This window comes from Triticum aestivum, chromosome 3B, assembly GCF_018294505.1.
Source record: "Triticum aestivum cultivar Chinese Spring chromosome 3B, IWGSC CS RefSeq v2.1, whole genome shotgun sequence".
NCBI lineage: Eukaryota > Viridiplantae > Streptophyta > Magnoliopsida > Poales > Poaceae > Triticum > Triticum aestivum.
In genome coordinates, this window is record NC_057801.1 from 800,095,296 (window position 1) to 800,167,384 (window position 72,089).

Sequence of the window (72,089 nt, forward strand, 5' to 3'; positions counted from 1 at the left end):
GACCAATTCTGAATTAAATTTCAAAATGCCGGATACAAAGGTTTGCAACCCAAATGTGACATTTTCAATGGCTGTCAACAGTTTCTAGTGGTCTAATATGCGCTATGAAACCACAAGCTTATTCTTCATACCTGTTAGACACACTTAAGCGATTCCCTTTGCAACTACGAGGGCCACTGCCCTAGTTCCTATAAGAACAAAGCTACAGGCAGGAAAAGAGGCATGCCCCAATCTTTAGAGCTCCGGCGGAAGAACCACGTGCGTCCATCCTCTTGTGGCCTGACAAACTTCACTTGATAATGCGGTCACTTCAATTCGAGCCTAAAACTGTTTACTGTTCTTATGATTGAAACCGGCTTCTTATTGTTCAGATTAACTCGGAACCTGGTACTACTTGTTTTGGTGAAATACTGCATAAGCAGATTCTTTAATTTTTCCCGTTAACCACCGTATAACCGGATTGAAAGTCAGTTCCTAGATACTGAGAAATTTTGATTCGTTGGGTACATTAAAGATGTAAGCAGACACTCAAGGTAATACTATGAGTACAACACACCCATTGTCAGAACACGGACTGAAATAAAGGTTAATGAACAGGTGATAAACAACATCAGTCGAGCGATGCAAGAATACATAAGATGAAGGAGATGAGCAAAATAGTATATAAAACTGTTCCAATATGGGAAAACCTACTACTCACAGTGGCATGAGGCAGTAGCAGCAAGGCCAGCACAGGTTTATTTTGACAACCTTTACAATTTGGGAAGGACATCACAGTACCGCAGGAGAACCTGGACAAGGCTGAAAGGGCGAGCACAAAAGTCCTTGCTGGAGATAATGTCCACCACGTCACCTCTTAGGTTATACACGCACATCTTGTCTCTAGAATCTTGTATGTGTAAAGAAATCGCTGTTTGGGGCAGCAGAGCACATCGAGCCCCATCTCAGCATGCAAGACCAGCGTTGGATGAGAGCCTCCCTTTACCGAGGTAAAGGTAAAAATTAGGATCATTTGAGAGATGTTGAGAAACAACATGCTCTCAAATGGAGCCTTCTTGCCTACCCAGACACTCTACGTTGAACATCGTGTTTTTTCTACACAAATACAAACAATATCTGGGGGGAAATTGGTTCCAATTTATTGTTCTTATTTTTCTCACTTTTTTGTTTGGAATTCCAGATTTGTTAGTGTTTTTAAAAAATGTACGTGTTCAAAATTCGGCCACTCTTTTAAAAAACATGTTCATGTTTTGACATTCCAAGCAGTTTTGAAAGACACAAACATTTTATTGAGATTTTGTACAATTTGTTAAAATGCGAGCACTTATGTTTATTAAAAAAATTGAAAACATGAACATTTCTTGAAATTTTGAAAAAATATATATAAGTGCGGGCATTGTTTGAAAAAGAAAAAAAAAGAAAAAACATGAAAGAGAAACAAAACAAACAAACAGTAAACCAGTCGCTGAGGGGTATATTTTCAGTTCTATTTTTCAAGTTTTTTTGTTTCTAACAGATGTTCTTATATTCTAAAAATATTCGCAATTTTAAAAAATTATCATTTTTTCCAAAAATATTCCTGTTTTAGAATTTGGTTCAGAAATTATATTAAAGTTTATAATTTCGATGTTCTTTTATTTTTAGAAAATGTTTGAAAATTCCCAAATATTTCCAAAAATATTCAAAAAACAAAAAAAAATATAGCTTCGATTTTTTTGCTTCTTTTCTATGAAGATGAACATTTTGTTCAGAAATTTTAAAAAAGTTTGGAGTTTCAAATTTTCCAAAATGTTCAAATGTTTAAATTGTGTTCAGATATTCATAAAATGTCCACTAAATTCGAAAGATATTTTTGTTTTCGAGAATTGATAAAAAACGGGGGAATTTCATAAAATGTTTGCATTTTGAAAACAATTGTTGATATCAAAAAATGTTCGCGTTTTTCACAAAATGTTCCTGCTTTTAAATTTTGTTCAAAAATTCGAAAGTGTTCTTGTTTTCCGGGAATTTCATATAATGTTCGTGTTTCTATTTTTTTTCGTAATTTCAAAAGATGTTCGGCTTTTCAATTTTGTTCCTATTTTTAAGGAAATGTTCGTACTTTCAATAAATTGTTTGTAGTTTCAGAAAATGTTCCCACTTTCAGTTGTGTTCCTTTTTTTCAAAATGTTTGAGATTCCGAAACAATGTTCACAAGATGTTCCAGTTTTTTAAAATATGTTCACAATTTTGAAAAATGTTTGTGACAAATGTTCAGAGTGTCTTCTCGCAGAAATGTTTCACTTACGACATGGTTTCAAAAACCATTTCCTTTTTTCAAAAAGAAAATCACATACGAAATTTCAAAAAAGGTTTAATCTTTCGCGACCTATAGTTTCATACAACGTGCGCTACAATTTCGGCCAACAAATCTAGTGTGCTGCAGTGGCTATAGGTGTTATGCACTCGCGGGAGGTTTTGTGTTTGATCGCGCTCACCCATTTTAGTTATTGCGAATTGGTGTTTAAGTTCTGCGGCTTTCTTTAGTTTCTTTTTGAATCGCACTGTAGTAGTATCATAGGAGTCAGCTGGTTGTGTGGCTGGCAACACGAGCGGATCTACCCATGGGCTCTTATATCTTTAATAGAAGAAGAATTGTTGATCCCATGACTCTTCTGAAGCTGATGTGTGCATGGGTTATCGATTGGTCGATATTGCAAATAAAGGAGCTAGAAACAAGGGTGTTGAAGCTGGGAGCAAGGCTGGCCGAACAAGTAGCAAATGAAGTTTACCGTGCATCGCAAGGGTGGCGTCCTGGCGCGCTTCGAATCGTGGCTGAGTAGCTGAAGCTTGGTGGTCTCCTTGCTATCATCTGCTTCGGGCTTCCCTTGTCGATGCCGCTCTACTTTTTTTTGCGGAAAATCTTCCGATCTATTCATCTTCAATCATAACAGTACAATAAATACCATAAATAATAAAAATTACATCTAGATCCATGGATCACCTAGCGACGGCTACAAGCACTGAAGCGAGTCAAAGACGCGCCGCCGTCATCGCCCCTCCATCATCGGAGTCAGGCACACCTTGTTTTAGTAGTTAGCCTTGGCAATATAGGCGGGTTGTTAGTGCTACCCTTTGGGACTAGGAACGATTTCTTCTATGCTAATAGAATGGGCAGCGCTCCTGCCTTCCGTTTAAAATACCCATCAAATCTCCATGCTGGAGGTGCAAGGACCAAAACCAGCCAACGACATGATCAAGCAAGATCCAATACAGAAGGCCAGACCAAAGCTGGAAACCCTCCAGGGTTCTTAACTGACTCCAGTCAAGGATAACAAGTCATAACAAAGAACTAGAACGACAGATAATAAAAGGCATGGAAAGTAGAGCGAATGTATACCAAAAAATCTTAAGAGACCAAGTCTATCCTTTTGAGGAACTTAATAGACTAAAAACATACTTTTCTCTTTAAAATAAGAGCTTCATGGAGCCCGGGGGTAAAAAATCACCACTCTTCCCTAATCTTAAGAGACCAAGTCTATGCTTTTGAGGAACTTAAGAGACTAAAAACATACTTTTCTCTTTAAAATAAGAGCTTCATGGAGCCCGGGGGTAAAAAATGACCACTCTTCCCTAGATCCTTACGCATGTAACAAATTAATTCTTATCACCACCATTTAAACATACACAGTGACATGTTTTTCACGTTCTTGGACAGAAGATACTATAATACATACCTATGAACTATGAACTTGACGTAGACCAACCGAGTACGCCCTCACATCACGTTTGACACACAAGCCTGAAAGCTTGGATCACGTCTGTAATTCTCGTGAACTGGCAAAACCAATCTATATCAAAAGCATATCCATCAACACATGGATGCAAAAGACGTTGAATGTCTTGGTCACAAAAACAGGGTTGATTATAGGATAGTAAAATATGTAAGCTTAACTAGGGCCACTCAGTAGTGGATCCTAATTTCTATGTATCGATGTTACTGAAAGCTATTGTAGTACAACCAACAAATATGAAAAAAAATGTATATTCATATAACTTTCCCAATCAAATGTAAATGCATAAATCTTGATAGGTTGGGTTGATTTTGACCGAGTTAAGATGAGGAATGCAAGTCACTATTATTGTTGGGGGTTGAATTGCACATTATGATGCAGACTACATATGAAAGCAAGAAAAAAAAGTGATGCACAAATTTCCATGCATACCTTTGTGAGTGATAATATTTGACCAAGCACAAACCAAGCATTATCATCACTGAAAAATACCATGCTATAGCATCCTCAGAATTGTCTCGCTGAATAAGTCAGTGTACAATGCCTCACTAATAGCACGATCTAGCATGCTAATAGCTTATTTTAAGGCCGGTGCTATTTTGCTATAGCACACTAGGTTTACCTTGATTTTCATACATACATATCAAACCAACAGAAAATGCATCCACATTTCACGTGTGTTGAGCCGAATAATGCTAACTCAAGACCAAATGCATAGTATGCATGTCATACCAGTTGATTGGTCAATCCGAGAACACCAAAGATAAAATTTTCCATGAAAAAACCAGTAAAAAAAAGTGCAACAGTTTCATGATAAAAATATGGTATGAATTTTTTTATTCCAGATTTTTTAATGAAGTGTAAAGATAATTATCCATTTTATTTACTTGCACAAAACATAGGCAAGCATGCATTGTAAAAATCTTGGTCAACTTTATAACTGGCAGCCATGATATTTAAGAGAACTAATAGACACAAACACAAATTATACATAGGGATAATTAGATTTATGCCCCTAGTTGTGTCCCACTCGTCTGTTTTACCCCTAATTCCCGAAACTCACCGGTTCTGTCTGTTTTACCCCTAATTCCCGAAACTCACCGGTTCTGTCCAAGTCACTTTGCTCCTCTTATGCTTTTGCCCTTTGACCGTTTGACCGTCACTTTGAAAACTTCATAACTAATTCATACTAAAACAGAAAAATGCAAATAAGATACCTAAATGTTCAGAAAAACATCACCTATATGCGAGTGTCATTTGCATTCATGAAAAAAGTGTTGGAAAGTGCTCATCCGAGTTTTAGCTCTTATGCTACCACCATGAATAGTAAAATCTAAAAAAGTTCAAAAAAATTCAAAAAAAATTGGTGGCAAAGAATGACAAATGTTTTAAGTGCCTGCCAAGTTTCATCAGGGAATAACATTCGTGGGTGCCGCGGCAAAAAAAAAACAATTAGCACTCCAAAATAGATTATTTTTTTGCCACGACTTCCACGAATGTCGTTCCCTAATGAAACTTGGCAAGCACTTAGAACATTTGCTGTTCTTTGCCAGCATATTTTTTTTGAATTTTTTTGAATTTTTTAGAGTTTACTATTCATGGTGTTATCAAAAGAGCTAAAACTCGGATGTGCACTTTCCAACACTTTTTTCATGAATGCAAATGACACTCACATATAGGTGATGTTTTTCTGAACATTTTGGTATCTTATTTGCATTTTTCTGATTTAGTATGAATTAGTTATGAAGTTTTCAAACCGACGGTCAAACGGTCAAAGGGCAAAAGCATAAGAGGAGCAAAGTGACTTGGACAGAACCGGTGACTTTTGGGAATTAGGGGTAAAACAGATGAGTGGGACACAACTAGGGGCATAAATCTAATTATCGCTTATATATATGCAACTCATCTAAGAGGCACATTTTAATTCGTAAGATTTATGGTTATTTTGCATTTTTCTCTGATCTATAATAGATTGGTTAAATAAAAAGGAGATCTCAAATAGAAAAAAAACTATGTCAAACTCATAGTAATATATGTTTCAAATTAAGTAAATTTGTATTTTCCATAGGAAAGATTGTATACTCATTCCGATCCAAATTAATTAAAGTAGCCTCTATACAATATCCTCTATACATTGTATAGAGGTTGCATCAATTAATTCTTATTGAAGGCAGTAACAAAAATATGAGTTTTGGTATTTAGTTGTATCATTACATAGTTGATAAATATATTAGAAAACTACAATTTTAAGTTTATATGTAGAAAAAATAAAATTTAATTACAAATAAAAGTAAAAATGTGTAGTATAAATAAATGGTATATGCTTATAACTCATCAAAGGACTACTAAATTATTGGACATTCCCATGCGGTGTGCTATTTCTGCACTCTTAAGGATCAGTTTATGGAAATTAATATCGAAGTTTAAGGGACGGAAAATTTGTTGTTACCTTGAATAATAATTGGAAAATCAATGTATTTGAAAAATGATCCGATTGAATCATCTAACATATGGAATAATCATGTTGCGACAAAGATTACGCCATGTATGTACAAAATGTTTTTGGACAATTAAAACTTAGTTAATATAGTTTACGGAATGACATATTGAGACACTATTATCTTGAATTGACAGATTGAGACACTGTTTTCTTAAATTGTGCCATGTGGCCAGAGGATTGGGAGACTATCAAAACGGATCCTACACAATGTTGGATGGGCTTAGATCTACTGGATGAGAGTGACATTCAAAATTTCTACACACAATCATATAGACTAATTGACGACCTTAAATATGCATGCCCATTACCGGAAATATGGAATTGGTATGGTTTTGTTAAAGTGCATGGTGTGATATGACTTTATGTATATATCTTTTGTGCATGCGGTGAGAACAATAAAAGTGGGTTTTGGTGCAAAAGTTGGCACAAAAGAAAGATTTGACATCACTTGGAGCAAAGATGAGTGCATCTCATTGGTGTTGAATGAAATGAGTAAACTTCCTCCATTTGGTATTAATCATGCCCCATTAGACTGAGAAAGCTATGCCTTCAAAATAATTATTGATGGAAGCAAAACTACAACAATCAAGAATTTCACTTCACTGAAATATCGAGATTTGAGGACAAGCCTTCTCAAGGACATACCCAAAGAATTATGTTCCTTGCAAACTTCGAGTACCTTGATATGTCACATAATCCTGACATGTATCAATTGTCACACTGCTTTCGAAACCTCATTAAGCTCGAGTTCTTGCACGTATAGTGAACTCACATATGAATAATACCAAAGGAGGTCATATCTAACCTTAAAGTTTGCAAGTAATATACTTGAGGACTTGGCAGGCATATCTTGGAGGAGGCTCTGTCAACTATAACCCTGCAATATTCCAAGAGTAGGGCACCCTACATCAATTGAAAATATGTGGTATTGATGCAGATGGCTTTGCTGAGTATGAATCACTAAGAGATGTGGCCGCTAATTGCCCCATTCGATATTTAATATACTAGGGAGTCTCAAAGAAACACCCCCATTCTGCTATGATATTCTTTCAGCTGACTTTGGGAAATAGACCTTGTATGAACTGGAAATTATATGGTGCAAATAACAGGAAGGTAAGAACAAAACTATTGTTTCCGTACTCTGAATAAGCTCCTGCTTTGATATTTGGTGAACTTGAAAGAGATCACATAAGTAGGAAGGTCTCCAGTGCATGTGTTTCCAAGGCTCACTTGTTTGGATGTGAATAGCTGCTCCAAGCTAGAGCACCTCTCCAGGGTAGTGTACCTGCCTTTGCTTGAACAGTTGGAGGAACGTTTCTGCGATAACATGAAGGAACATTTCAGAGGCCTAGGAATCAAGATGAAATAACGAACACGACTCAGGATAGTCCAAGTGCATCTGACGGTACATTTCCTTGCGTGAAACATATGTGCCTTTAGGACAACCCTATGTTTGTCACCATCTGTGAACCCAACATGACGTTCCCGTTCCTGGAGAAGCCAGCGCTCACAAAGTCTCTAGAGTTGACCATGCTCCCTTTCCAGATGCACAGTTTGCCACTAAAGCTGCAGGATCTACGGTTTGATGATGTTGAATGTTGGAACATATTGGAATGTGAAGGTGTCAAATCTTTGTGACGGCCTCCAGAGGATGCTCAGTACAAAATGTTCAAGCTCAAATCATACAACGGCTCGAAACAACAAAGGACGATGATGTGCCAACTCGAGCCACCAATATATCACAATTACTCAGGACAAGAAACTTCCTCGTGTTGGTTGATGACCTTTATGAGAAGCTAGACCTTCTAGCAGTTGGCATTCCATATCCTTTCGAAATTGTCGACCAATCCAAGAGGAAAGTGGTAATCACGTCCCAATCAAAAATTATATGTGACTAGTTGGGATGTGAATGAATATATAGAAGTGTCTGGTTTGGGTGGGACCGAAGCACTCAAGCTATTTGCACAAACTGTTGATCGGGATAATATTGATTCTGATCCCAGCATTAGGGCCCTGGCGCATGATCTTGTCAAGGAACTAAAAGGTGTGCCATCATAATTGATACACTTTGGGAAGAAAATGGTAGGTAAAAGTGACCCAGGGGTATGGGAAGATGTCATTCATGCAGTAAGGATATCCAACCTTCAAAAGAAAGACCCAACTTTGTAAGTGTATTGTTCATCAAAAACTGAAATTTTTATGTATTTTATATCTGGTCATAATGCCCTTTTTAGTATTAATTAACATGGGATTTCTACCTTTGAAGGCCGGAAGGGTTTTTGATAAATCTCGAGGATACCACCAACAACTTGGTTGCAAGGAGCAATGATGTTCGTCGCAGGATTGAGGCTGCCGAGCGTGAGTGCATGACATCCACGAATGAGGTGAAAAAGTGGTTGGAAAATGTGGATACCATCAATTCTGATGTGGAGATAATCTTTGAGGGCAACAAGTTGAAAAAGGATGTTACTATGTAAGCAATCAAGAAGGTTACTGAGGTCCAAGAATGTCTCAGATCTTGTCCCAATAGTAATATTGCATTCGAGTCAGTGCCACCTCCTGCGCAAGAGATGCCGGGTCCATCTATGTTGGCATAGAATTGTAACCTTACAGAGGCTCTCCAATTCATTAATGATGACCCTGTGGGGATGATTGGAATATCGGGTCCAGGCCGTTGCAGGAGGCATATCGTTTAATGTCATCTTTGTGACGGCCTCCAGGGTTGTTCGGTGGAGAAGATTCAAGGATATTTATTGCTGAAGCTCAGAATAAAAGCAGATGGTAATGTGGAATATCAAAGCTAAAAGATTCATAATTTCTTGAAAAACAGAAGCTTTCTGTTATTGTTGGATGACCTTTGGGAGCAAATTGATCTGCAGGTAGTTGGCATTCCATATCCTCTTGGAATTCTGGGCCAATTGAAGAGGAAAGTGGTAATCATGTCGCAATCAGAAAATGCATGTTGTCAAATGGACGTAAAGGTGCCTATAGAAGTTCCTCGTTTGGAAGATGATGAAGCCCTCCAGCTATTTGACCAAATGCTTGGTCGGAAAATCTTTATGAGGATCCCCAAATCGGGGCCCTAGCGATAGATCTTGTAAAAGAACTAAAAGGTCTTCCATCAGAATTGATACGTATTGGGAAGATATTTTGAAGAAAAGGAGATGCAACACAGTGGGAAAATATCATTCAGGAAGTAAATGAATCAAACCTTAGTAAGGATGACTCGTTATCTGTGGTAAGTTCTTACATTTCATCAAAACTCATTTCGTAAAGACTTCATAACTTCTATTAAATGCCAAATTTTACTGTTAATTAATATGGGAAATTTATCCCTTGAAGACAGGAAAGATTATGAAGGAACTTCAGGATGCTATCAACAACTTGATTGCAAGGAGCAATGACATCGGTCGTAGGATTGAGACTGCTGAGCGAAAGGGTTGGACATCCACGAATGAGGTGGATGAATGGCTGGAAAAATTGGCTACCATAAATTCTAGTGTATAAGTAATCTTTAATGAGCTACAAGTTGAATAAGGATATAAGAATGGGGCAACTGAGAAGCTTTCTGAGATCCAGAAATGTCTCAGTGCTTGCCCTGATAATAAAAATATTGTGCTTGAGTCTGTGCCAGCACCATCCCAAAAGATACCTGGTCCATCAATGTCAGCTGAGAACTGTAATCTTAAATAGGCTCTCCGATTGATTAAGGATGACCCTATGGGAATGATTGGAATATGGGGTCCATGTGGAGTGGGGAAAACATATCTATTGAAAAAATATCTATAGCTCATTTGGAGGCATGTGCTTGCATGTTATCTTTGTGACGACCTCCAGAGGGTGTTCAGTGCAAACCATCGAAGAATATATTCTAAAGAAGCTCCGAATACCAGAAGGTGGTAATGTGGAATGTCAACGCCAAATCATTTATGAATTCCTAAAGATCAGAAGCTTTCTCATACTGTTGGATGACCTTTGGGAGCAAATAGATCTACAAGCAGTTGGTGTACCATATCCCCTTGGAATTGTAAACCAGCTTGAGAGAAAAGTGGTTCTTACAACAAGATTAAGAAAAGTCTGTGGTGAAATGGAGGTGAGTGAAGTGTTAAAAGTCGCTTGTCTACAAGAGACAGATGCATGGCAATTATTCAAAGAAAAAGTCAGTGGGGAAACACTTTCTTCAAGTCCTCGTATCGAAACCCTTGCAAGAGAACTTGTGAAAGAACTGAAGGGTCTGCCATTAGCTTTGATAGTTATCGGAAAGGCAATGTATCCAAAAACCGATCCGATTGAATGGGAATATGCCATCCAACATATGCATCGGTCATGCTGTATCAAGGATAATCCCTTGTCGCTAGAAAATGTTTTCGGACAACACAAATTTAGTTATGACAATTTACGGAATGACACCTTGAAACATTGTTTCTTGACTTGTGCACTATGGCCAGAGGATTGGGAGATTATCAAAGCTGATCTCGATCAATGTTGTATTGGATTAGTTCTAGTGGATGAATGTGATATTCGAAGATCCTACACAAAGGCATATAGTATAATAGGAGACCTTAGAGATGCATGCCTGCTAGAGAACTGGGGAAATTGGTATGGTTTTGTTAAAGTGCATGATGTTATTCGTGGTATGGCTTTATGGATCTCTTGTGGCTATGGTGATGACAATAACAAGTGGTTTATCCGCGCAGAAGCTGGCGCAGAAGAAAGTATTAGCATCCCTTGGAGCAAACCTGAGTACATTTCACTGATGTTGAATGGAATGAAGAAACTTCCTCCCTTTGGCTTTGATCATCGCCCCATGAAATTGACGGTGTTATGCCTTCAACATAATTATTTCGATGGAAGCATAGCTGAAACAGTCAAGAATTTCACTTCACTGACATATCTGGATTTGAGGACGAACCTTCTCAAGAACATATGTGAAGAATTATGTTCCTTGGCAAACTTGGAGTACTTTGATTTGTCTCATAATCCCAACATATGTGAATTGCCTCACTACTTTCGAAACCTCACTAAGCTCAAGTTCTTGTACCTATTGTGCACTATCATACGAAGAGTACCAGAGGAGGTCATATCTAACCTTAAAGCATTGCAAGTAATAGACTTGAGGACTTGCCGGGCATATGTTGGAGGAGGCCCTGTGAACTTTATCCCTAACATATTCCAAGAGTTGGGTACCCTTGACCACTTCAAAGCAGCTGGAATTGAGGCTGATGGTTTTGATGAGTATGAAACACTAAGAGAAGCTGCTAAACTCCCCATTAGGTCTTTAAGACTGGGGAGTCTCAAAAGAACACATGAGTTCGGCCTCTCTGACATTCTTTCAATTAAATTTGCACGCAGGACCTTGTATGAACTGGATATTATACAGAGTAACATGGAGCAGATAATTGTAAGAGACGAGTCAAGCTATCATTTTGGTGCTCTGAATAAGCTCCTCTTGTGGTTTTTGGTAAACTTGAGAGGGTTAAGATGGCTGGGTAGATCTCCAACATCCATATTTCCAAAGCTCACTTGTTTGGATGTGAATAGCTGCTCCAAGCTAGAGAACCTCTCCTGGGTGATGTACGTGCCCTGCCTTGAACATCTCGAGGTACGTTTCTCCAACATTATGGCGGAAGCATTTCCGGGGACAGAGCACCACGGTGAAATAATGAGCATGGATCAAGAAAGTTCAATGAAATCAAATGGTACATTTTCTTGCCTGAAATATTTGCACCTTTCAGACAACCCAAAGCTGGTCACCATCTACGATGACAATGTGATGTTCCCGTTTCTGGAGCAGCTGGTGCTCACAAAATCTCCAGAGTTGATTAGGCTCCCTTTCCGGATGCACCGCTTGCCGCTAAAGCTGCAGGAGCTACAGTTTTATGATGTTGAATGCTGGGACAGATTGGAATGTGACGAAGGTGTCAAGTATTTCCTGTAATCTTCTCTTAAATTTGGCTATGTGAGTGAAATATCATGATCAGTCCCTTTATTCCACACTGCCATGCTTTCTCTCTGGGTGCATGCATGGTAGCTGCAAGGTGCACAGTATCATAATTTCCAACAGAGTTATCCTAGGAATGCAGTTGTGACAAAATCTCGTTTGAGGTCATGCAGGGGAGGTTGCCCCCTCTCTCACTTCAGCTGGTGGTGCTTGAAGGAAGCTATGTGGGGAGGAGAAGAACCGATGAATCACCCGGCCCTCACTTTCCAGACACACATCTTACCATTGAAGCTCTAGGAGTTAAGAGTTACGTACGGCTGGGTAATGTCGAGCACTGGGTCAGGTTGGAATGTTTTGAATGTTTTGAAGAATGCAATACCATGATCAGTACCTACAAGTGCCGGTGGGAAATGACACCTATGGGATCACAAGAATCCCTACTACGATTGCGGGGCACGGGATCGTGAGAAGAGTGGGACTAGTAGACAGCACAAAGGGGATTTACCCAGGTTCGGGCCGCAAAGATGCGTAAAACCCTACGATCCTGCTTTGGTGGATGTATTTAGTGTTCCTGAGCTCTCGAACTAGCTCTGAGTGTTGCCAGGTTCCAAAGAGCCGAATCCTTCTCCTGTGCACCTTGGGCCTCCTTTTATAGGCGAAAGGGGCAGCCACAGTGGCACACAGGAGGTAGAAAGCGCTACAATGTTGTGAGCTTATCGCTAGTATTACAGGACAAAGCGCATTAAATGCGGGGCTTAGGTGTCCTTCACTTTATCGGGGACGGGGGTGAGGCCCGTCCCATCCGTCGCTGCCCCTCCTGGCTTTGTCACGTGCCCTGGCCAGCGGTGCATGCAGTGCCATGTAGGCAGGCATGCAACTGAGGTGGTGCGGTGGTGGAGCCTCCATGAAGGGCTGCATGCTGCCACACAGGTGCCTACCCAGCTGGTTGGGCTGCCAGCTACATGTGAACGGCGGCAGTGGAGACTTGCTGGCGCGGGCCTGGCAGTGGCCCTGTTGGCGTGCCTTGGCGTGCCTGGCGAGGGTCTTGCCGGGTGGCCCGGCAAGGGTCCTGCCGCGGCACGCCATCATCCCCGGCAAGGACCTAGCCGGGGGTCTCGTGGGCTTCTTCGGCAAGAGCCTTGCTGAGGATCGTTGCCTTCCTATCCTTATTTGATCTTGACTATTCTTTGTCTTCACAAAGATCTGCATGCCACCACAAAGGTGCCTCCCGAGCCCCGTCCCAATGCGTTTGCTTAGCGTTGGTGGGCTCGAAGGTGGCTCACTCTGTTGGTGTGGGGCGAGCTGCCCCAGCAAGGGTCTTGCCGGGGCCGCTGAGGCTGCCCCCGGCAAGGGTCCTTGCCGGGGCAACCCGCGTTGCCCGTGCGACCTTTGTGGCCTTGGTCCTTGTCATTGCTTTGTTCGCCTTGTGCCTTCGGCTTCTCTCCAGCTTCCCTCTCCTGTCCTGCTTATGCATGGCCGTGGCAGGTCGCTCCGACTGCCCGTGCACAAGTAAAGGGGTCAAAAGCAGAGCCCCTACTTTTGTACACCGACAGGAGCTCCCAGGCCTGGGCGATACATAAGCACAGAACGTTGTTGGGCCAGGCCGAGAACGGTGCACGGGCAGGTGGGGCGGATTTTTACTGCAGTAACTGTTCTGTCCACTGCGCTTCCCCCCACGACCTGCGTTGGACGCGCGTCCTGGGGGAGCGTGCGTGACATGGGGGGCATGCGTGGGATGGCGACCGCACGCATGCGTCGCATCGCAGTTAATGGGAAAGGAGGCGGCCCACGCCTTCCCCATAAGAAGGAATAACCGCGGGCGCGCTGCTCACTTTTCCCCTTCCCTGCACCTTCCTCAATCTTGAAACCGCCGCCCCCTTTCTTCCTCCACGAGCCCCCTACTTACGCTCATCGTCGACGCGCTTCCGCCATCTCCCGCCTTCTGCGACCGCAATGGCACCCAAATCCACCAAAGGAAAGGGGTAGCCAAAGATGCCGACGCGGCGGAGCTGTAGGAGAGCGACCTGGTGGCGCGACGGGCGCAGTTTGCCCTCTTTCCCTCGATGATCGACGTGCCCATGCTCCGGGAGTACTACAAGCTTCTATGTGGGGAGAAGACGGGGGGAGAAACGACGGGGCATCCGTCCACGTGCGTCTTCCCTGCCAGCGCCGGGCCCGCCCCAAATCGGTACCCTTTTTTTGTCGACTACTTCTCTTGCGGGCTTTGTCCCCCTTTCTCTGATTTCTTCAAGGACATCATGCACACCTTCGGCTTCCGCCTCCTGGATTTTACCCCAAATTCCGTGGCGTGCATGACCCTTTTCGCACACCTCTGCGAGGGCTTTGTCGGGGTGCATCCCAACACGGCACTCTTCCGCCACTACTTCCCCCCTCGGATCCAAAAGGGAGGCACCATCACTGGCAGCGTCGCTTGGATCCCAAGGGCCAAGGGAGCATACATGGATGGCCCCATGAAGGAGAGGTGGGAAGAGTGGCGGGGCCGGTGGTGCTTTATCAAGGAGAAGAACCTGCCAGCATTCTGTGAGGTCCATCGGGTGGTGCCGGTCCGTGAAAAGGACCGGGGCGACGTCGACGTTGACGACGAGAAGCTCACGATCGCCACAACTAGAATCCTCCGGCTTACCCAAGCCGGGCTCACCCTTGAGATGATTGGCGCGGACTTCATCCGCCGCCGGATCGCTCCTCTGCATGACAAGGGGAGGTCGGCCTGGCTTTCTGTGAATGCTGCTGATATCATGAGGCTCCGTCCCGGCCTTGACCAGAATTTGACGGTGCTGAGGAACGCCCATCTCTTCCAGCGGATCTTTCATCTCGAGGTCAATGAAGAAGGCGAGGTCGAGCGGTCCGGCAAGGTTGCAAGGGCTGCCACAAAGGCCGGTAAGGTGGACAAGGAGCCTGTCTTTAAGTTGCCAGCGGGGGTGGTCCCGCTTAGCAACAACTCCCGCCGGTCGGAGATCATCGCCATGATGCCGTTCTTGAACACGCATGGCCTTGACCAGAGCTGGGTCAAGCCTGATGAGCTCAAGGTGCAGGAGTTCTTCGACACCATGCACGAGGCATACATTGCCGCCGAGCCGTGGCTTGTCCAAGATACTTCTCAGGAGGAGTTGGACTACATCGCCGCCAGGTTGCGGGAGGCAAGGCTCGCCGAGGAGTCAGCAAAGCTTGCCGTGGAGGCCGGCAGCGCTGGCGGCACGGTGGACAACGCCGCGGCGGAAGCGGAGGAGGAGCACCTTACCCGGTGGGCGGCGGCCGCTGGGGAGGCTAACGGCGCCAGCACTAGGGCCCTCCTTGTTGAGGACGTCGCTGACGGGGCTTTGGAGGAGGACGAAGGGGAGGAGATCGCAGCCTCCGATCCTCCGGCCACCGGGAGGGGGCGAGTTCTGCGGCGGGCTGCCTCCGGCGAGCCGGTCCGTCCTGGTCGGGCCGCGCAGCTGCGACTGGCTCAAGGGACGTCGGCGCGCCAGAGGAGGGCCGCGGTGACGAAGAAGGTGGCGGAGGCCGAGGCAGTGGGGAGGAAGGCATCTGTTTCCTCGTCGTCCAGGCGTGCCCAGACGCCACTGCCCTCCCTGCCACCGGCAGATATCGGCGCGGGGATTGCCTTCGACTTCGAGCCCCTCAACCCGGAGAGATACTCTGGGCCGCCCAGGCCAGAGAGAAAAAGGAAAGCAACAGAGGAGGAGGAGGAAGAAAATGAAGAGTAAGCTTCTGCTTTCCTCCGTCATTTCTTACACTTCCCCTGACGGTGTTGCTCACTTGCTTTCATCTTGTAGGGATGTGGAGACGCTGGCCGAGAGGATGAAGAGGGCCAGGACTTTGGCGAGTGGCCAGCCCCTGGCAGGCACCTCCGGCACGCCACTAGTGGTGTCGAGCAGCCCTGACAGCAGGCCCCGGCCCAACCCCCAGCGTGAGTCCATCACCCATCCTTCACCAGCGTGCGTTATGCGCAATGCTTCAGTGCTAACCATGCCGTGGATGCAGGAGGGGAGCAGCACCAAGGGGAGCCACAAAGGGCTTCTCCTATCGTGCCGCCTCCGTCAACCACACCGCCCCGAGGGGCGTCCCCGGCAAGGGCACCAAGCCCTGAGGCCATGCACACGGAGGAGGGGGAGGAGAACGCAGGTGCTGGTGGCTTTGCTTCGGCGCCGGACCTTGGCAGAGAAAGGGCTTCCGCCTCTCGGCCTGGGGTGGGTAAGACATTTGCTCTTCGTCTCCACATGCATCTTTTCTTCTTTTCTTTGCTCTGACGTTGATTTTGTCTTGTTTCCTTCTTGGCATCTAGATTTCTCGTCGGCGGATCCAGAGGACGTTGACGCCGTGATCAAGGACGTTGCTGAGGATGCCGCGGCGCAGGCTGAGAAGATTGCTGCCGAGGAGAATGCAACGGGTGCCGCTGAAGATGCCACCAAGGGGCCTGCTGAAGAGCCAGACAAGGGGCATGTTGAGAAGCCCGGCAAGGGGCATGCCGAAGAGGCCGTCAAGGCCACTACCGAGGAGGCGGCGGTTGACGACCAACCCTCCTCCTCTGCTACCTCCGGCTCTGGCAGGTACCTAAAGGTTGGGGAGGACCTCTTCGTCCATCTCCCAGGTGCGTCAAGCTCCAGGGCCCCCATTGAGGGGGAGATGCTCGACGGCGAGGTTCTTGCCGCCGCCGGGCTTGACATTGTCGACGAGCCGAGCATCGTCGGCGATGGCTCCCAGGAGGAGCGGCTGCTCCGGGCCATGGGTGCCAGTTTTCAGAAACTCCAGGCTCTCCACTGTGCTCGCCTAGACAAGGCCAAGTCCAAGGCGGCGGCGGTGGAGAAAGTGGAGGTGGACTTTGAAGGGCGCGTAGCCGAAGCGCAAGATTGGTGGCGCCAGGATCAGGAAGAGCTGAAGGCCACTCAGAGCGAGCTAGCCAAGCATGATGTGGAGCTCACCATGAAGCTGGCCGACATCGAGAAGGCCCAGGATACGGCGAGGGCCCTGGCGCCGGAGCCGAGGCGGCCCGGTCCCAATGCGAGGCCGCATTGAACTCCCAGGAAGAGGACCTTGCCGCGTGCGAGGAGAAGCTTGCCGCCATGCTCCGCGGCAAGGATGAAGAGGTGGGCTAGCTCGTCGTGTAGCAGACCCAAGAGCTGGAGCAGAGGCATCAAGAGGCACTCAATTCTCAGGCCCAGGTCTACGCTGGCAAGGTGAAGGAGTTGGAGGAGCAAGCTCTGAAGCTGTCCCAGGAGAAGGACGCGCTCAACGGTGCCCTAGCGGAGGCGCAGAGCGCAGTCATCAGCAAGGCCGGAGAGCTCTCCGATGCCAACAACTCCATCAGAGACCTCCAGCTGAAACTGGGGGGATCTCGAGAAGATGCTGTCGGAGGCCAGGACCCGAGAGGCGATCTTGACCAAGGACCTGGCGACGGAGAAGCAGCTGCGGATGAACGAGACTGCCATCCTCAACGACCAAGTGACGGGCGAGAAGCGCTGGCCATCATGGGGGTGCCGGACATGGGGTACGCCCCGGAGGTGAACCTGAGCCCCAACGCCAGCCTGACCATATGCTTTGAGAGGGTGGTTGGCGCCCTGAAGCGGCTCCACTCCAACCGGGCGGCCTCCCTGGCTGAGGAGTCCCGGATTCTCTGCCGGGGGGCCATAACCGGGGTGCTCGTCAAGATAGCGCATTCCCGGAGGCCCGACCTCGACATCGAAGCGGTGCTGAAGAGCTTGCCGGAGGATGCTGACATCACAGCGCTCAATGAGCGTATCCAGCCCATCCTCAGCCGCATCGACAAAATCAAGAGGTTGGAGGGACAGCGCCGGGATTGAGTTTTTATCGCCGCTACAGGTTCATGACCAAGACAATCCTATCTTTAGTTAAAACCGCAGCGGCAACTTATGTAATATAACTCTACAGTACTCCTGAAATTATGCATGCCAATTTCCTGTTCGATTTTCCTTTGTATGTATGCCCCACGTCGACTGGGTAGGCTTGTCGGCGCGTAAACCCAGGGCGGCGTCTTGAGGACGGATCCTCATTAGCCTGCCGGGTGTCCTTGCTTCCGGGCGAAGCACCTTACCGCCATCAGCGCGGCCGCTCGATTTAGCGAGCTTGACTCGAGTCAGAGCCGAGAGCGTAGCTGATGGCGAAAGGCTACCCTGCCGCTCTCGACGCGGCCGCTCGAACTGTTGAGCGGACTCGAAACAGAACAAGGGCGTTACCAATCGCAAGAGGGCCCCTCTGCGTAAAGGTTTTCCATACATAGGCAGAACTGTCGAGGATAATAACCTTATACTTAAGGATAAAAGCTTAAAGTTCAGCATGACTTAGCTCTCTCGTCGCCGCCTCAGTGTCCTTCGCGCCAACAGGCATCGCCGCCCTCTTGGACGCCTTCCCCGAAGGAGCCGTGGCGATGATGAACTGCTAGGCCCACCACCAGACCAGATTCTCACAATTTGCGCCCATACCTGGTGCGCCAAAGTTGTCGGTGGGAAACGACACCTATGGGATCACAAGAATCCCTACTACGGTTGCGGGGCGCGGGATCGTGAGAAGAGCGGGACTAGTAGACAGCACAAAGGGGATTTACCCAGGTTCGGGCCGCAAAGATGTGTAAAACCCTACGATCCTGCTTTGGTGGATGTATTTAGTGTTCCTGAGCTCTCGAACTAGCTCTGAGTGTTGCCAGGTACCAAAGAGCCGAATCCTTCTCCCGTGCGCCTTGGGCCTCCTTTTATAGGTGAAAGGGACAGCCAAAGTGGCACACAGGAGGTAGAAAGTGCTACAGCATTGTGAGCTTATCGCTAGTATTACATGACAAAGCGCATTAAATGCGGGGCTTAGGTGTCCTTTACTTTATCGGGGATGGGGGTGAGGCCCGTCCCGTCCGTCGCCGCCCCTCATGGCTTTGACACGCGCCCTGGCCAGCGATGCATGCAGTGCCATGTAGGCATGTAGGCAGCTGAGGTGGCGCGGTGGTGGAGCCTCCATGAAGGGCTGCATGCTGCCACGCAGGTGCCTGCCCAGCTGGTTGGGCTGGCAGCTGCATGTGAACGGCGGCGGTGGAGACTTGCTGGCGCGGGCCTGGCAGTGGCCCTATTGGCGCGCCTGGCGAGGGTCTTGCCGGATGGCCCGGCAAGGGTCCTGCCGCGGCACGCCGTCGTCCCCGGCTAGGACCTTGCCGGGGGTCTCGTGGGCTTGTTCGGCAAGAGCCTTGCTGAGGATCATTGCCTTCCTATCCTTATTTGATCTTGACTATTCTTTGTCTTCATAAAGATCTGCATGCCAGCACAGAGGTGCCTCCTGATTCCCGTCCCAATGCCTTTGTTTAGCGTTGGTGGCTCGAAGGTGGCTCACTCTGTTGGTGTGGGGCGAGCTACCCCGGCAAGGGTCCTTGCAGGGGCAACCTGCGTTGCCCGTGCGACCTTTGTGGCCTTGGTCCTTGTCGTTGCTTTGTTCTCCTTGTGCCTTCGGCTTCTCTCCGGCTTCCCTCTCCAGTTCTGCTTATGCGTGGCCGTGGCAGGTGGCTCTGACTGCCCGTGCATAAGTAAAGGGGTCAAAAGCAGAGCCCCTACTTTTGTACACCGACAATAAGTACAAGGTGGTTGATATCATCATATATCCAACAAAATGGTATGCATAAGAAGAAGCAGAGTCAATCGTAATATTGTCTTGTTCGGAACAATGTAGAGAAGCCTATCTAAAGCCACTGTTGCAACAGCAAGGACTAGATTCCAAACAACGAAAACTCCTCTGAAGCCCACGATGCAGCAACGAGGACTAGAATTTTGAACCTCAGAAGCTCTATCTGGAGCCAACTATGCAGCAGGGACTGGAAATTCTGAAGCTCATTGTAAACTTGAACCAATGTATGTATTTCAGGTGTTCAAGATTACAAATGTTCTGACTGTCATGGGTGCAGTCGGAATAAACTTGGGTTTATGTAGCAAAAATTTGGACTTTTGAAAGAGGGACTTGCATACATATCAAACCAAGGAAAAATATACACATTTGATGTGTGTTGAGCTAAATGATGCTAACACTAGAGTAGGTGCATTAGATGCATGGCATACTAGTTGATTGCTTAATCCGAGAACACAAACGGCATATTTGGTCATGAAAAAACTAGTAAACAAATGCAACAATTTTAGGACAAACCAGTCGTAGATATTTTTCATATTCTGAATTTTGCATTAAGTGCGAAGATAATTACGCATTTTATGTAGTTCCACACAAATTAGACAAGCATGCATTCTAAAAATCCTAGACAACTTCATAACTACGAGCCATGATATTTAAGAGAACTAGTAGACACAAACATCAATCATATATGGCAACGTATCGGGTGAAAACGCTTGTTCAATGAAAATCTGAAAACTTTCCCTCTTAACCATTAGATCTAAAATGAACGGATAATATGAGAGGTGGGACCCCCCTTAGCCACTTAAACGTGTTTGACAGAAACCCCCCCCTCCACATCTTAATCTCCTTGTACAACTTCATCTCCTACCTCAGGCGATCTAGTCCCTGTGAAAACAAATCACCGCCGGAGCTCGCCGGAGACCCGGCGCTCGCGGCCGTTGATGACCGTCGGGTTGGACAGGGGAGATCCCTGTGATTTTCTGTACATACTAGGAGAACCTATGAACGGCCTCCGGTGGCGCCAACAGCTCCGAACTTCTTGAGCAGCATGATGGCGGAGATGGTGGGCATGGGCTCCACCGTGAGGTCGTCCATCACCAGGTAGCTCACCACCTCCTTCACGTACCTCCTGCTCCTGCCGCCGCCGCCTGCGCCAGCTTGCCGTGCGCGTCGCCGGGGCTCCACCACATCTCCACCATCATCGGCTGCCGGCACACCAGGCACGGCAGGCCGGCCACGTCCGTCACGCACGTCGGGTTCCCGCGGCACGATGTCCCGTATGGGCCCGCGCACCGGAAGTACTGCTTCGGCGGGGCAGGCGGAGGGGCGGCGGCCGCCGCCGCGGCCGGCTCGCCAGCGAGCAGCAGCGCGAGCGCGGCGGAGGGGATCGCCGGGCAGAGGATCGCGTCGTGGTCGGGCGTGGCGGTGACGAAGAATTCGTCGCCCAGTGCCTTCGCCCCGGCGTAGAGCGTGCCCAGGGAGACCAGCGCGGCGTGCGCTTCGTCGGCGTGAACGTCACCGGCGCCATCTCCAGCGCCAGCGGCGTGCTTGGCGATGACGCGCGCGGCGAGGCCGGCGGGCACGCGGGCGCGGGGTCTCCGGCGAGCTCCAGCGGTGATTTGTTTTCACAGGGATTAGATCGCGTGAGGTAGGAGATGAAGTTGTACAAGGAGATTAAGATGCGGCAGGGGGTTTCTGTCAAACACTACTAGTAGAAAAAGGGTCAAACGTGAAGCACATTAGTGCCGGTTTGTATTAGAGCCGGCACAAATGTATACATTAGTGCCGGTTCCAACGGCTAGCCGGGCCGCTCCCATTAGTACCGGTTCGTGGCTAACCTTTAGCACCGATTCGTGCCACGAACCGGTACTAATGAGGATGGTGGCAGGATGTTGCCAGTCTGGGCCCCACCCGGCACCTTTAGTACCGGTTCGTGCCACGAACCGGTACTATAGGTCCTCCTGCATATAAACCCTTCGTCCCGTCGCCGGCACCACCTTGTGGTGAGCCTCTTGTTCATGAAATTTTATATAAAAAATTGATGTTTGTGTGATTTGGATATATAGTTACTCGTATAATAATTATCTTACCCGTACGTTCTTTGTTATACATAGTGCCATGGTTTTGATATCCGTCCCCGTCGGCCCTCGTCCTTGTTATGATTCGGATGTGGTATATTCTCTTTTAAAACTATTTGTTGCATTTCGTGTTTATGACAAATTATGCCCATCAAGTTGACATAGATATTTTTATCTAGGAGGTATGTGAACCGGAAATTCCAACCGACCCTATTGTCGAGAGGTTAAATTTAGTTGAAAGAGAAAACGAGTACTTGAAAGAAAAATTGAAAAGAATTGAGGGGGAGAAGATGGAATTGGAGTTGCATGTTGCCGATGTCGTCGAAGATTAGAAAGATTAGAAAATATGCCATCGATAGTGAGGTTTGGTATCATTATGCTTTTGGATCAATTGTTACCTTAGTTGCAATCTAGATCGCATTTGTTGTTGCATTTAAATGCTTTAGCTAGAGAGTTATTTGTTTGTTGCATTTAAGTGTTGTATGAACTTTATGTATGAACTTGTATTAATTTGGTCTATTCGGTGTTGTGTAATGAAGATGAGCCGGCAATGGATGTACAATGACCGATGCTCTCCCAAGTTCGTTGAGGGCGTACATACTTTTCTGCTTGCGGCTGAGGCAAACAAGCGGGCGGATGGTTTTATGCCTTGTCCATGTGCTGGCTGTAAGAATGGTCGCAATTACTCTACGTCAAGAACCATTCACGTCCACCTGTTTGAGTCCGGTTTCATGCCCCACTATAATGTTTGGACCAAGCACGGAGAAAGAGGGGTTATGATGGAAGACAATGAAGAAGAAGAGGACGACGACAGCTATCCTGGCCAAGGGTTCCCTGAATACGATGATACAACAATGGGGGAAGAAGCTGAGCCGGTAATGCGGAAAGAAGCTGAGCCGGCAATGCGGGAAGAAGCTGAAGAAGAGGCATCAGATGAGCCCGTTGATGATCTAGGCCGGGCCATTGCCGATGCAACGAGAAACTGCGCAAGTGATTTGGAGAAGAAGAAGTTGCAGCGCATGTTAGAGGATCACAAAAAATTGTTGTACCTGAATTGCGTAGGTGACAAGAAAAGGCTGGGCAGCACACTAGAATTGCTACAATGGAAGGCAGAGAATGGTGTATCTGACAAGGGATTTGGAAAGTTGCTGGTAATGATAAAGGATATGCTTCCAAAGGACAACGAATTGCCCGAGAGTACGTACGAAGCAAAGAAGGTTGTCTGCCCTCTAGGGTTAGAGGTGCAGAAGATACATGCATGCCCTAATGATTGCATCCTCTACCGCGGTGAGTACGAGGATTTGAACGCTTGCCCGGTATGTGGTGCATTGCGCTATAAGATCAGCCGCGATGAGCATGGTGATGTCGAGGGCGAGCGCCCCAGGAAGAAGATTCCTGCCAAGGTGATGTGGTATTCTCCTATAATACCACGGTTGAAACGTTTGTTCCAAAACAAAGAGCATGCCAAGGCGATGCGATGGCACAGAGAAGACCGTAAGAAAGACGGAAAGTTGAGAACCCGCTGACGGGTCGCAGTGGAGATAAATCGAAAGAAAGTACGGGAAGGAGTTTGCAGATGACGCAAGGAGCGTATGGTTTGGTCTAAGCGCAGATGGCATTAATCCTTTTGGGGAGCAGAGCAGCAACCATAGCACCTGGCCTGTGACTCTATGTTTGTATAACCTTCCTCCTTGGTTGTGCATGAAGTGGAAGTTCATTATGATGCCAGCGCTCATCCAAGGCCCTAAACAACCCGGCAACGACATTGATGTGTACCTAAGGTCATTAGTTGAAGAACTCTTACAACTGTGGAATGGAACAGGTGTACGTGCATGGGATGAGCACAAACAGGAAGAATTTGACCTAAAGGCATTGCTGTTCGTGACCATCAATGATTGGCCTGCTCTCAGTAACCTTTCAGGACAGACAAACAAGGGATACCACGGATGCACGCACTGTTTGGATGACACTGACAATATATATTTGAATAGTTGTAAGAAGAATGTGTACCTGGGACATCGTCGATTTCTTCCGAGCAGGCATCCTATAAGAAAGAAAGGCAAGCATTTCAAAGGTGAGGCGGATCACCGGACGAAGCCTCGCCACCGTACTGGTGCTGATGTACATGATATGGTCAAGGATTTGAAGGTGATATTTGGAAAGGGTCCTGGCGGACAACCTGTTCCAAAGGACGCTGACGGACGCGCACCCATGTGGAAGGAGAAATCTATATTTTGGAACCTGCCATATTGGAAAGACCTAGAGGTCCGCTCCGCAATCGATGTGATGCACGTGACGAAGAATCTTTGCGTGACCCTGCTTGGCTTCTTGAGCGTGTATGGGAAGACAAAAGATACACCTGAGGCACGGGAGGACCAGCAACGTATGCACGGAGAAGACGGCATATATCAGGGTCATGCAAGCTACTCTCTTACCAAAGAAGAGAAGGAAATCTTCTTTCAATGCTGCTCAGTATTAAGGTACCGTCTGGCTTCTCATCGAATATAAAAGGAATAATAAACATGGCAGAGAAAAAGTTCCAGAACTTAAAGTCTCATGACTGCCACGTGATTATGACGCAACTGCTTCCGGTTGCATTGAGGGGGCTTCTACCGGAAAACGTTCGATTAGCCATTGTGAAGCTATGTGCATTTCTCAATGCAATCTCTCAGAAGGTAATCGATCCAGAAATCATACCAAGGTTACAGAATGATTTGGTGCAATGTCTTGTCAGTTTCGAGTTGGTGTTCCCACCATCCTTCTTCAACATCGTGACACACGTCCTAGTTCACCTGTGCGAAGAGATTAACGTTTTGGGTCCTGTATTTCTACACAATATGTTCCCCTTTGAGAGGTTCATGGGAGTCTTAAAGAAATATGTTCATAACCGTGCTAGGCCAGAAGGAAGCATCTCCAAGGGCCATCAAAATGAGGAGGTCATTGAGTTTTGTATTGACTTTATTCCTGACCTTAAGCCGATTGGTGTTCCTGAATCGCGGCATAAGGGCAGACTGGATGGAGAAGGCACGCTAGGAGGGGAACAAATAATATGTATGGACGGACATTCTCTCACTGAAGCACACTACACAGTTCTACAGAATTCCGCCTTGGTGGCTCCGTATATGGATGAACACAAGAATTTGCTACGCTCCAAACACCCGGAGCGGTCTGATGACTGGATTACACGTGAACAAACCAGGAGTTTTGCCAGCTGGTTGCAGACACGTACCATGCATGACACCTCTATTGAAGATGACCTATACTTGCTTTCCCAGTTACCATCTTCGAATATAATGACTTTCAAAGGGTACGAGATAAATGGTAATACATTTTACACGATCGCCCAAGATAAGAAGAGCACCAACCAAAACAGTGGTGTCCGCTTTGATGCAGAAACCAAGATGGGAAAGGAAACATATTATGGTTATATACAGGACATATGGGAACTTGACTATCGACGTGATTTAAAGGTCCCTTTGTTTCGGTGCAAATGGGTCAATATGACACGAGGCGGGGTAACGGAAGACCCACAGTACGGAATGACAACAGTGGATCTCAACAATCTTGCGTATGCAGACGAACCATTCGTCCTAGCGAATGATGTGGCACAGGTTTTCTATGTGAAGGACATGTCTACCAAGCCAAGAAAAAGAAAAGATAAGGAAGCGAATGCATCATACGATGAGCCAAAGCGGCACATAGTTCTTTCTGGGAAGAGAAACATCGTGGGAGTGGATGACAAGACAGACAAGTCAGAAGATTATGAAAAGTTTGATGAAATTGCTCCATTCACAGTGAATATTGACCCGAGCATCCCGTTAAATGATGAAGATTTTCCATGGTTACGGCGCAAAGGGACACACGCGAAGAAAAAGTTTCACACCCTAAGATCTGGGATGTGATCGGCTTCACTAGCTATCATCACTTTCTTCTGTGTTTCGCACCGAGAGGGGAATCTCTGTAATAGTTAGGGTAGTTATGTGTTTTGGCATTTGAAACGCGAAGAAATTTTATGTGCAAACAAATTCTTTCATGCCTTTACTGATTTTTAAAGTTAAGTTATTCACAAACTAGTGATTCACACTAATTTCAAATAATTCAAAATTTAAACTATTCAAATTTGAAAACTACGGGCACTAACAGAAAGTTTGTAATTTTTTGTACCTAAAACAAAAATGTTCACAAAGAAACTCTAAATACACAAAAAAACAACACAAAAATAAATAAAGCAAAAAATAATAAAAAAAAGCCCTAACAAAAAGTTTGTAATTTTTTGTACCTAAAACAAAAATGTTCACAAAGAAACTCTAAATACACAAAAATAAATAAAGCAAAAAAAAAGCCCGCCTACTAGGCTAGAGCGGCCTGCATACGACTAGAAACCCAACCTGTCGTTGGGCCAGGATGCAGGCCCGCAAAGGCCAAGTGGGCCTACAGGGCTGCAAAGAACACGTAGGCCCAGTAAGCCTGCTTTGTAGAGGAGCTCGAGAGAGCGACCGCACGGGGGTTTGTAAACCAGTGCGGTCGCCCCTCGGCTAGTGAGGTGGGACTAAACTTGTCGCACCGCACCTGCGCCAGCGCACCCCCTTTAGTACCAGGTCGTGGCACAAACCGGTACTAAAGGGGGGGCCTTTAGTACCGGTTTGTGCCACCACCCGGTACTAAAGGGGGTCGCTTCCGGCTGCTTGGCCTGGCCAAAACAGGCCTTTAGTACCGGTTGGTGGATCCAACCGGTACTAAAGGTGCCTTCTATATATACAACGGCTACGAAAATTTCAGTTTTCCTCTCTGTTTGTTCCTTTGTTTCCGTCTCCGTCGCCGCTCGTCTCCGTCGCCGCCCCCGTCCCCGTCGCCGCCCCCGTCCCCGTCGCCGCCCTCGTCTCCGTCGCCGCCCCGGGCCCGTCCCCGTCGCGCCGTCCCCGTCCCCGTCGCGCCGTCCCCGTCCCCGCCGTCGCCGCCCCGGCCGTCACCTCGCCGTTGCCTCGCCCGCTGTGAGCCCTCCCCGAGCCCGTACACACACACAAGCATGTTTAATTAGTTTAGATAATTAGTCTTTAATTAGTTTAGATTATTTAGATTATTATTTTGTATGTTTAGTTAGTTTAGATAATTAGTGTTTAATTAGTACAGACACACATGTATTTTGTATGGATATAATTAGTGTTTAATCAGTTAGAAATTAGTGTTATATAGAAATGTTAGAAATTAGTGTTATATAGAAATGTTAGAAATTTTAGTGTTATTTAGATTATTTAGATTAGCATAATTAGTGTTATATAGAAATGTTAGAAATTTTAGTTATCAAAATCCAATCATTAAAAAAATGTTACTTTTTGCGGGCATATAGCTAGTATTTGTTCTCGACGATGCCCGGCCCGCATCCTCGCCGTCGACCCGTCCGCGACGACGTCCAGCCGACCCATGTCCGGGACTGGGCTCCGCCGGGCTGGCACTGGGAGGTTCTGCCTGGAGGGGCGCGCCGCTTGATGAGGAACCCGGCCCCGGGTCCCGTCGTCAACCCTGATCTCATTTGGTGGCGTTCGCGTGGGCCAGTTTCGGTGCGGAGGGACCCGGCCCCGCCGGAGGTGGTACGTCGCCGTGTCAGGGAGGAGGACGAGCACGTCCATCGCTACATGGTTGCGTTAGAGGGCGGCAGGTTCTCCAATACCTGGCAGTATCTTCGGGGATCTCACTTCAGCTATGATCCTGTGAGGGTTCCTTCTCTTTGGGTGTCCACCGCCCGCGCCGCAGGAACCGCGAGTGTCCTAGATTCTTCTATAGTATTTGATCTTTAATTAGCTAGCCAGTGATGTACTATTCAATATTATATATTATTCGAGACGATGTATTCGAGATTATATCTATTATTCTAGACAAAGTATTCGGGATTATATCTATTATTCGAGATGATGTAATTTGAATACTAAATTGTTTTATATTTCTTTTGAATTAGTTAAATAAAAGCTATGGCAGACAATACCGACAGAGAGGGAGAACAGACCATGTTCAATATGATATGTGGGCCAAATGATGATCAGAATGAAGAAGATTATGACGGCTCCGAATTTCTAAACAACACCGGAGGGGGTGATATGATATTCGATCGCGACGACCGAATTGATGAAGTCATGAACTACGATTATGACGATGACGAAGAACATGTTGATCCTAAAACAACAAAGACTGACGAGGTATATATATTTATATAAGCAGGTATCTGGTGATCATCACATGTTTTAAATGACTTGAAGATATATTAACGAATCGATCTTTGTTCTTTCAGCCATCCGGATCGAGCAAATCTTCAGGCAAAAGGACGAAACGAGGCCCGAACAAAAAGTTGAAGGAGGACGTAAAGTACAATATCGAGGCAATCAGACCTAATGGCGAACCATTAGCGCCTAAGAATATTGCGGACAAGTTCATTCGTCAGTGCGGAGTTCTTGTGAAGGACCAACTCCCGATCTCCCTTCAAGAATGGAGAGAGCCAGCAAAAGACAAAAGACAAAAAGGCAAAGAGGACGCTGCTCCACGTCCAGATGTTACTTTTGTCGACAAGAATCAAAAAGATCTGCTTTGGGATACTCTCATGGAACATTTCACCCTACCAGATCATTTCACAGAAGCAGATGTGCAGAAAGTCAAGGACGCTGCTCTTAGGAAGATGGCGGTTGCATTCAAGAACCACAAGAGTCGTGAATGGGACAAGTACGTCAAGGGAGGAAGGAAGACTCCAGTATTCGAGGGAACACTAGACAACCAACGTGCTCATTGGGACAATTTCGTGAAATTCAAGGATTCGGAATTAGCTAAGGAATGGTCGAGAATAAACAAGAAGAATGCCGAAAAAAAGGATAAGTTCCATAAGCTGGGGCCAGGTGGCTATGCGGTGGCAATGCCTAAGTGGGATAAGTCTGAGAAAGAGATGGAGGATGCAGTTGCCACTCCGGTTACTAAGAGCTGGCCCCCCAGGGTCAGGACTTGGTTCTATGCGCATGGGGGGGAGTTGGACCCGAAGACAGGCAATGTTTCGACGAGGGCAAGTCTGAAGGGAGCCGACGATGCGATACTTGTTGCAATAGAAGAGGCACGATCGGGGGTGTTCCAGCCCAACAGAGAGAACTACGAGCTTACGCGTGCCTTGGGAAATCCTAAACACCCGGGAAGAACACGAGGCAAGGGCGCTATTCCGTGGTATAAGGGGTTCTCAGACTGGAACAACGACTACAGAACCTGTGCGAGAAAGAAGATTGCGGAGGAGAAGAAGAGGAAGATGGAGGAGGAGCAGAGGAAGCGGGACTATGAACGCCTTCAAGGCCTAGAAGCAAGTCAAGCGGAGTTGGTAGTCAAATTCCAGCGGCAGCAGGAGCAGATCGACTCACTTACCCAGCAAAGGGGGTCTCAGCAGCTGCAGCAGCTAGCGAATGATCCAGCATTGGATAGCACCGCCCCATCCATGCCGAGAAGCAGCGTGGGTTCCGCCCCGGACGACGCAATGCTGGGTAGATACCCCGTGGATGACATCACGGAGAACACTAGCTGCGAGCTACACGTCAAAATGAAGAACATATCCATGAAGGTGGCGGACACCATTGCTTTTACAAATCCCCCCGAGGCAACCTTCCATTGCAACCCGATTCCAGCGGGCTATGCTCGTGTCTTGGTTGATGAGGTGGTGGACCCATATTCGGAGCTAGAGCTTGACTATCCTGGAGGTGACGACGAGCGCTTTCTCCGATACGCCAAACATTGTATCATCCTATGGAAAAATGATTGCATCATCATTCGAAGGCCACCGACACCGCCACCGAGTCAACAGTCTCCCGCTCCTGCAAGTCCACCAAGTCCGGCAAAGTGTTAGGCCACTCCTCCTCCAAGTCCGGCAAAGTGTCAGGCCACTCCTCCTCCTCCAAGTCTGCACAGCGTCAGACATCCACTCCTCCTCCAAGTCTGGCACAACCTCAGGCCACTCCTCCTCCAAGTCCGGCACAGCTTCAGGCGGCCACTCCTCCTCGTCCAACTCAGCCCCGTCAGCCGTCTCCGCCGCCTCAGCAATCACAGAAGAGACACCCCGCAGCTATGGTGCGTAGCGGTACGAGTCGAGGTAGTACAGGAAGTACAGGCGGAGGCAAGCGATCTAAATATGGTCCAAGCCTCACGCCTCTTCCGCAGAGGGCTTATGACAGGTCCGAGGAGGAAATCGCAGCCATATCAAAGTCCGAGGTGGAAGCCCATTTTGCACCGAAACCGCCAACGCCGCCAAGGAAGAAAGTGCCTGAGGAAACGATTGACCACTTCATTCGTATGGCTCAACCACCAGCTCCCAAGCCTGTTGACACAGACTATGAGCGCCACATCAGGAAGTTAAATCGAGCATGTGTACGTAAGGAGGCGAGCTCGGGATCGAGCAAACAAGAAGCAGCTGTCAAAAAATGCGGGAAAACCATTCCCCAGCTGGGAGAACAGGCGGCGCAATCGATCCCCTCGCTTGTTGTGCCAACAACACGTGACAGTACGCGCGCCCAATATTATTGTGGGCAAACAGTTTACGTTCCTGAGGTGGGCAATGTGGTAATAACGAGGAGCATATAATGCAGGCTGAAGTTCTCAAAATCACTGTTGGACAACTCCTCGAGATCGAGCCCATGCCTGTGCTTAGAGAGGATGAAATAAAACGGAAATATGTCCGGGGCCAACCTTTGGTCGAGCCAGACAAGGTCAAGAACCTCCCAACGAGAATGTATGAATTGCATCAATGGTACATGGACACTACCAAGATTTCCGATCGATTGTCCCTCATGGTGAATGTCAAGGAGGATCATTACTACCATGAGAAAGCTGTGTCCGTTGAGTATTCTGAACTGTTTCAGTTATACAATCAAGACGCACTCGACAAATCTATCGTCAGTTGCTATTGTCTGTAAGTGATTTCTTTCTGTAATTTAAGTCTCAAGCTAGCTGTAGTGATCCTTTTGATCAATCATTACCTGTAATTATCCTCACTATATTCTTTTCTGTGGTATTATATGCAGGATGAAGATGTATGAAATGAGAAAAGGTGGACGCTATGGCATTGGGTTCATTGACCCAAACACCGTTAATGAATACACATGGAAATTAGATGAACGTCATCGAAAGGCCGTAGAGGACAACATGCTAGAGTTCTTGAAGCGCCTCAAATACAATGAAGATATACTACTTGCTTACAACTTCCAGTGAGTCACACTGTCTTATACTACAAATTCTCTGTTTTTGCCTACTAGCTAGCGACATGTTTTTGCTTACATATGCCCGCTTAATTTAGACATGCAAACGTGTGTGCATGCAGCTATCACTGGGTCTTGTGTATCATTAAAGTTGATCCCGGAACAGTTAAAATACTGGACTCACTACTCAAAGAAAAAACTGACTATAACATCTTGTTTGGGATAGTCAACAGGTAATTTCAATCATTATTAACTATATATCTCGGCCTATTTAGTTCGTCATTTCATGATATGAACTATTTAATAACCCCTTTATTCATTTTCTTTTTCGGCGGGCAGGGCTTGGGCAAGGTTCATCAGGGTCACGGACGGCGAATGGAAAGAAAAGCTTAAATGGGGAAGACCCAAGGTAAGTAATTAAGTAGTACTAGCTAGCTAGCTAGCTGCCATCTCTTTAATTATCATGCTTGATTAATTATTATCTGATCAAATTCCATTCTCGTAAAGGCCCTGAAGCAGGCGCAGGGGACTAATCTGTGTGCATTCTGTGTTTGCGAGAACATTCGCATGATGGCGTTCGAAAGGAGCAGATCTCAAAGACAGGAATGGGTACGCTTGTCAAAACACTATTCACAATTTGTACACCATTATCGATATCTAGTCACACAACTAATACACATGCATATTGATCTCCTTCTTAACAGTTGAGAGAGGTGCGGGCGAAGCTCCTAGAAACGGAGCGCGTAGAAGCACTTCAAGAGGAAATAGCGGGATTTTTGCTCGACCAGGTCATAAATCCGAAGGGAGAATACTATTACCCGCTACCGCCCCCATAAAAACCACTTCCAATTGTCATCGTGCTCCGAAGGCACCAATTAGGCTATAATGCCATTGGCTCCGAAGGCAATGCATATGTAGGAGAAATTGTATATAGCTATACATGTGTGTATGTGTGAATTAATTAATATGATGGTTTGTGAGACATTGATGATATATATATGCATGATTGGTTCTACTAGAAATTCTATTTATATATATATGCATAACGTGTACAATGTGTAGTATCGTAAAATACCAGCAAACAAAAAAGAATTAAAATGGAAACACAAAATTAAATGAAAAAGAAATCATAAAACTAAAACCCTCCCAACCTTATAGTACCGGTTGGTCTTACCAACCGGTACTAAAGGGCTCCAGGCCCCCGGAGCTGACTCGTGCCACGTGGTTGCCCTTTAGCACCGGTTCGTGCTGAACCGGTACTAAAGGGGGGGGGGGGGGCTTTAGTGACCACACTTTAGTGCCGGTTGTGGAACCGGCACTAGAAGGCCTTACGAACCGGTGCTATTGCCCGGTTCTGCACTAGTGCACGTTCAAGTGGCTAAGGGGGATCCCACCTCTCATATTATCCGTTCATTTTAGATCTAATGGTTAAGAGGGAAAGTTTTCAGATTTTCACTGAACAAGCGTTTTCACCCGATACGTTGCCATCATATATCTACAATCGTCTAAGTTGCATATTTTAATTCGTAAGACTTATAATTTGATCATTTCCCCTTTTTCTCTGATCTAGAATACTTTGGTTTCCCTTGGTTATATGAAAAAAGAGGCAGAGTTTGAAAAAGGAAAAAATAAGTATGTCAAACTCGTTGTAATATATATGCTTCAAATTTAGCAAAATTGTATTTTCCATAACATATGTCAAAATTGTATAACAAGAATATGTATCTTAATATTTAGTTGTATCATTACATAGGTGCTAAGTAAAATAGAGAACTACAATGTTTAAGGTCACATGTAGAACAGCTTTACAAAGAAATAAAAATGTTTAGTATAAATAAATGGTAAGCGTTTATGCCCACTGCATGAATCTGACACCTGTGCGACCATGTTCTTAGACACCTCTGCATTTGCTTCTCGTGGTTGCACCAGTACTTAATGTACGCAGTGAAAGTTGCAGCTGCCATGCTAGGACAAGCTCTGATGCACCTTCTGTGCTTTCGCCATCCTTCATAGCTTTGTGGCAATTGTGTGACTCTGTGCAGGCGACAACTTCCCCTCGCATAACCAGAGGCATATGCGCGGAGACTCCTCCGGCACTCACCGATAGTGTTTCCGTCTTCCCACTCACAGTGACCGGCACAGAGGCACTGTTGAAAAAGAGAACACAGCAAAGAGCGGAAATAGTGACGGTGGAGGTGCCATATGCAGGGGTTGGTGTCACGAGAATGAAAAGAAGACCGGGAAGAGTGCTCAAAGTGGACTCGATAACTAATTAGAGAGATAACTTGTTATCTTATAAAGGTTCGGAATAGCTCGAGTCCATGTGCCCACACGTAGCAACACCTACACACATTCTAAAATTTGGAGCCACTGTATAGGTGCTTGCATGTGCCAGCTATGGTATGAATGATTGATAATCAATGGCTGAGAATTGAGCCACTGTAGCAACATGTACACATTTTACTCTTCAAAAGACATTCTAAACTCAACCTTAGCACCTACAAAAATCTTCCATGATTTTTCACACATTGAGGACTTAACACCTCACACGCCAAACCAAACCAAACTTGGGGTTTTAGATTGTTATTTGGATTGTGTTTGAAAACATTACGTTTTGATATGTATTTGAATTCTTAAGTTTTAACTTAATATGTTGTTAAAAAAATACGTTCAAATGGTGTTTGTATGCAATATCTTTTGGAAAAAACAACAAAAGATTCTTTTGAAGGATTACTTTTTAGGGGATGGGCTGGTGATGGATCTATATTTTAAGCATTTTTAGAGCTCATTTTTTTCCATATTCTCTTTATATATTATGTCCTAGTGAACCAAATATGTATCTATTATGCATGATTACCGGTTTTTGCACTTTTCGAAATGCACTTTTGTGTTTTTATATTTTATGGTTTTTATTAGTTTTCTATGTTTTCTTGTGTATTGGAGCAACCTACGACCAAGCACGATGAAAGGACCAAGGATGAGCTCAGTACGGAGGGCTTACAGTAGCAGACTTGCCTTGAGCAAGGCACGTTTCTGCAACATTATGAAGGAAGCATATCCAAGGACAGGGCACTGCAGTGAAATAATGAGCATGGATCAAGAAAGTTCAATTGAATCTTATGGTACATTTCCTTGCTTGGAACAGCTGCGCCTTTCGGACAACCCGAAGCTGGTCACCATCTGTGGTCCCGACGTGACGCTCCCGTCCCTGGCTATGTGAGTGAAACACCATGATCAGCCCCTCCATTCTGTACCGCTGGGCACACGTCGTACAGTAGCCACAGGGTGCTCAGTATCATCATTTCTGACAGAATGGAACTATGCAGAGGAGGTTGTCTGAAGCCAATGATACAACGGCAAAGGACTGGAATCATGAAACTCGTTATAAACTTTCGACATGAAAGCTGGGGATAGCCATTTTTTTCTTACTCATGCTCTGGAGCGCGCTTTGGGTTATTTTTGTGTTTGTTTGAGCATATTCAGGACCTTATGGCAGAGTGGTGTTGCTTACGTTGATGCAGAGTATGGTGGAAAATGCTTCCTCGGTAGAAGAAGCAACAAGTACTAGTATTGGGCAGAGAAGAGCCGTCCGATGTGCTGTGTGCGGTGGATATGAGCCGGCTCCAAGCAAGCAGAGGAGAGGATGTCGCCGAGGAACAAAATGAGATGAGAGGCACTGCATTGGGTAGAGTAAACTTTTAACCATAAATCTTTAGTTTGAAGGTTCAATATATTTTGTTTTCCCCAAAACCCTAAAACCCTCTGGCGGCGGCTGGCGGCGATTATGGTTTTGACCGTGGAACTCGATCTCGCCCGGAGATTAGTCGACGCTGGTGAGTTCCTGTCCACTGCATGATGGCTGCTCCCGGTGCGAGTGGAGGGAGGGAGGGCGCGGCCCAGGAGGCGCGCGCGGCAAGGAAGAAGTTGGAGGAAGCCCTAGGAAAACTCGATATCTCAGAGGAATAGGCTACTCCCTTGGTAATCGATGACCGCGTCGATGGAGCTCCGGCTAGATGGTTGGTGGCTGGCAAGATTCTCCGCCGCAACCTATTCCATATACAAACCATCACCACCGCATTGAGGCCGGCCTGGGGTAACCCAAGGGGATTGAAGTTCAGATCGATGGGCTTTAACACTTTTGTGGCTGAAATTGAAACCCAACGTGATCAGGATCGTGTGTGGGGTGGATCGCCATGGCACATCAATAAGCATGCTGTGGTGCTCGCTGAATTTGAGGAATATATGAGACCGGACGAGGTTAAATTCGACAAGATCCAAGTCTGGGTTAGGGTTGTGAATCTTCCCTACAATCTACGGATGAATCGTGGTGGGCGCCGATTGCAAAGAAGATGGACAAACACGCCCAGTTAATTAGCTTTGACCACACCGGTGGTTTTCTGCGTGCTCGGATTACCATCGATGTCACGAAACCTTTGAGGAGGTGGATCCTCATTGATTTCGCCAGGAGAAAGCAAGTGGATATGTATGACATACAATATGAGCAAGTCCCATATTTTTGTTTCTCATGCGGAAGATTGGGACACTCGGATCCGTACTGCCCAACACCGGGATCGCGAGATGAGAAGGGTGAGCTCCCTTTTGGATATAAGCTGCAGGCACCACAGGACTATCGCAAGCAGGCGTCGTCAGAAACCTCTTATAGAAATCAGGCTGGGGCCAACAGCAAGCAGGAGACAAGGAATTCTAGCAACAAGAGAGATAAGGGGGAGGAGGTGAATTCCTCAGTGAAGAACAGGTAGCAGCAGAAACGAAAGGATGCGCCGAATCAAGTCTATAAGCCGATGGCTAAAACCACACTGCTGCTCACCGATGGAGGTGCAGATTCCGGTGTTGATGGAAATACTCTAGTTAGAATGGATGCAGCCTCAACAAGCCGTGTAGAAGGAGAGGACTTCGTTAGGGAAGTAAAGAAAAAGAAACCTACACCTGATAACTTGGCAGAGAACACGCCGCGGTCCTGCCAGCCCCAATGAGTTGCATCGGCTGGAACCGCCGGGGGCTTGGGAACTCCGGGGCAGTTCAGGAACTTCGCAGCATTGTGAAGTTGGAAGGGCCCGCTCTTCTTTTTGTCATGGAAACAAAGATTAGAGCTAAAAGAGTAGAAGATTTGCAGAGCACTTTGGGTTTTGCTGGCTGCTTTGCCGTAGACAGTGCAGGTCTAAGCGGCGGCATTGGTCTATTTTGGTCCCGTTATGTGTCAGTTGAACTAAAGAACTGGTCAACGACATATCGATGTGATGGTTACTAAAAAACTATTGAACTCTCCACCTTGGAGGTTCATGGGGTTTTATGGTGCACCGCGAGCAGAAGAGAGGCACCATAGTTGGAGGTTCTTACGCTCGCACCATTCTATCCCTCATGATGCATGGCTATGCATGTGGGATTTTAACGAGACCTTATACTCCACTGAACATTTTAGCCGGACTGTTCGGCCGGAGCGACAAATGCGAGCTTTTAGAGAGGTGATTGATGGTCTCACTACAGGACTTAGGTTGGTCAGGTACAGCCTACACATGGGATAAGCGCCAGTCTGGAGTGGATAATGTAAAAGCAAGGCTGGATCGAGCCTTTGCTAATGAAAGTTTTCGGCAACAGTTTCAGTATATCAGGGTTCGGCATCTGTCCTCGGTGGAGTCCGATCACTGTTTTGTTGTTGCAGAAATAAAAGAGAAGTTCGAGACATGATCTAGGGCCAAGAAACAGTTCAGGTATGAAAATATATGGCAAACTCATTCGGATTATGATCGGCTAGTTTCTGATACTTTGAGAGGAATCCAACATGGCCCAGGGCTACAAGGTATTGTCTCTGCACTAGCTTATTTGCAATCAACTCTGGAACCTTGGGGATCGAGAGAGTTTGGGTGTTTGACAAGACGGGTCAGACAACTCCAAAAGAAACTTGATCGGCTTCAGTCCTTGTCCATTGCCCGTGGCCCATCAGAGGAGGAACAAAGTACAGTCAAAAAGTTAAAGGAGGCACTGCATTTGGAAGAAGTGTGGTACCGGCAGCGGTCACGTGTGCCTTGGCTAAGAGAGGGAGATCGAAATACAAGCTACTTTCAGGCCCAAGCCAGGCAATAGAAGAGGATGAACAGAATCCAAGGACTCAGACGTTCTGATGGAACGGTTTGTATGGACGAGAACAAGGACAAGGAGGAAGTGCAACAGTTCTACAAAAACTTGTACCAGTCCGACAGGTTCCATGATCCAGGCGAGTTACTAGCTCATGTTCCAACAAAAATTACAGAATTATAAAGTCGGAGCTCACTAAACCCTACACTGCGGAGGAGGTCAAAACTGCGCTATTCTAGATGGCTGCTTCGAAAGCCCCTGGTGTAGATGGGTTCACGGCGGGGTTTTATCAGCGGCATTGGGATCTTCTTGGCAGAGACATCACTAATGCAGTTCTGGATTTTCTAAATGGCGGGGAGTTGGCGCCGGGCCTTAATGATACCTCCATTACTATAATCCCAAAGGTAAAATACCCCCAGTCCATTTCTCAGTACCGTCCAATACCATTATGTCCTGTCTTGTATAAGATTGCGAGCAAAGCAATTACAAACCGTTTGAGATGCTTAATGGATGAGGTTATCAGTGAAGAACAAAGTGCTTTTGTACCGGGATGCCTCATCACTGATAATGTGCTTGTGGCATATGAGAGTGTGCACACAATTGGGAGGAGGAAAAAAGGGAACAATTTTTCTTGCACGGAAAAGCTAGATATGATGAAAGCTTATGACCGTGTCGAGTGGCACTACCTTGAAGCAATTCTATCCAAACTGGGGTTCAGCATTGTCTTCATCAGGTTGATCATGAAATGTGTATCTTCAGTTCGCTTTTCGGTTCGAGTTAATGGCGAGCTCCTGCCGTTCTTCACCCCCTCGAGAGGACTTCGTCAAGGTGATCCAGCGTTGCCATATCTGTTTCTTATATGTGCGGAAGGTTTTTCCTCCTTGCTGAAATTCTACAACGGGGGAATTATAGACAGAGGTCTGAGAATAAGTTATAGATCACCGTGGGTCTCTCATTTTCTATTTGTAGACGACAATCTCATTTTTATTCATGCAAAAGATCAGAGTGCCCTCAGACTTAATGATATCTTAAGAATTTACGGAGATGCTTCTGGACAACGAGTAAATCGGGACAAGAGCTCCATCTTCTTCAGCACAAATACTCCTGACCAGGTGAAGCAAGGAATGAGAACAGCGTTGAATATCCAAGTGGAAGCGTTCAATGAGAAATATTTAGGGCTACCAACGGCTGTGGGTCGCATAACGGGTGAAAATTTCGATCATATTAGCGAAAGATCTCGTGGCCATATGCAAGGGTGGTCGGAAAAGCTGCTTGCATGCGCTGGGCGTGAAACCCTTATTAAGTCCACAGCTCAAGCTATTCCAACCTACCCGATGAGCACGTTTTTGTTCACAAAAAAGGTAAACAAGAGTTTGACCTCTCCTATGGTGAATTTTTTTGGAGCAGTTCTCTTCATAAGAAATAGATGCATTGGTTGTCATGGAAGGAGATGACAAAACCAAAGTGCATGGGTGGAATGGGTTTTAGAGACCTACACTTGTTCAATCTTGCTATGCTAGGCAAACATGGGTGGCGGTTCATGACTACGCCCGACTCCTTGTGTGCAAGAGTTTTGAAAGGGCGATACTTCCCGGATGTAGATTTCATGCAAGCGTCCGTTCTGAAGACGGCTTCGGCTACTTGGAAGGCGATCATTGCAGGATGAAAGGCTCTAAGTGCAGGGCTGATCGCACGGGTGGGAGATGGCACTAATATTTCTGTGTGGAACCAAAAATGGATACCGGGCACCATCTCCATGGTCTCGATCTTGAGACGAGCTCACACCAGCATTGAGCGAGTCTCTGAGCTTATCGATACAGGTAATTGGTCCTGGAGACAAGATGTGTTAGTGATGGGGTTATGTACCTAGGGTAGGGTCATGGACCTGATCCAAGTAACTTACCCCAAGACATCCTTAGAAGAGGTCGCCTTCCAGTCGACCAATGAGGACTCACTCGACTGGTCTGAAGGACTCGACCACGAAGACTCACTCGACCACCAGGAGGTCAAGAGGCACTCTGCACTGCAACAGCCTGTAATCAAGTAGACTTTATAATAGTAAAGGCACTTTATGTGGGGCGTTACCAGTAACGCCCCAGACTTAACTCACCTTAAACCCTCTCCTACGTGGGCTGGCTGGGGTCCTGGCGCACTCTATATAAGCCACCCCCCTCCACAGGCAGAAGGGTTCGGCACCTTGTAGCTCATATACTCATAATCCACTCGACCGCCTCCGGGCTCCGAGACGTAGGGCTGTTACTTCTTCCGAGAAGGGCCTGAACTCGTACATCCTTTGTGCTTACAACCTCTCCATAGCTAGGACCTTGCCTCTCCATACCTACCCCCCACTCTACTGTCAGGCTTAGAACCACGACAGTTGGCGCCCACCGTGGGGCAGGTGTTTTAGCGATTTTGTGGAGAAGTTGCGATTCTTCCGAGTACTCTCATCATGGTGTCTGCTGGAGTTTTGGTCGAGGGTCAAGAGATCCGTCTCGGCACTCTCACCTTCATCGCCGACGACTCCGCATGGCTCCAGGAGGCTCCACTCGACGTAGATGCGCTCCCCGTCCGCGGTGCGACGCATTTTCGCGCATGTGTCCGCGGCGTTCTGCTGCGGCAACCGTCGACCCAGTATCGGTCGGCTCCTCCATCGTCCACCCTCCCGGTCTCCCGCCAGCGCAAGCGCTCGGGCCGGTCGAGGCTTCAGCGATGGGTGAGGCACGCGGTGGCTCGCCAATCGGCCACCACCCAAGTTGCGGCAATCGAGCCCGACGAACCTCTCTATGGCTTGTTCGACCTGTCGACTGGCTCCGTAGAGACTGCATCCGAGTGCGGTAGCAGTGATCCAGCGGCGGAAATCTTGATGGTCGAAGGGCCCCACAGTCCCCCTGGCTTCGCCCGTGGTGGTGGAGCACATGACAGCGGCGACCCTACGCGAGGCTACGAAGAGTACCAACCCGAGCCACTCGACTCTCTGCAAAGAGAGGAACTTCGCCGCAGGAACGAGGATCCCCTGCGTATTCCCATCGCAGGAGAAACCCCCGAGGCTCGTGCCTTGGAGGAGGCGCGCCTGGCCAATTTGGCCGAGCGCACTCGACTGGAGAACCTTCAGCGAGCACTCGACGAGCGCGCGCGGCAACGAGTTCCCGACACCAGTCAACGTCAACTCTTCCCGCCGACTCAGGTATATCGAACCCCAATTCAGAATTTAGCAGCTGCGACCCGTATAGCAGAGTCCATCCAGCCTTCGCAGTCGGAAGCTGGCAGAGGTTTGCTGCAGATCAGGGATCTGCTCCGGGCAGCAGGAGATCAGAATTCAGCCGTGTCTCAGTCGCACAACAGAATTCACAGTCGATCCGTCACTGTGAATACGGTTCAGTCGGCTCACAGCCCCAGATCGCCTCCGCGGCGCGAAGGGCCCGAGAATCGGCGAGATCAATATGGCGACAGACTCGACCGAGATGATAGGCGTCGAGTGCCCTATTCCCCTCCGAGGGGTGGGTCTTACGCTCCTCGGCAGCCAGATGATAGGCGTCAGTACAGTACAGGGCGTAGGGTTCCAGTTGACCCCAGAGAGCCAGGCTTCGACGCGCGATCCATTATCGTGCAAGGGTTGGTCGACCGGAACAGAGCCCATCGAGGTGCACTCGACAGAGATGTACCCACAAGCAGTCGAGTGCATGTTTCTGGTCCTGAATGTTTCAGCAGAGCTATCAGAGCCGCAGTTATCCCCCCCAATTTCAGGTTGGCAACAGGAGTCAGCAAGTTCACTGGTGAGTCTAAGCCTGAAACTTGGCTTGAAGACTACCGAGTGGCAGTTCAGATTGGTGGTGGGAACGACGAGGTGGCCATGAAGCATTTACCCCTCATGTTGGAAGGTTCTGCCAGGGCATGGTTGACTCAATTACCTCCTAGCAGCATTTACACTTGGGAAGATCTGTCCCGAGTGTTCGTCAGAACGTTTGAAGGGACTTGCAAGCGACCAGCTGGATTGACAGAGTTGCAAGTCTGCGTGCAGAAAGCTAATGAGACTCTCAGAGAGTATATTCAGAGGTGGATCACTTTGCACCACACTGTGGAAAATGTCTCTGATCATCAGGCAGTCTGCGCCTTCAAAGACGGCGTCAAGAACAGAGAACTGAGTTTGAAATTTGGTCGAACCGGTGACATGACCTTGAGTCGGATGATGGAGATTGCTACCAAGTACGCCAACGGCGAAGAAGAAGACCGACTCCGAAGCGGCAAGCACAAGCCGAGTCAGTCGAAAAAGGGAAACACCAGTTGGAAACAGAAGCGGAAGGCTGAACCGGCAGCTCCTGGAGAGGCTCTGGCCGTGACTCAAGGAAAGTTTAAGGGGAAACCAAAAGGATCCTGGAACCCCAAGAAGGTAAAGGATAAAGAAGGGAACGACGTGTTGGATATGCCATGTCACATTCACACGAAGAAAGACGAAGAGGGGAATATCATTTACCCAAAGCACACCACTCGCCAATGTCGACTCCTGATCCAGCAGTTTCAGGGAAAACAGTCTAAAGACAAGGAGAAGGAGTCAGACAAGGCCGAAGACAAGGAGGACAGTGAGGGAGGATATCCGCATATCAACTCCACTCTGATGATCTTTGCAGATGTAGAAAGCAGAAGTCGACTGAAAGTGATTAACCGAGAGGTGAACATGGTTGCCCCAGCAAAGGCAAATTATCTGAAGTGGTCTCAAACACCCATCACATTCGACCAATCTGATCACCCGACTCATATTGCCACCCCTGGGAGGCAAGCTTTGGTGGTCGATCCAGTTGTCGAAGGCACTCGACTGACAAAAGTGCTGATGGATGGTGGAAGTGGGCTGAATCTGTTATATGCAGACACATTGAAAGGTATGGGCATTCCGATGTCCCGACTGAGCACTAGTAACATGAGCTTTCATGGAGTTATACCAGGGAAGAAGGCCAAGTCACTCGGCCAGATAGCTTTGGACGTGGTGTTTGGTGATTTGAAGCATTTTCGCAAAGAAAAGTTGACGTTTGAGGTCGTGGATTTTCAAAGTGCATATCATGCCATTTTGGGGAGACCAGCCTATGCACGGTTCATGGCTCGACCATGTTACGTGTACCTCAAATTGAAGATGCCCGGCCCCAAAGGAGTGATCACTGTCACCGGTGATAGGAAAAAGGCAGAGGAGTGCTTTCAGAAGGGCTCCAAGATTGCCGATTCCCAAGTGACAGCGGTCGAGTTCGAGGAGTACAAGCAAAACGTAGATCCGAGTGATTTGCTGCGATCGAAGAAACCCGCTACAGAGTCTGCATTCCAGTCGTCTGGGGAGACGAAGCCTGTTCATATTCACCCGACCGACCCCGATGCAGCTCCGACCCGCATCTCCACAACACTCGACCCAAAATAGGAAGAAGCGGTCATCCAGTTCCTCCGTGAGAACTGGGACATTTTTGCATGGAAGCCCGCTGACATGCCAGGTGTTCCCAGGGGACTGGCTGAGCATCGCCTAAGAGTCGACTCGTCTGCAAAACCAGTCAAAGAGCATCTTCGGCGGTCCGCCGTCCAGAAGAGAAAGGCCATTGGTGAAGAAGTGGCTCGACTGTTGGCGGCAGGATTTATCCGAGAGATATACCACTCCGAGTGGCTCGCTAATGTCGTCATGGTTCCTAAGAAGGACAAGTCGCTCCGAATGTGCATTGATTTCAAGCACATTAACCGGGCCTGCCTGAAAGATCACTTTCCTCTCCCTCGCATAGATCAAATTGTTGACTCGACCGCGGGATGCGAGAGGTTGTCTTTTTTAGATGCTTACTCCGGGTACCACCAGATCCGTCTGTACGGGCCCGATGAGGTAAAAACAGCTTTCATCACTCCATTCGGGTGCTTCTGCTATATCACCATGCCATTCGGCCTCAAGAATGCCGGAGCCACATTTATGCGAATGATTCAGAAGTGTCTACTCACTCAAATCAGTCGGAATGTGGAAGCTTATATGGATGATATTGTTGTCAAGTCACGAAAAGGTTCCGACCTGCGCGCTGACCTCGCCGAAACATTTGCCAACCTCAGAAGGTATGATATCAAGCTCAATCCATCAAAGTGCACATTTGGAGTTCCTGGTGGCAAGTTACTCGGTTTTCTCGTTTCCGAACGAGGAATCGACACTAACCCAGAGAAGATTGGCACTATTCTCCGAATGAAACGCCCTGTGCGAGTGCACGATGTCCAGAAGCTTACTGGATGCTTGGCCGCATTAAGTCGATTCATCTCACGACTCGGTGAAAAGGCACTGCCTCTTTACCGACTGATGAAGAAGGCTGACAAGTTCGAGTGGACTCCAGAAGCTGATGCAGCGTTTGCCGAGCTAAAAGCTCTGCTCTCCACCCAGCCGGTGCTTGCTGCTCCAATCAGCAAAGAGCCTCTGTTGCTCTACATCGCAGCCACAGGACAAGTCGTCAGTACTGTGCTAACGGTCGAGCGGGAAGAAGAAGGAAAAGCTCTCAAAGTTCAGCGCCCGGTGTATTATTTGTCTGAAGTCTTGACTCCATCCAAGCAGAGATATCCTCATTATCAGAAGCTTGTGTATGGAATATACATGACCACAAAGAAGGTTGCTCATTATTTCTCTGACCATTCCATCACAGTCGTCAGCGATGCTCCACTATCAGAGATTTTGCACAACAGAGATGCAACTGGTCGAGTGGCCAAATGGGCGATTGAACTTCTTCCCCTTGATATCAAGTTTGAGGCAAAGAAAGCCATTAAGTCCCAGGCAATAGCAGATTTCCTCGCCGAATGGATTGAACAGCAGCAGCCGACTGAAGTTCACTCGGAGCATTGGACCATGTTTTTTGATGGCTCTAAGATGTTGAATGGTTCCGGTGCTGGGGTTGTCCTGGTTTCCCCCAGAGGAGATAAGCTCAGATATGTGCTCCAGATTCACTTTGATTCCTCCAACAATGAGGCAGAATATGAGGCCCTCCTATATGGGTTGCGCATGGCCATTTCACTCGGCGTCCGTCGCCTAATGGTCTATGGCGACTCGGATTTAGTGGTCAATCAGGTGATGAAAGAGTGGGACGTGAGAAGCCCAGCCATGACTGGATACTGCAGTGCAGTGAGGAAGCTGGAAAAGAAGTTCGAGGGGTTGGAGCTCCATCATATACCCCAACTGAAAAATCAAGCAGCTGATGATCTAGCAAAGATAGGTTCCAAGAGAGAAGCCATTCCGAGTGGTGTGTTCTTGGAGCATATACACACTCCGTCAGTCAAAGAAGATCCTTTCACCGAAGAAACTCCGCAGCCCAAGAGTGCCACAGATCCGACTGAAGTTGAAGTCCCAGCGGTGGTCGACTTGATCATGGAGGTTTTGGTGGCCATTCCCGACTGGACGATTCCGTATGTCGCATATATCTTGAGGAAAGAGCTTCCGGAGGATGAGGAAGAGGCTCGACAGATCGTCCGTCGATCTAAGGCCTTTACCGTAATCAAAGGACAATTATACAGAGAAAGCGCGACTGGAGTCGGTCGGAAGTGCATAACACCAGAAGAAGGTCGACTCATCCTCAATGATATTCACTCGGGGACCTGTGGTCATCATGCGTCCTCTCGGACCATCGTGGCCAAAGCATACCAAGCCGGATTTTACTGGCCCAAGGCGAATGAGATGGCAAAAGAGATAGTGGATAAGTGCGAGGGATGTCAGTTCTACTCGAATATGCCGCACAAGCCTGCGTCAGCTTTGAAGACCATCCCACTCGTCTGGCCTTTTGCAGTTTGGGGGCTGGACATGGTCGGTCCTTTGAGAAAAGGACGAAGCGGCTTCACGCATGTACTGGTGGCAGTCGACAAGTTCACCAAGTGGATCGAGGCTAAACCAATCAAGAACCTTGACACCGGTACTGCTGTTAGCTTCATCAGGGAACTAATATTCAGATATGGAGTCCCGCACAGCATCATTACGGATAATGGGTCGAACTTTGACTCAGAGGAATTCAGAGCTTTCTGCGACTCCCAGGGCACACGGGTCGACTACGCTTCAGTCGCCCATCCGCAGTCGAATGGACAAGAAGAGCGAGCTAATGGACTGATTCTTAAGGGATTGAAGCCCCGACTGATGCGTGATCTCAAACACGCGGCTGGAGCTTGGGTCGATGAACTTCCTTCTGTACTCTGGGGACTGCGGACCACACCTAATCGGTCGACCGGAAGAACTCCATTCTTCTTGGTCTACGGAGCTGAAGCGGTCTTGCCGAGTGATCTTCTTCATAATGCTCCCCGAGTTGAAATCTACAACGAAGCAGAAGCTGAACAAGCGCGGCAGGACGCAGTCGACCTTTTAGAGGAAGAAAGGGAGATGGCTCTGATCCGGTCGACCATCTACCAACAAGATCTGCGCCATTTTCACGCCAGAAATGTGAGAGGTTGAGCCTTCCAGGAAGGAGATCTGGTTCTCCGAGTGGATCAGCACAAACCACACAAGCTTGCTCCTTCTTGGGAAGGCCCCTTCATCGTCACTAAGGTCCTCCACAATGGGGCGTACCGTCTTTACAATGTCGAGCATAATATCGACGAGCCCCGAGCTCGGAACGCGGAGCTACTCCGCCCATTCTACACTTAAGTTTTATCATTCGGATGAGTTGCAATAAAGTACTTTTGTAGTTCATGGACCTCAAAATAATAGTGTCATAGTTCCTCCATAATATCTGTCACTTTTTATTTTTGTCCAATGAAATTCCCCTCAGTGGGTGACTTAGCTGCGAATCCGTTTCGCCTAAGTTTGTAAAGATCCTACCGAGTGGTGAGCCAGACTCCCACTCGGAGGCTTAGCTGCGAATCCGTTTCGACTAAGTTATCAAAATCCTACCGAGTGGTAAGCCAACCTTCTACTCGGAGGCTTAGCTGCAGCCCCGTGCTCGCCTAGGTTATAAAAATCCTACCGAGTGAAGAGCAACCCTCTCACTCGGAGGCTTAGCTGCCGCCATGTGCTCGCCTAAGTTATAAAAATCCTACCGAGTGTGGAGCAACCCTCTCACTCGGGGGCTTAGCTGCAGTCCAAGCACTCGCCTAAGTTATAAAAATCCTACCGAGTGTGGAGCAACCCTCTCACTCGGAGGCTTAGCTGCAGCCTCGTGCTCGCCTAAGTTATAAAAATCCTACCGAGTGAGGAGCAACCCTCTCACTCGGAGGCTTAGCTGCAGTCCAAGCACTCGCCTAAGTTATCAAAATCCTACCGAGTGGTAAGCCAACTTTCCACTCGGAGGCTTAGCTGCAGTCCAAGCACTCGCCTAAGTTATAAAAATCCTATCGAGTGAAGAGCAACCCTCTCACTCGGGGACTTAGCTGCAGTGCAAGCACTCACCTAAGTTTATAAAATCCTACCGAGTGGTAAGCCAGCCTTCCACTCGGAGGCTTAGCTGCAGCCTCGTGCTCGCCTAAGTTTATAAAATCCTACCGAGTGAAGAACAACCCTCTCACTCGGGGGCTTAGCTGCAGCCCTGTGCTCGCCTAAGTTATAAAAATCCTACTGAGTGAAGAGCAACCCTCTCACTCAGGGGCTTAGCTGTAGTCCAAGCACTCGCCTAAGTTATAAAAATCCTACCGAGTGAAGAGCAACCCTCTCGCTCGGGGGCTTGGCTGCAGCCCTGTGCTCGCCTAAGTTATAAAAATCCTACCGAGTGAAGAGTAAAACTTCTCACTCGGGGGCTTAGCCGCAGCCCAGTGCTCGCCTAAGTGGACTAAAGAATAAGTCGATTGCAGTAAAGGCGCCTTGCTTTGAACCTGCAAAAGACATTTTGAGCCGAAGGCAATCATGTTCAAGCGCCAAATTCAAGTTTGAATCGATATCTAAAGGAACCGAAAGTGCTCAGGCGTCAAGCCCGTTAAGGTTTGTCGGTTACAATTCCACTCGGCATACCGAGGCAAATTTAAAGCGTCGAGCCAGAAGAAGTTTTTTACCCCTCCTGTGGAGGGCTGGAAGGTGCAACAAATTCATCAAGGTCAATTCCGTCGGCGATCCGAGTGGCAGCTGCAAGGAAAGTCTCCATAAAGGACCTGAAGTCGTGCTTCTTGGTATTGGCCACCCGAAGGGCCGCCAGCTTCTCCTCTCGCGCATCTTTGCAGTGGACTCGGGCCAGACACAGAGCGACATCTGCACCACACCGAGCCGAGGACTTCTTCCACTCCTGCACTCGACCAGGGATCGTGTTCAAGCGGGCCATCAGCGACTCAAGGTCATTCTGAAGTGTCTCCTCAGGCCAGAGCATCGAGTCGATGCGCGATGTGGCGGCCTTCAGCTTTGCGAGATAGTCCACGACAGCTGCAACATGGGACTCCAGTCGGAAAACTTCCATGGCAACTTCGTCGTTCACCGGAGAATTGACGGGGTCGAGGTTTGGCTCCAGCCGGCTAGTTTCTTCTTCAAAGTTTTGACAAAATTCTGCAAGGGTGGTCACTAAGTCAAAGGGATGGTCGAATGGAAAAATCACGATTGGAAACGTCTGCCAAGCATAGAGATTTACCTTCAAGCATAAGAAACAGCTTCTTGACAAGTCCACTCAGGAAAGCCTCCAGATCAGTTTTCTTCCCAGTCAATTTGCTGACTTGGTCGGTCAGGGCAGCTTTATCAGTTTTCAGTCGACTGATCTCCTTGTTGGCAATCCCAAGAGCAGCTTTCAGATTGGCATTGTCTTGTTCAAGCTTGGTGACTGAAGCTAACTTCTCGTCGGCAAGCTTGATCTTCTCAGCTAGCTCAAGGTCTTTCTTCTGCTGGGCCTCCCTTACCTTACCTACAAGTCACAGCAAGATCAGATTTTGAAACAAGCAAGGGGAAAAGCAGTCGTCAGGGTCTCACCATACATACCTTCGGTCTCCTCCTTTGCCTTTGTCAGCTTCTCCTGAACCAGCTTCAAGCTCAGCTCGACTTGAGTATGTTTTTGTTCCAGCTCTGAGTAGCGAGCCACAAGATCACAAGAGTTCTGCGAGGAACCAATCAACTAAATGTCAAAAATAATTCACTTCCAAGTGAAAAAGGGAAAAACACACGTTTCTAAGACTACAGCCGAATACAAGCATTCGACCGTAGTCTCGGGGACTACACCCAGTGGGTGCACTCAGCGTGCCCCCATTAATCCTGTTGAAGACAAAGTCGACCAGTCGACCTCAAAAAAAAAAGAGATGCATTCTCTAAGACTGTGATCAACTGCAAGCAGTCGACCACAGTCTCGGGGACTACACCCAGTGGGTGCACTCAGCGTGCCCCCACCGGTTTGTGAAATCCAGTCGACATAGTCGACTGACAGAAAAATTGACATCATAAAGCCTAAGGCCGACTGCCAGCAGTCGACCTTAGCCTTGGGGACTACACCCAGCGGGTGCACTCAGCGTGCCCCCGCTAACACGGAGTTTATTCGACACACCCAGTGGGTGACTGCTATAAATTCCGGAAAAGAAAAGTTTTTGGTAACATATCCAACAGAACAAACAGCGGTCGACTGACCTGGACATTGCTTTGGAGGGCAGAGCTGGCGTCATAAGCTGCCTGGCTCGCGTCCCGGATGGTCTTCAGCTGCTCCATCATGAGTCCCGCCTGGCGTATTGCCTCCTTCGCTGCGCCAGCTTGGTCCTCTGGGACGTGGTGCGTCGTGAAGAGGGAGGGCTGCTGAGCACTCGTCAGTGGATTTGCGAAGGACACCGTGTGTCGAGTGGTGTTCTCTTCCTCCACAGTCAGAATCTCAGGCGCCGTCACATCCTGAGGCACCTTACTGGCGGACGCTTTCCGACTCCTCCTGCGTGCCAGTGGTTCTTCATCCTCGTTGTCATCAGGGAGATTGATAACAGTATTGGGTGGAGCTGCGGAGAAGAATCAGGATCAGAGATCGCGAGTCAGTCGACTAAGAACGGTGATAAGAATACAGTACCTGGGTTCGAAGTTGCTGCGTCCTCCATCTCGTGGTCATCAGCCCGGGCCGAGGTTTCAGAAGTAGCAGCACTGCAACGCCAAAGGATCAGTCGACTAACTTCAGCGTCGACCAGAGATAAAGTTCACACAGAATAAGAAAATATGAGCAGCATGGTTACCTTGATATGGTGGGGATGGACACCTTCATCTTCGGCAAGAGCTTGATCGGCTTCGACGAGGCCGCCCTGGGCTGCTTCGGCGCCTTTTCAGTCGGCACCGGAGAGGTGGTCCGAGGGCGCTTGGTCGACTGAGTGGCGGTCGCAACCCCCTTACCATGTTCGGTCGAAGGGTCGTGGACAAGCTTCGACCGCCTTTCTGAGCGCGGTGGTACAGCCTCCTCCTCCTCTTCTTCCTCGTCCTCGACGTCGTCTTCATCACCGTCATCATCATCATCGTCGTCATCATCCTCTGCAACATCCGAGTCCCATTCCTGCTCTTCCTGGCTCTCGCCCCCGCTCGCCTCGCCCTCCTCAGTCGAAGCTTGTGCCCCATTGGGCATCGAGTACAGCTCGGTGAGGGCCTAGCAGATGCCCAGACAAGGATCAGTCGACCAGTCGGCAGGGTTAACAGAAATGAATACGACAAGGGCGCAGTGGAGAGCAGAGCAAGTGTACCTTGTTTGAGTCGCTGTTGTGGTCGAGTGGAGGAATCCTTCTGGCTCCGCGTGGGTTGTCCTTGTTTCCGGTGACGGCTGCCATCCATCTTTCCAGAGTGACATCGTCGACTGCTTCTGGATGGACTCTAGTCTCGTCTTCGGTCCCACAGTACAACCACATGCAGTGGCTCCGGAACTGGAGAGGCTGGATGCGACGCCTGAGGAAAACCTCCAGGAGGTCCATGCCCGTCACTCCCTCCCGAACCAACTGCACCACGCGCTCCATCAACATCTTCACGTCAGCTTTCTCCTCCGGAATCAGCTTCAGAGGGGAGGGCTTGCTCACTCGGTCCATGGTGAACGGAGGGAGTCCACTCGACTGCCCTGGCGTCGACTGGACCTGGCAGTAGAACCAAGTCGACTGCCAGCCTCTGACGGACTCGGGAAAGGTCATGGGCGGGAAGGTGCTCTTATTCCTCACCTGAATCCCCAGACCCCCACACATTTGGACGACTCGGGTTCTCTCATCACCTGGGCTCGCCTTCTTCACGGTCTGAGATCGACACGTGAATATATGTTTGAACAAACCCCAATGCGGTCGACAGCACAAGAAACCCTCACACATGGACACGAACGCAGCAAGATAGGCAATGGAGTTTGGGGTAAAGTGGTGGAGCTGCGCTCCGAAGAAATTCAAGAAGCCACGAAAGAAAACACTCGGCGGCAAGGAAAATCCACGATCAACATGGGTGGCCAAAAGCACACACTCACCCTCTTCTGGCTGGGGCTGCCACTCCTTCCCCGGAAGCCTCGCAGCTCCGTGGGGGATCAAGCCCTCGTTGGCCATGTCGAGGAGGTCATTCTCCGTGATGGTCGACTGGATCCAGTCTCCTTGGACCCAGCCCTTCGGCAGGCGGGATCTGGACGAGGACCCTCCGCGGCTGGTGGATCTCCCGTTTGCCTTCTCCGACGCCGACGCCTTCTTTGCACGCTCCAGCGCCGCCGTCTTCTCCTTGGCCATGGTCGCCGGCGAGATGCGCGAAGGGAAGTGGTGCGGGGGCGAGAGCGAGGACGCTGAGGAGGGAAGAAGGAAGCAGAGAGAGAGGGAGAATGCTGAGGCGCAGCATAGAAATCCTCACCGGGCGCATTTATAAGGTCCCTTCCGAGTGGCTGACATGTGGGCCCGGTCGATCTAATCATATCTGGGAGCAGTTATGCAGACTGGATACGTGGCGAAAAAGGCGGCGCGGAGATCGAGGCGTCTATGCCCCGTCCCATCCGAACGCCGCGGTCCGCCCCGCTTCGCGCGCGCCCCCAAATTTCGCATCCCGCGGAATCCGCGAGCAACAAATCAGTCTTTCAGACGCGGTGTTTCCGGCGATCCGTCGCTCGGAGATCGTCGAAGCCCGAAAGATCACTCGACGCAAAAATAGAATGGATCGAGTCGACTGAAGGCAAATTGCTCCCTGTCAACGAAGAGATTCTTTGGTCCAGAACAGCGCACAACTAGAGCGCAAAGGTTAATCGGAAACGACATCAACTCCTTCTTCACTCGAAGCCTCAATCCATTCGGGGGCTAATGATGGGGTTATGTATCTAGGGTAGGGTCATGGACCTGATCCAAGTAACTTACCCCAAGACATCCTTAGAAGAGGTCGCCTTCCAGTCGACCAATGAGGACTCACTCGTCTGGTCTGAAGGACTCGACCACGAAGACTCACTCGACCACCAGGAGGTCAAGAGGCACTCTGCACTGCAACGGCCTGTAATCAAGTAGACTTTATAATAGTAAAGGCACTTTATGTGGGGCGTTACCAGTAACGCCCCAGACTTAACTCACCTTAAACCCTCTCCTACGTGGGCTGGCTGGGGTCCTGGCGCACTCTATATAAGCCACCCCCCTCCACAGGCAGAAGGGTTCGGCACCTTGTAGCTCATATACTCATAATCCACTCGACCGCCTCCGGGCTCCGAGACGTAGGGCTATTACTTCTTCTGAGAAGGGCCTGAACTCGTACATCCTTTGTGCTTACAACCTCTCCATAGCTAGGACCTTGCCTCTCCATACCTACCCCCCACTCTACTGTCAGGCTTAGAACCACGACAGTTAGGGAAACCTTCATTGCCCCCGACGCGGATGCCATGCTTAATATCTCTATCCGGCGGGGGCAGGTGAGGACTCCTTTGTGTGGGCTTTTGAAAAAGCTAGTAACTACACTGTGAAGACGGTGTACCGAGCTCTTATGACTCAAAACAAGCGATTAGCTCAAGAGGAAGGGATGGCTACCGGGACCTCAGGGAATGATCAACAGTTGTGGAAGGCTTTATGGAAGCTCAATGTTATACCTAAAGTGTGGGTCTTTTGGTGGAGAGTTCTCCGTGGATTCTTCCAGATGAAAGTACTCGCAAATACTGCCATATTGCAGTCATAGATCGATGCAAAGTTTGCATGGCTATGAATGAGAACTTGAAGCATGCATTGAAACACTGCGCGCATGCTCGTCACTTTTGGGATGAAGCATATGCGTGGTTCGGTTTGCGGCTACCGCGACTACACCCAGAATCATGGGCGCGGGACATCATATGTGACAAGAGGTTTTCGGATGAGGACCGTGCAAAAATCACAACAATCATGTGGCCAATATGGAATCCCGCAACCGCATCAAGCATGGGGAAGCTAGGCGTGATCTTGTCGCCACCATCAGATCTACCAAGGAGGCCATTGCGCTCCTGAATCTTCCATGCAAGGCAGCTGCAATCCTGCCCGATTTTGGATGCCGACGACCTGAGGGAGAAGTGGTTAAAATCACCACTGATGGTGCGCTCATTTTTGAAGACGGCAGAGGTGGAGCAGGAGGGGTTGCTCGCTCGGCCGGAGCTCTTCTAGGTTCCTGGTGTAAGCCATACATGGGGATTTCGGATCCTCTTATCATCGAAGCTTTTTCACTACAAGATAGAGCTCTATTTGCTGCATTAAGGGGTCTCTCGCATGCGATTATGGAAGTGGATTGCCTAGAGCTGGTGATGCTCTGGAAAACCCGCCACAATTCCCGTTCAGTTGTGGCCCCTATCTTGCTAGAAATAGGAGAGCTAAGTAATATTTTTTACTTTATTTGAGGTTTAACATGTAAACCGGTCGGCAAATCTTCCCGCGCATCTCTGTGCTAAGCATGCTTGCACTTTGAATGTAATGGATTGCTGGCTAGATGATATTCCTAGCTTCCTTGTGACCAGTCTATTGGCTGATTGTCTGGGGAATGCTTTTGTTTGAATAAAGCTCTCTGAATTGCCCACGAAAAAAAGGCACTGCATTGGGTGGTGCTCTGCTGCTCGCCGGCGTCGCGCTGGGTCTGGGATGGACCACGTCGCCCGCGAGCCACCCACCCGAGCCAGCCATTTCCCTCCCAGCGCACAGGTGCCCGAATCCAAATTCCAATCCAACCAGCCTCATGCCGCCTCTTCCCCTTCCCACCGCTCCGCTGCCCCGTGCTTCTTGCCATGCCCGCCGCCTCGCCCTCAAGCCGCTGCGGTGCCGCCGCGGCCTCGTGCGTGTCAGGGCGTCGGGGGATAAGGCCCAGCCACCACCCTCCAGAACACAGACGATCATGGACAAGATTTCCTCTGTCGGCGATGTTGGAACCGCCAGTCCCTCGCCGCACTCCTCCGGGCTCTCTCTGTCGCCGTCGCTCGAGCTCACCAGGGAGAGGAGGAAGAAGTTCAGAAAAATTCAGACAGAGATGGACACAGGTGGTTTTCCGGCGCATGAACGCCCCTTTTTCTTCCTCGAGCACGAACTCGACTGTGTCACCGACCTACAGAGGGGAACCAGGATTTTATACCCACGAGCACCGGCCTGCAGGACCTCGCCATGCACCAACTCGCTCGCCCACTCCCCCACGCCCTCCGCGCTCTGGCCGCGTCCACGCATCGCGCCCGAACGCGATCGCCACGGCCTGCCAGCGCGCCCGACGCGGTCTACCCCTCCTCCTCGCTCGCTAACAACCCGGCGTGGCCCCGCTCACACACGCGCTGCCTCACGCACACACACACGCACACCTACGCACGCGCACACCGCGGACCCGACACGCCCGTCACGTCCGGTGCGCGCCCATACACGCACCAGCCGCGCCAGGAGCGTCGCCGCGGCTTATTACATCCAACACTCGCGCCCTAAGCCGCGGCTCAGAGCAGCCCGCCATCCTCGACGTCGCCGTCGACCAGCAGTGCGTGCTCCGGTGCCGGCGCCTTCTTCCACTGCGGGCAGTCACGTTTGAAGTGACCCCGCTCCCCGCACTTGTAGCACCTGCCCTTCCTCGGACCGCCGAAGCCCGACGCCTCGCTGCGCGCCCCGTCGTCGTCGTCCTCTCCGCGCGCACCGCCTCGACGCCGCTCGTGCGCCCGCCACTGAGCTGCAGTGTACATGAGCTGCTCACCGTCTGCCCGCTCGCCGCCTGCCTGCCCGCGTCGCCGGAGCCGCTCGTCAAACGCCTTCAGGCGCCCCAATGCTTCCTCGAACGGCATCGTCGACACATCACAAAACTGCTCGATCCCGGCCACCGCCGCGTACAGGCGGTCCGGCACGGAGTCGAGCAGCTTCTTCACCAGCGCGGCGTCCTCCAGCGTTGTGCCGAGCGCCGCGTAGCGCGCCGCCATCTCACCGAGCTTGCCGGCGAACTCGTCCAGCGTGTTGCCGCTCGCCATGCGTAGGAGCTCGAACTCCCCGCGCAAAGTGCCCAGCCGCGCTGCCCGCACGCGGTCCGCGCCGACGAACCGCGCCTTCAGGGCAGCCCACACCTCCGCGGCAGTCTTCTTTGCCGCCACCTGCAGCAGCAGGTCCTCTGCGAGCGCGCCCAGCAAATACGCCCGCGCCGGCTTGTCCTTTTTCGCGATCACGGCCGCCGCCGCGTCCTCCGGTACCACCACGACCTCCCACAGCCCGGCCGCATCAAGGTTTGCCTCCACCTTGATCGACCACGCCGTGTAGTTGTCGCCGGTGAGCAGTGGCACCGACTACGGCAGCGATCCGCTCGCTCCGTCGGCATATGGGACGATCGACATCGCCGGCGCGCCCTGAACCGAACGTGGCTCTGATGCCAACTGTTGGAACCGCCAGTCCCTCGCCGCACTCCTCCGGGCTCTCTCTGTCGCCGTCGCTCGAGCTCACCTGGGAGAGGTGGAAGAAGTTCAGAAAAATTCAGACAGAGATGGACACAGGTGGTTTTCCGGCGCACGAACGCCCCTTTTTCTTCCTCGAGCACGAACTCGACTGTGTCACCGAGCTATAGAGGGGAACCAGGGTTTTATACCCGCGAGCACCGGCCTGCACGACCTCGCCATGCACCAACTCGCTCGCCCACTCCCCCACGCCCTCCGCGCTCTGGCCGCGTCCACGCATCGCGCCCGAACGCGATCGCCACGGCCTGCCAGCGCGCCCGACGCGGTCTACCCCTCCTCCTCGCTCGCTAACAACCCGGTGTGGCCCCGCGCACACACGCGCTGCCTCACGCACACACACACGCACACCTACGCACGCGCACACCGCGGACCGGACGCGCCCGTCAAGTCCGGTGCGCGCCCATACACGCACCAGCCGCGCCAGGAGCGTCGCCGCGGCTTATTACATCCAACAGGGGACGAGGTCGGCGGCGCCGGCGGGGCGTACTCATACTACGCGCTCAAAAGGCTGGACCAAATCTGCGCCAGCATATGCTCAGCACCCCAAGAAGTCTCCTCCTCCTCCTCCAACGCTCCTCCCCAAATCGTCACCCGCGTCCAAGGCCCAGCGCCGGCGGCTGCCGATCTCGGCGCAGAGTCCTTCGACGTGCTGGTTTGCGGCGGCACGCTGGGCATCTTCATGGCCACCGTGGTCAGCTACAGAGGCCTCCGGATGGGGATCGTCGAGAGGAACACCGTCAAAGGAGTGGGCAGGAGTGGAACATCTCTAGGAAGGAGCTGCACTTGTGACTTGTGCTCAGCCTTGGCACTCCGTCGACGGAGGAGAAGGAACCATTCAACTGGATGTCATCCGGAGTCCAACGCCAGGATACCGTGTCCGCTAAGCCCGGCGAGAGGACGACGGAGCTGAGCAGAGTCCACAAATGGACGAACTCAGCCACTAGCTCCGGATTGGAGATCGCTCCCAAAGGCCGGAGTCACCTGTTGTCCTGCTGCTCGAAAGCCACGGACCTGTTTTTGAAGCGAACGAGCGCGAATAGGTTAGGGGACAAGCTTCGCCGGTGCCATGCCCTGTAGCCACCGTGAAGTTTGAACTCCAGAACTTAGCCATGCAACCATCGTTAACTGGGATTGCAACGGAATCGTCAGCAAAAGGGCCGATCAGTAGCGTCGTTTGGCGTCATAGTTCCCACACAAGGCTTGCCCTTCTCCATCCAACTGTACCAAATCCAATGCAAGCGCAGCGCCGAGCTGAACATTTGGATGTTCTTGATACCCATGGTCCAAGGACATCTCTAACCGATCCCCTAAAACTTAGTGGAGTAAAAGGCTTAGTGGAATATATATACTCCACTTAAGTTTTGGCTGGACCTAACCGATCCCCTAAATATAATGGAGTAATTTTTTTGTTTTTCTAAATTTTACAATTTCAGTATAAATTGCAACTACATATTAGCACACATATAAAAACAAAACATAAATTTGAATGTTCAACCAAATTACAAAATATAGTTTACAAATTGAATTTAAAGTTTGCAAACCGAATTATTCATATTTAAACACGCCGAATGGTTCAAATGTAGCAAATAACATTTCATAAAACAACTAGGACTCGCTTAGACATTACCAATGATGCTCAACAAGATCTTGTTGGAGCTGAGTATGGACTTGACGGTTCTCGATCTTCTGATGGTGCTCAAGAAATGACAGTATCTGCTTCATATCATACTCTGGCTCAACCGGAGTCCCGTTGATGATGTACCGAAAGATCCCAGGCATATCTCTCTCGTCTTCAATGATCATGTTATGCAATATGATGCAACAAGTCATGATTCGCCATAGAACCTTGGAGTTCTAGTACTCGGCAGGGCCACGAACAATTGCAAAGCGATTCTGAAGCATACCGAAGGCTCTCTCACATCTTTCCTTGCAGCTTCTTGACACTGGGCAAGGTGGGTGTTTTTGTTACCTTTTGGATTTGGAATTATTTTGACCAAGGTGGCCCATGATGGATAGATGCCATCCACAAGGCACTAACCCATTGAGTAGTTGTGCCCCTTGACCGAGTAGTCACAAGCGGGAGCTTCACCTTTTATAAGCCTAGAAAACAGAGGTGATCTCGATAGCACATTCAAGTCATCGTGAGAGAGCCAGGCATACCGAAGAATGAAATGACATATCCAAAGATCCTTCGATGCAACTGCCTCAAGAATGATCGTTGGATCGTTGCAGTGGCCTTTGTACTGGCCCTTCCACCCCGCAGGACAATTCTTGGATGTCCAGTGCATACAGTCAAGTGATTCAAGCATCCCTGGCCATCCTCTTGCTTCACTCTCAGTCATCAGCCTCTGGGTATCTTCCTCGGTTGGTGCTCTCAAGTACTCCGGGCCAAAGACGACGATCACTGCTTCTAACAGCCTCCAATAGTGTGTCTTGCCAATGCGTACATAGTCATCAATTGCATCGGCAGAACACCCATATGCCAAGACTCGAATAGCCACAATGGATTTCATGAGAGGGCTTGCGTTTCTCCAGAGCTTGAACCAGTCATGATATCTCTCAACGGCTTTTACAATGGCCAGAAAAAGACTTGTGTGCATCTGAAAGCGTCGGCAAAAGTACTTCTCCGGATAGGCTGGGTTTGGATCAAAGTAATCTCCCATGATCTTGGCATGGCCCTCCGCTCTATCGCAGTTGATGTGTATGCAGCCAATTTGAGATCCTCTCTTCGGCCGCCAAACATCATCATTGAACATCATGCCTAAAACAGTGTCAAAGTCATTGTCGTCTTCTTCTTCGGATGACGAGGAGTCCTTCAATGCCATCTCCCTCAACCTCTTCATCTACAATCCAAATGGTTCGGTTCAATCCAACGGCTCGCTTGAAACAGAAACAAACAAAAAAAACTCACCTAGGCAATTCTTCAAACACTTGGGGTGCGGTGGTGGTGCACAAGCCAGCCGACCTGGTTTAGACCGAACCGGTGAGTGGCGGGTGATCTGTAGCGGTGCGCAAGCAGGGTGTGATGCGGCGGCCACTAGAAAAATAAGAAACTTGAAAGGAATCAGACAACTCAACAATGGCGACGGCGGCGGAGTATCACCTTCATTTTGGCGATGGCGACGGGGGCCGAACAAGTTGGCCGACAGGCAGAACGGCGGCGGAGGGCAAGGGATGGAACGAGCTAGCGCTTGGGCTGGCGGGAGGCACGATGACGGAGATGCAGCGGTGGAACGGACGTGAGAGAGGGCACAATGTTTTACTTGGCCGCCAACCGATGGAGCGAAAACAGGGAAATTTTTAGGGCCGGTGTAAGAATATACTCCACTGATGACGGATTGGGGATCGGCTAGGTGCCGGTTACTGGAGTAAAATCAAACAGGTTATAGGGGGTTGGTTAAAAATGCCCTAAGCCACCTGGGATTTTGGCATCACACCTGATGTTCTTTCCTTTAAATTTTAAAATAAGAACTTCATGGAGCCTGGTGGTAAAAAATCACCACTCCTCCCTAGATCCTTATGCATGTAACAAATTAATTCTTATCACCACCATTTAAACATATACATTGACATGTTTGCCACGTTCTTGGACAAAAGATACTATGATACGTACCTATGAACTATGAACTTGGCATAGACCAAGCGAGTACGCCCTCACACCACAATTGACACACAAGCCTGAAAGCTTGGATCACGTCTGTAATTCTCGTGTGCTGGCAAAACAGATCTATAACAAAAGCATATCCATCGACACATGGATGCAAAAGACGTTGAATGTCTTGGTCACAAGCATAGGGTGGATTATAGGATAGTAAAATGTAAGCTTAACTAGGGCCACTCAGTAGTGGATCCTAATTTGTATGTATCGATGTTACTGAAAACTATTGTCGTACAACCAACGAATATGAAAAAAGTTATGTATCTTCATATAACTTTCCCAATCAAAAATAAACTCATAAATCTTGATAAGTTGGGTTGACATTGAGTGAGTTAAGACGAGGAATGCAAGTCAGTACTATTGTTGGGGGTTGAATTGCACATTATGATGCAGACTACATATCAAACCAAGAAAAAAAGTGATGCACAAATTTTCATGCATACCTTTGTGAGTGAAAACACTTGACCAAGTACAAGCCAAGCATTTTCATCACTGGAAAAAATAGCACGCTATAGCATCCTCAGATTGTCTCGCTAAATAAACAGTGTACAAAAATAAACAATGTACAATGCTTCACTAATAGCACGATATATCATGCTAATAGCATATTTTAAGGCCAGCGCTATTTTGCTATAGCACGCTATTTTCCCCTTGATTTTCATACATACATAAAACCAAGAAAAAATGCACCCACATTTCACTTGTGTTGAGCCGAATAATGCTAACTCAAGACCAAATGCATAGTATGCATGTCATACCAGTTGATTGGTCAATCCGTGAACACGAAAAACAGTTTTTCCATGAAAAAAACCCAACAAAAAGTGCAACAGTTTCAGGAAAAAAACATGGTATGAATTTTTCATATTCCAGAATTTTTAATGAAGCGTAAAGATAATTATCCATTTTATGTAGTTGCACAAAAGATAGGCAAGTATGCATTCCAAAAATCTTGGTCAACTATATAACTCTGGGCAATGATATTTAAGAGAACTAATAGACACAAACACCAATCATATATATGCAACTCATCTAAGTGGCACATTTTAATGCATAAGATTTATGATTTGGTTAATTTCCCTTTTTCTCTGATCTATAATAGTTTGGTTAATAAAAGGAGGTCTCTCATACGAAAAAAACCACGTCAAACTCATAGTAATACATGTTTCAAATTTAGTAAATTAGTATTTTCCATAACATATGTTAAAATTGTATACTCCTTCTGATCCAAATTAATAAAAGCAGCCTCTATACAATATCCTCTATACCTTGTATACAGGTTGCGTCAACTAATTCAGATTGAATGCAGTAAAAAATATGTATTTTGATATTTAGTTGTATCATTACGTAGTTGCTAAATAGAAAACTACAATTTTAAGATTATATGTAGAAAAGATAAAATTTAATTATGAATAAAATTAAAAATGTGTCATATAACAACATGATTGGTTTGATGCCAAAAATTGGCGTGCCAACATTTGACAAATGCCAATATTGGCTAGTGCTTGCTTGGCTACCAACTTTACTTGCCAACCTCACAAGAAGCTGCCAATTTTTGCCAAGTTTTGATATTGCCAATTGTTGGCTTGCCAAGTATTGACAATGCCAAGTGTTGGCATCAAACCAAATAGCCTCTAAATAAATAGTATGTGCTTATAACTCATCCAAGGACCACTAAACTATTGGACATTTCCATGAGGTTTGCTATTTCTCCACTCTTAACGAGCAGTTTCTGCAAATTAATGTTGAACTTTAAGAGCCGGAAAATTTGACATTACGTCCGATAATAATTAGAAAATCAATGTATTCAAAAAATGATCTGATTTAATTGGAATATGTTATCCAACATATGGAATGACCATGTTGCGACAAAGATAAACCCATGTATGTACAAAATGTTTTTGAAAAATTAAAACTTACTTAATATAGTTTATAAAATGACACATTGAGAAAAATTGATGATGTGGATGTGTTCGGGATTGGGAGATTATTAAAGCAGACCCTGCACAATGCTGCATGGGTTTAGATCTACTTGATGAGAGTGACATTCAAATTTTCTACACAAAGTATATAGACAAATCGACGACTATGAATATGCATGCCTATTACCTGAACTAGGGAAATTGGTATGGTTTTGTTAAAGTGTACTGTGTGATATGACATTATGTACCGTTTGTGCATGCGATGAGAACAATAAAAGTGGCTTTTTCATGCAAAAGTTGGCATAAAAGAAAGATTTGTCATCACTTGGAGCAAAGATGAGTACATCTCATTGATGTTAAAAGAAATGAGGAAACTTCATCCATTTGGTATTAATCATAGCCCCCTTAGACTAAGAACATTATGCCTTCAAAATAACTATTGATAAAAGCATAGCTAAAATAATTAAGAATTTCACTTTATTGACATATCTAGATTTGAGAACGCGCCTTCTCAAGGACATACCCAAAGAATTATGCTCCTTCCAAACATGGAGTACCTCAATATGTTATGTAATCCTGACATGTATCAATTTCCTTACTGCTTTAGAAACCTCCTTAAGCTCAAGTTCTTGTACCATAATACCAAAGGATGTCATATCTAACCTTAATTTGCAAGTAATATACTTAAGGACATGGCGGGCATATCATGGAGGACGCTCTATCAAATATAACCCTGCAATATTCCAAGAGTTGGGCATCCTACATCAATTGAAAGCAGGTGGTATTGAGGCAGATGGCTTTCCTGAGTATGAATCACTAAGACATGTGGACACGAATCTCCCCATTTGATATTTAATATACTACAGAATCTCAAAGAAACACACCCCTTCTATTCTGATATTATTTCAGCCGACTTTGCGCAATAGATCTTGTATGAACTGGAAATTATATGGAGCAAATAACAGGAAGACAAAAACAAAACTATTGTTTCAGTACTCTGAATAGGCTCTTCATGTGGTCAATGGTGAACTTGAAAGAGACCACATGGGTAGGAATATGTCCAGCGTCTGTGTTTCTGAGGCTCACTTGTTTGGATGTGAATAGCTGCTCAAAGCTAGAGCACCTCTCTTGGACAATGTTGTCGGTGTCAAAAGTGGAAGATCTCGGGTAGGGGGCCAAGCTATGTGTCTAAGGATCAATGGTAACAGGTGGCCAGGGGACACAAAGTTTACCCAGGTTCGGGCCTTCTTAATGGAGGTAAAACCCTAATCCTGCTTGATTATGATTATCGAATAGGAAGATTACAAGAGATGATCTACCTCGAGATCGTGATGGCTAACCCTAGGTGATTAATCTATGAGGCTTCCAACAATGATGAAAAGTTGGCCTCCACAGTCTAACCCCTCCAGTTCATATACACACCGGAGGGGTCTATAGATGGTACAAAGTCGGTTTATCAGGGAAAGAAGCCTCTTGACTCCATTCTTGCTGTCCACGTATTGAGAAGTCCCATCCGGACACGATAAATGATCTTCGACATGATCCTCTACGGCCCATGCAACCCGGCCCAAACTCCTAGGGCGGACAACTGAGGACCCCCAAATCGAGGACTCCCTCAGTAGCCCCCGAAATTGCCTTCAATGTCGATGTAGTATGCGGACATGAGTCTTCGTCTTTGCAAGGCGGGTTCTCCATTGTACTCCGGATTGAAGGTAGTCCAGCATTGGCTTCCATGTCCAGTCTTTTACGATTCCTCCCTGCTATTGCCTTGATTCCCATGCGCTTGAGTGAATGCGAATGGTCTATTATCCTATATTTTAATATTCCTGGGAGGCACAAACCGCGCCTATAAAGCGAGGCGTGATCCCTAAGTCGTCATCTTGCATCGCACCCAAAAGCAATAGAGCAAGCCACAAAAAATCATGACGAGCGCCCCTGGTTCTTCCCTGCGTCCTCATGGCCCGCAAGAGGGGGACTGGCAGAGTTGTTCCATATCTCACCTACAGCTTAGTCCACTCAAGACGTAGGGATACCTCCCTCCCCTAGATCTAGTCTCCGTGCGGGTGGGGCTAACCACCATAGGTATTGATGCATTGGCGGAAAATTTTCCCAATCCCAGTCAAGGGGAGAGGGTGTTCTTCACATCATTTCTTTTGAGGGGCGTGGGATTCCCAATCCACCCCTTTCTCAGGGGCCTACTGGAATACTACGGGATCCAGCTGCACAACCTCACACTAGGTTCTATTTTACACATCTCCGGTTTTGTCGCTCTTTGCGAACTGTTCCTAGGATGCGAGGCTCACTTTGAACTATGAAAAAGTTCTTCTGCCTCGTCCCCCGCCATCAGGGCGGCGGGTCTATTTCCGAAGTAGGCGGTGCCGAAGTATAGCGTATAGCCGGATCCAGTTACCCCGTCGGGACCCCGAAGAAAGGATCTGCCGAATGGTCTTCGGAATGGTTCTACATTGACGATGTACCCCTCCCGGACCATGTTCGGCGCGGACTGCCAAAATTTTCCAGCGCCCCCTTGAATAAGTTGTACAACCGGTGCCCAAATCCTCCGCCCAAGATGATAGTGCAGAAGTGATGAACTTGGTAAACAATATCAAGCTACTGACCCATTCCGGACTCTCCATCGTAGAAGTCATGGCTATCACAATAAAGAGATGCATTCAACACCTTCAATCCCAAGTAACTCCTTTATGGGAATACAACGGGGAGGACGACGCATCCTGCTATAGGCGAAAGGGGCCGGATGGCCAAGCCGTATTAGCGGCAGCTCTGGCCAACCTATATAAAGGAGAGGAAGAGGACTTTATGCGTGTAAATTGTCGAGAGGCCTATGCCATGTACTCTCCTATTGGATGGGTAAGATTTTTGACCGCTGAATTCCCTTTTACCCATAGGAATGCACTGACCGGATATCTTGACTATTCCATTTTTGAACAGTCGTGGAGGCAGGTTGTCGAGAACATTAACTGCCCCCCCCCAGCCCGAGGATCATGATCGTGATGAAGACCCTGGATTCCACGAGTTTCCGGACATATTTGTAGAGTTCAAAGATGGAGTCTACTATCAGGCGAGCCTTGACGGCTTGGAGGTGGCCATTATGGCTGACTACCCTGACCTTTATCCCTTTGTGAAGGTAAGTGTTTGGAAATTCTATTCTCAAGGAAGAGAAATATTTCCACCAGTTTCATTGTTTCTACATTGGACCATACTTCGCAGGATCGGTCAGGATCGGTGCTCATTGGGCCATACCCAATGGAGAGCGGCCAAGAAAAGGTCAGCATCTTTGTGGAAAGGCCGTGAAAAATGGAAGGAGGCCAGCAGCGCCTCCGAACCTGCTCCACCATCGAAAAGGTATATACTTCTTTGTTATTATTCGGTCGTGAAGTCAGGCCGTCATTCGAATCCTCCCTCTATTATCGCAGGAGGGGTATTCGGTGTACCGTGGGTAAAGGTCCCAGCCAGCCAAGCTACGGCTAATCCGGCGCCGGAGATACCAATTGGGATTGGGGCGCATGCTGATGCAGCACAGGCTCGCTCGTCGCATGGGGAGACGGATGAGATGTCCGTGACCAACTCCGAGGTCGAAAGTGCAATGTATCATTGTCACTTAAAAGAAGCCTTACATGCCCCTGCCTTAACAGAGCCAGAGTTCAACGCCCTAAGCATCGTGGGTGCTTATATCCGAGCTGTCCAGGACAGACTCATCAGGATCGCTCGCCTGTTCTCAAAGGATATGCAGGTAAAACAATTCAACTACTTAATAGATAGTAGTAGTAGCCCCCGAGACTTAAAGTGAGTGACCAAACCGATTTATGGATCATTTGATGATCATAGGTTCTTAAGGAGAAGAACAATGCACTGACCCAGGAGCTTGAAGAAATAAAGAGTGCCCCATTGTACTACCGTAATGACAAAAAATTGGAAGATGAAGTAAAGAAACAGGTCGAAGAAGAGCTTGAAGGCTCAACTCTTAGAGGCACAACAAGAAAACCGGAAACTAGAGGGCGGTATATTCGGTATGTCTTACGAACCATCCATATTATTTGAAAGAATCATATAATGCGGAATATGATAGTTCAGTTGATGCAGGTATGTTGACCGGCCGCCCCGAGCAGGAAATGCCAGTTCTTCAGAGTGACATTCTGAAGGAGTTGGACAAGCTGCACGAATGTGCTCAAAAGGCAATGAAGAACATGGACAAGGCCTTGTGGCCCTCCGACGTCCCTCCAGAAAGTATGGAGGGGTTGGCTGATCTTTTCAAGGGTGCCCGGCGTTGTTTCGAGCTGTGGAAGACATCGGCCTACCGTGAAGGCGCTCGAGAGGCATGGGCCATGGTGAATACATGCTATACTGGTCTTGACCCGAACCATATGGCCAGGGTTGGACCGCGGCGACTCGACGGGAAGGAAATTCCCATAAACTTGGTATATGACCAAGTAATGACATCAGCGAAGTTTTCCCAACGGGATTTTAAATTAGATAGCCTATTAGATGGCATAGAAAGGGACTGAGCGTTTGATTTGATGTACCCATGTACTTTACGATCGAACTTATCTCCTGCCGAATTGTATGTAAATTTTGTCATCGCAGACCTTCGACTTCCACCTTCGAACCAAAGAGGTTGGAGTGTTTCCGCATACTATGTTTAACAGTAAACATTTGGTATTGTCGAAAACCATGCAATCCGGTCATATTGCTTAAATAGACAAACTATGATCGGCGGAGTTATGTTATATTACTTTTTAATGTAAGAAACATCTTCCAAGAAAAATAGTTCCGTTAGGGGTTCCTTTTCTTAGGTTGGGCTTTTATCTGAAGTACAGATATACACTTACTATGCTTTATGCTGAAAACATCCTGTCAAATATGTGTCACCCAAATATTCTCTGAAGAACGCTAGCTTTCGGCTTCACCCGTCTGAGGTACAGCGCCGGATGACCTGGTTATAAGAATCGCATAGGTGCTCCCTTTACACCCTAGCCGAACAATCGGGAACGTAGGGTATAAGCATAGGAGCGAGGCAACCCAGCTTGGGAAAAACTTAAGTCATAGAGGTGCATAAAATGGCAGAAACAACAAATAGTACGGACCAAAGAAGCTTTTAATCTTTGCAATAAAATGCTTCTTTCAAAAGAAGCCCCCGTGTATGATGGGATGTATACATTTGAAGATTTGTACCCCCGACAATGTGATTTATCTGAACATACAATATAAGAAGGGAGGGTTAAAGAGGGTAAGAAGAAAAATAAAATGAAAAGAAGAAACCTAGATTTTAACTTAGACATGAAGGGGCCGAATTATGCGTAAAATCTTCGCAGCCGGGCGGCGTTCCATGGGTTCGGCTTAAGGCGATTATCCTCCGCATTGCGAAGGCGATAGGCCCCTCCAATAAGGACTTCATCGATAATGAAGGGGCGCTCCCATTTGGGTTTGAGCTTATCCTTTTTCTTCTCCGGGGGGCGTAGAACAAGTTCACCAGCATTATAGGTTTTAGCCCGCACTTCTCTACTTTGGTAATGCCTGGCATGTTGTTGATAAAATGCGGAACGGGCCTTAGCTACATCGCACTCGTCTTCTAGTCCATCCAGGTCGTCCTGCCGATCAAGTTCAGCTTCTTTCTCTTCGTACATGCGCACTCTAGGTGAGTCAAGAATAATATCGCAGGGTAATACGGCTTCAGCATCGTACACCATAAAGAAGGTTGTGTATCCAGTCGTTCGATTGGGCGTCGTCCGGAGTCCCCAGAGTACAGAATCGAGTTCCTCAACCCAGTGCTTATCTGAATCTTGTAAAGAACGCACGAGTCTTGGTTTGATATCACTCATGATCAGACCATTGGCCCGTTCGACTTGGCCATTCGTTTGGGGGTGGTATACGGATGCATAGTCGAGTTTAATGCCCAACTTGGCGCGCCACCTTTTCACCTCATCAGCTGTGAAGTTAGAGCCATTGTAAGTGATGATACTATGCGGGACACCATAACGGTGGACTACGCCTAATATAAAATCGATCACTGGTCCGGCCTCAGCTGTTTTAACTGGTTTGGCTTCTATCCATTTGGTGAATTTATCCACCATGACCAATAGGTATTTCTTTTTGTGGCTTCCCCTTTAAGGGGTCCGACCATGTCAATCCCCCAGACCGTGAAGGGACAAGTAATGGGGATTGTTCTTAATGCGGTGGGAGGCATGTGGCTCTTATTGGTGAAGAGTTGGCAGCCTACGCAACATTGGACAAGGTCTTGAGCGTCAGCTCGAGCCGTAGGCCAGAAAAAGCCTGTCCGGAACGCCTTTCTTATGAGGGCGCGTGCTGCATCGTGATGACCGCCGAGTCCGGCGTGTATCTCTGCCAAGAGCTGCCTTCCCTCCTCTTCGAAGATACACCTTTGAAGGACTCCGGTTCTACTTCTTTTATATAGTTCACCTTCGTGTACTTTGAAGGCTTTGGAGAGCCGAACTATACATCGTGCTTCATGTTGATCGTCGGGGAGCTCTTGCCTATTGAGGTAGGACAAGTAAGGTTCGGTCCAAGGGGTGATAACAGCCATGATCTCATGAGCGGAGGGTGTTATCTCGATATCCAAACCCCTGACATTGTCCGCATTGTGTTCGGCGGCTGGGGGTGTGATCAGGTATGCTTTGCCTTCACCGCTCTCACCTTGCCACACCACGGAAGGCTTGAAAAGCCATTCCACAAAGGTGTTGGGTGGCACGGGGTCACGTTTAGCACCCATACGAGCGAGGATGTCGGCTGCCTAATTACTTTCCCGGGAGACATGATGGAACTCAAGTCCGTCGAACTGAGTAGACATTTTAAATATGGCGTTTTGTATGCCATCATTTTCGGGTCCTTTGCATCAAATTCTCTGTTGACCTGGGAAATTGCGAGGCTTGATTCACCGCGCACCTCCAAGCGTTGTATGCCCATGGAGACAGCCATACAAAGACCGTGCAGCAGCGCCTCATACTCGGCTGCATTATTAGAGTCCGTATACATGATTTGTAATACGTAGCGGACTGTATTCCCAGTGGGGGATGTGAGGATTACGCCAGCCCCCAGGCCTGCCAGCATTTTGGAGCCATCAAAGTACATGACCCAATTAGAATAGGAGTTTTACTCTTTAGGGAGTTCGGCTTCCGTCCATTCGGCTATAAAGTCGGCCAACACCTGGGATTTAATAGCCCGGCGTGGCTTGTATATGTCTTTGAAAGGTAATAGCTCAGTGGCCCAATTTGCTATACGACCCGTGGCGTATCTGTTATTAATGATGTCATTCAGTGGTACCTCAGATGCCACTGTGATCGAACACCCTTAAAAGTAGTGTCGAAGTTTGCGAGACGCCATAAAGACTGTGTAGGCTATCTTCTGATAGTGCGGGTATCAGGATTTGCAAGGTGTAAGGACCTCTGATACGTAGTAAACAGGTTTTTGGGTGGGGAATTTATGTCCCTCCTCCCCTCATTTGATGACGAGGACGGCGCTTAATATTGGGTTGGTTGCCGCAATGTATAATAACATAGGCTCTCCAACGCCAGGTGCGGCCAAGATTGGGTTGATTGCGACAAGGGCTTTTATTTCTTCCAATCCGGTTGTGGCTGCGTCCGTCCACTTGAAGTTATCTGTATGGCGCAGTAGCTTGTATAATGGCAATGCATTTCCTCCTCATTTGGAGATAAATCGACTAAAAGCCGCTACACATCCAGCTAATTTCTGGACCTACTTTAGGTCTGTTGGCGTGGCCAATTGAGACAGAGCTCGTATTTTTGCTGGGTTTGCCTCAATTCCTCTATGGGAAACAATGAACCCCATCAACTTTCCGGCTGGAACTCCAAAGACACATTATTACAGATTAGGACGGATGTCGTATGTTCAGAGATTGTCAAAGGTAAAGCGAAGATCATCCACCAGTGACTCGACATGTTTTGTTTTAATGACCACATCGTCCATGTACACTTCGACTGTTTTTCCTATTTGTTTTTCCAGGCATGTTTGAATCATGCGCCGGTAGGTAGCCCTGGCATTCTTGAGTCCGAAGGGCATAATGTTGAAGCAAAATGAACCATAAGGGGTGATGAATGCAGTTGCAGCCTGGTCTGATTCCTTCATCTTGATCTGATGGTATCCGGAATAAGCATCGAGGAAATAGAGTGAATCGTGTCCTGAAGTTGCATCGATAATTTGGTCAATGCCGGGCAATGGGAAAGGATCTTTAGGGCACGTGAGGGAGTCCTGGATTAGGGGGTACTCGGACAGCCGGACTATATACTTTGGCCGGACTGTTGGATAATGAAGATACAAGATTGAAGACTTCATCCCGTGTCCGGATGGGACTCTCCTTTGCGTGGAAGGCAAGCTTGGCGATTCGGATATGTAGATCTCCTTCTCTGTAACCGACTCTGTGTAACCCTAGCCCCCTTCGGTGTCTATATAAACCGGAGGGTTTAGTCCGTAGGACAATGATAATCATAATCATAGGCTAGCTCCTAGGGTTTAGCCTCTACGATCTCGTGGTAGATCAACTCTTGTAATACTCATATCATCAAGATCAATCAAGAAGGAAGTAGGCTAGCTCCTAGGGTTTAGCCGTGTCCCCATGGCAGCCCTCACGACACTCATGACCCGCTTTTGCGCGGGCAAACATAGCTGGTTGGCTTGTAGCAACAACACAACAAGCAATCCTGGCACATCAGAAGCCAGAGACACCAACGGCAAGCCTCGACACAACAAACACAAGCGTCACAAAAATAGTGACGACGCCAAAGATACGACAGTCAACGCCGGATTCCGTGGGTCTAATTCCGGTCAGCGGAAAAAGCCATTTCGAAAGAACATTCGGGCCCGCCCGGTCTGGACCGCATACTTGACCGCCCATGCCAAATCCATGGTACCCCAGGAACAACAGTCAATCACACTAACCGAGAATGCTGGGTCTTCAAACAAGCCGGCAGGTCAGGCGCCGAAAACAAGGAGAAGGGGTCTTAAAGTGATGAAGACGACGAGGAGCGCAGATCACCAAACAATAGAGGGCAAAAGAAATTTCCCCCGCAAATCAAAACGGTGAACATGATAAACGCCATCCACATCCCAAACGGGAACGGACGTGCACTTTTCAGGATGTCGAATCAACGAAGCAAGTCGCCCCACAGTACAAAATATGGCCGATCACTTTCGATCGTACAGATCATCCGGCCAATACCAACCAGGGCAATTCAGCCGCACTTATCCTCAACCCAATAGTTTGCGGGTTCCACCTCACACAAGTCCTTATGGACGGAGGCAACAGTCTAAACCTACTGTATCAGGACACAGTGCGCCAGATGGATATCGATCGCTCGATGATCAAACCCACTAAAACCTCCTTTAAAGGTGTCATACCAAGTGTGGAGGCCAGTTGTATAGGCTCCATCACTCTGGAGGTAGTCTTCGGATCACCAAACAATTACCATACCGAAGAGTTAGTCTTCGACATTGTCCTTTTTCGCAATAATTATCACGCACTGCTGGGGCGAACTGCGTTGGCTCGATTCAACGCGGTACCACACTATGCCTATGGAAAGCTCAAAATGCCCGGCCCGTGTGGCGTGATCACAATTAAGGGCAAAGCCGAACTCCACCTCGGTGCCGAAGAGTATACCGTCGCTTTAACAGCAGAAGCAGCGAGTGGCACCTTTCAATCGAACCTTGATTCGACGGCCAAGCTCCCGGACACCGATAAAGGAGACCGAACTACTTCACGGCATGATAGCTCGGCTCGACCAGGTTCAATTAAACACTCCGGCAAGAGTTGGGAAGGGCCACATTCCGCGGCTCAACTGCTCCGTGGCACACAAATATTTCTAGCATTTCCTTTGCAGGTTCGATTTTGCGCAAGACAGGACTGGCGACATGGAATCAGCTCGGACGTGCAAGGGGAGTCCTTAGATATTCCCCTCGAAGACAATCTGGTAAACTCCGGATCCGCACACAGCTTCTTCCCGCCTGGTCTCAGCAGGTTCCACCGTCATACTTCTTTTTATAACATCACCTGTACTCATACGCGTAGACGTATTACTCGAATACAACATGTAGATTTATATGACACTTATCTGCTATCATTTCTTATTGACACCTTTCGTCATAACGGCATCCGTACATCGTGTCATGCCCTAATAAGCTAGGGGCTTCATTGTACCCATACTATGGCAATAAAGTCCGACCACCTTCTCGGTCGCTCGGCACCCCGAACTTATAGCATTATATGCATCAGCTCTGAATCATGTCTTGGGTCAATAGTTGGGTTTGCCCGGCTCCCATGTTTTGGTACCTTACGTTCTGCTATATCGGCTAAGGTAGCGCTGGGAGAACTACTGCGATTGTGTCCCGGTTCTTCCGGACGAGCACCTCAGTAGAGAAAGCCGAAAACTGACTATCATGATACAGCGAGAGTTGGTCAACTGTTCGAGAGGGTAAAATCTTTAAGGATTTATTCCGCACAATGCCATAACCAATGCAGCATGTGATGGATCGGTCTTTCTTCCGATCAGGTGCTGCTAGAGCCCCTCGTGCGGTCTTCCGAACACCAGGGGCTGCGCCTACCTTACTTAAACTCCTATGGCTAAGTGAGAGTGATAAAGCCCTATTGTCTGATTGCTTCATTCGTTGTGCTGAACACCTCCTTCAAGGACCCAAAAATGGGATAAAGAGTGTTCAGGTTTATCCCGAACACCCCCGTACTTCCTACGTGGGGGCAGAAGCCGACAACTGGCTAACTCCAGGATTAATATATATGAAACGACCGCACAGGAGGAAAAACTTTCACATAACAGGCAATAAATAATAAAAGTGACCTTGTTCCGCCTTACAAAGGACAACATGACTGTCTTCATGGAAATACAATGTCTTTGGTACATTGCTTCGTCAGAAGGCGGGCTCCTTTCAGGACACTATCATAATATAATTCGGGCTTGCGGTGCTCCTTCCCCTCCGGCGGTCCCTCGGTCATGAGCTTTTCAGCATCAAGCTTTCCCCAGTGCACTTTCGCGCGGGCAAATGCCATTCGTGCACCCTCCATACAGACCGACCGCTTAATGACTTCGAGCCGAGGGAAAGCACTCACAATCCGCTTCACGAGCCCGAAGTAACTGCTTGGAATTGGCTCGGCGGGCCATAGCCGGACAATCAAATCCTTCATGGCTAGTTCGGCCGCCTTCTGCAGTTCGATCAACTGCTTCAGGTGATTGGCAAATGGCACCGGATAATTCGGCGCCAAATACTGCGACTAGAAGAGCTTTTCCGCAGTCTCCTTTTCATCAGCTCGGTAGAATTGGGCGGCATCAGATATGCTGTGTGGCAGCTCTTCAAACGCCCCTGGAGAAATCAGAATTCAATTTATCAACTTGATTTTCTCCTTGCACAAAATAAAGATCGCCTTGTATAAGAAAAAGCCTTACCAGCCGCAATCTTCCTCGCCTCCTGAATTTCCTTCAGAGCACCTTGGGCTTCCTCCCAAGCATCATTTGCGGCTTGGAGAGCTTGGGCGAGTTTGGTTTCTTTCCCTGATAAGCTTTGCTCCAAAGTA

The 72,089-nt window shown here is 48.1% G+C and overlaps 2 pseudogenes; one reads left to right on the forward strand and one right to left on the reverse strand.

Moving 5' to 3' along the window:
* Window positions 1-7,749: 7,749 nt before the first annotated feature.
* Window positions 7,750-12,250, forward strand: LOC123067948 (probable disease resistance protein At1g61300; annotated as a pseudogene).
* Window positions 12,251-20,845: 8,595 nt separating this feature from the next.
* On the reverse strand, window positions 20,846-53,696 carry LOC123067949 (uncharacterized; annotated as a pseudogene).
* Between the last annotated feature and the right edge of the window lie 18,393 nt (window positions 53,697-72,089).